The following is a 72,089-nucleotide window of genomic DNA, read 5'->3' as shown; positions in this document are numbered from 1 at the left end:
CAGTGGACTAGGTATTGCACCATTCTGGCAGTTGCATCCATGGAACAGCTGTTAGGAAATTCTTTTTCCAGGTCCAACAGGTTGTTCTGATTCTGTTTGTGGTCTGTAATAAGAACTCTGTGCGTGTGTATGAAAATGGATGAAGGCGGGAAGGATGAAGGAAAAACAGAGGTTAGAATAGTTGGGTAATAATTTAGAAGCTGAGAAGCAGAATGGAGAATTTGTTACTGAAATCTCCTTTTGCATTTGAAATCTTTTTTGAAAGCTAGTGAGGCTATAACTGAGCAACTTCAAACAGCACTGTAAATGTGGGATTTTCCAAAAAACATGTTTTCTTATTTGCAAATGTTTACTGCTTATTTGCAGTGCCCACCTTGAATATACTAAAGAGACTGTGATTATCTAATATCATTCTTGCTGTAATATGCTACAGTATATCTTTATGCAGTAATATCCAAAAAAAGTTCATTGTTAATGGCAAGTAGCTAGCAGTTAACTTTTAGTTCTGAAGTGAATAATAGTCCTACATATTGGAATATCTTATGACAAAGGTAACTTCTGACTTTTTTTTTAAATGGCTGTTGTTTTCAGTGTCTCTTGAAGTCAGGGAGACTTATACTTTGTAGTTGTTTGGCTTTAAGACGTTTTGATTTCTCTTGTTCTTGTTTTACTTAATAAAACTAAAAAAAAAAAAATCTTGTAATTCCTTCTGAAATTCCATTTTGACCCAGGCTGAGCACTTTTCTGCCAGAAGTTCCATAGTTAGCATGTATGTGTAGTTTTTTCATTTTTAATACGTATGCTTCATTCTGATAGAAATAATTTCAGAGAAAAGTAATCCAATGATTACTTTCTCTTTAGCTTCTTTTTATAATATTTTATTCTATATGTTCTCTTGTAGTAATTCAAGAAACACCGGGAGAAGGTGTCCGATGGTCCATATTAAGCTTGACAGGGATTTCATACAAGGATGCGGGGGAATACAGATGTAAAGCAAAGAATTTAGCAGGAATGTCAGAAGCTGCTGTTACTGTCACAGTGGTTGGTGTTGTTACTACAACCGTGTTGCCACAGAAGTATGGAAGGAAGCAGGAGGCTGAGAGGCAGAATACCACGCTGGAGGAATCCAAGAAGGAACCTGAGAGAACAACCACACCTCTTCTGACCACATCAACAACCACAACAGCACAGGTTACCACTGAGAGAACAACAAATGCCAGGGTTACTGACAAGAAGCAATCCAGGTCCATGAATGATGGAAAGAGAAGTTCAAAGACAGTGACAAATGGAAGCAAAAAGCAGACTGGGGACATGAGGAAGAAAGGTGAGGAGGCAAAGCAGACTGAGGAGACAAGCAAGAAAGGTGAGGAGACTTCACTTACGGCAGCGGCTACAGCTGAGCAAAATATTACTGTGATGGACCTAAGGGTGATCACTGAAACAGATGAAAGAGTGACCTTGACTTGGAAAACTGTCAATGCCTCAAGCAACACTGCAGTGACCGTGTTATATTCAAAGTACGGAGATGAGGAGATGTTGCCTCTGAGCACGGATTCTAGCAAAAACAAAGTCACAATTGATGGTTTGCAACGTAGCACTCAGTATATGGCATGCGTTTCACCCAAAGGAGTGCCACCTACAAAAGAGCAGTGCATTATTTTCACTACTGACATGTTAAATGATGAAAGCAGCTCTCAGTTTTCTATTCTGATAATGGGCAGCAGTGCAGCATGTGTAGTTGTTTTACCTTTGATAATTTTCTTACTCTACAAAGTTTTAAAACTGCATATGAAACCCAAAGCTCCTAAGGAAGCTGACCTTGCAAAAGAGACTTACGTGAAATTTGAAACACTTTCTCTCAAGCCTCGAGCAGCGAATGCAGGAGGAGAACTCTGGGCAAGAAGATACACAGACGAGTCAGAGAGACTTCTCCTTTGTTCTAGGTCAAGTATGGATTCTCAAATGACCTTCAAAAGTGAAGGCTCTAGGTCTGAGTATCTCTGTTGAGCATGGGTGAGGATGGAGGTGATGGAATACACAATGGATAAAATTATCCAAAGTGATGATACTGCATGGGGAAGCAAGTTGGTGTCAGGTGGTGGTCAGAATATATCATCTGATGTCATGGATCCTACCAGATGGGTAGCGTGGTGGATAAGAGAGGGAACTGAAGATTATTTTTTTTTTTTGGTACACTTGTGACTTTGAATATGAAAGAATGGCATTCTTTGAAAGATAAATATAGCATAAAACAGTTACTTGCTTAAAGTTCTTCTATTTCTGCTTTAATTAAAACATCATTGTTTTCTCTCATTTAACTGTATGATGTGCTCACTGTGTGAATTGAACATTATCACAACTTCCATTAAAAATATTATGTATTTAAAGATGAAAGAAAAAAAGCTTAAATCACTTTTATTGAAGTTGAAGCTTTGAAAATGTCATACAGCTCTGTTTGTAAAGTTTGTAGAACTGGAGGCGATTCTAAGTAGCCACAATTTATGGATTCTTGAGAGCTACAGTATACATCATATTGTCATTTTGGAGATGTTATGGTGAAGGAGCTTCTTTAGTGTCCTGAAACTTGGGTAAGATGTCATTATGAGTAACTCCGAGTGATACCGTATATTGATACTGAAAATTTACAGCAAATGATCTTATTACAGAATCCCAGCCTTAGAATTTACTTGCATTCATGTGGCTATATACCTCAATTTCAGAAATCTCTGTACAGAGAATTTTGTGGCATTTTGTAACACAAAACACAATGTCACATAGCAGTGTATTACATAGATATTACACAGTATTATATAGTACACTGGAGTGCTATAGTATACTTTGCGATACAATAGGAGGAGGTCTTGTCCTCAGGCCACATTGGATGCCTAATGAAGTTTAATGAGCATAATCAAAGCTAATTGTGAGTATGCTTCCCAATCTTTACAAAATCCAGCGTCATTAATAATAATGAATGTAGAATTACTTGTTAAATAATAATGAGCTGTCTATTCTGAAGCTGTTTTTTCAGTACTTGAAATAAATAACAGGACTGAATTGTTTAAGGTTCAGGTATTATGGTTAGAATAACGTGTAAATTAGGAATCACATTTTTTCCTAAAAATGAAAACTGCACTTTTTTCTTGGACCTTTTTATACCTGGAAGAACTGTTTACTTTGCTTGGAAACTGGGAATCTTCTCTTTCCAAAGCAAGAAACATTGCCTAGAAGCTACAAACCAAAGGTTACTTAATTAAATTCAAAACAGTGGCTTCTCTTAGTGTCATTAGTGTAGCATTAAATTTTACCCACTGGAATGTTGGAGAGCTTGCCTTGTTCAATGCACAGGCTAATGAGGATAACTATTTGTCATAAAAGCAACATGAATAAGATCATGGCAGAAAATAAACACGCTCAAAAATTCCCACAGCATCTACATGTCAGGGTTCCATAGTCAGGGATAACAGGACCCATGTCTGAAACTAAAGGAGTTATGCTAAGGAAGCAAGTGAGATATTCAGAAGTGCAAAATTACTTTACTTGCATGTGCTTTTAGAATTGACCTTGTTGTTTCTTCTGTTACTAGTGTGTGTGGTTAAAAAGTGTTCTGTCTTCTTCCATGGATAATTTTGATTTCAACAAAAATATTTTTAGTTTTCTTAGTGGAAGATTTTGACTTTGGAATTGTGTTTTTTATGTGACATTTTTTAAGGGAAGTAGTTTATTGTGTCAAAAACATAGTTTGACTGAAAACATATTTGAGGTAAAATTTAATGAGATCTGATGTGTTAACTTGAAGCGTTACGTTATTTGCCTTCTATTCTTCACATAGATAGTAGAGCCAGCAGCTGTCACTGAAGGTTTTCCCAATTAAAAACACTGTTTTTTCATTAATAAGAGTAATTATTTTAACCTTTATTTTAATTCTCGGAGAATATTTGATTTTAGGTTTCAAAGCTCTGTGAGAAACTTGAATCTAATTCTAGGGTGATTTTTAGACGCTGTGTCAATATACCAGATTGTGGTAGTGCAATGCTCATTTGAGAGAGCTCATTTGCAAATGTGAAACCTGTTGGTTTTGATCTTTGAGGAATTAATATGTTTTATAGTTAAGAATGAGTTAGGTCCATGAGTGCTATCAGTATATTGAAGATGAAGTGTACTGTGAAGGGCATGGAAAACACCATACATGTTATTTTTTTCCACATTTCCTGAAACAATGGACCAAAATGTGTATCTATACCTCATGTCAAAACTTCTGATGGAGAATTTAGATAGGAATTGAGCGCACAATAAAGATGTGCACACTGCATCGCCCAGAATTGGTGTAACTGAAGAGCTGAAGAAGTATTTCTTGGAACAGATGAATGTTTTTATATTGTAAATTCTTAAGATTCATAGTAGAATCATGATAAGATAGATTTTTGTTGAGATTTTGTTTGTATTTGTCTAGTGTCTTTTGAAATGCAATGCTGAGTGAATCATCATGATGAACAGTGAATGACTGCAACTTTGGTTGGCCAGAAGGAGTCTTTGGAGAAGATTTGAGCAAAGTTTATGTGTGGCCTTTCATATGTTTTTGCACTTTGTTGGCTCAATTTAACCCCATGTTTCACCAGAAAGGTTAGAAACCTTTTTATGTTACCTGCAATGAAATAACTGAACTGCACTCCAAGTAGATCCAATTTTTACTTGAAAATTAAAAGAGTCTTAGCACTCATTACAGTAAACACAATCCTATCTCCAATGTGCACTTACTAAGCCAAACTTTAGAGTCATGTTTTAGTCCTTGCTGTTACCCACACTAGATTTTATATTCCTTGCACTACTGATAGAAGTCTCATACTTGTCCCAGGTGGGGGATTAGGAAAGAAAACTCTTTCACATGTACTTTGAAAATGTCTATAATAGCAGAACTCTATACACTTGGGCTTAGTTGATAGACTAAGGAAAGGATGTTTTAAACTCATTACTTTTTCTCTTTATTCTTAAAGAAGTAATTACAGTAACAATTGTTTTGATGTGAAAATAAAACACTGCTTTTATATGTGACCATGTACTTGCCTGACCCTTCCTTCTTCAGTTATAGCTTTGGACTTTGTGTGATGAGTGTAACTGTGAGAATAAGAGGAAATCTGAGAAGAAATGAGAGAAAATACAAAAGAAGGCTGAGAACTTGGAGGGACAATATTCTCAAGAATGATTGGACTATGTGCTGCAAAGTCATTTGTTTGCAGTTCTTATGCACACAGCAAGGATACTCAGTGGTATCTGCAGACAGGCAGACATCAATGGATGATGAAGATTCTGCTTGCACAGTACAAGGAGAGCTCTCTACGTACATCTGACAAACTGGGGACAGTCATAAAATAGAAGTATGGAACAGTAAGGGCAGTAGGGGAATTTAAAAATGTGCTTGAAACTGGAATTAAAGTCCACTTGGGTACATCAGAAGCAGAAGAAACATCCAAAGGAATAATTACTGGTAGAGTCAGTGCAGCTGTTACGTAAACTAAATGGCTTGCCTATTCAGTAAACAGAATAAGTGCTTTGTTGGTATATTTTTAGACTTTCTATTCACTTAGACATACAGTTGTATGAGTCCTTTAGAAGCCTCAAACAGCTGTTTCTCTAATCCTTCGAAGAGTAAATTCCTAAACAGTTCTCAAAACCATGTTATTGCTTAACTCTCTAGCATTTATTCTCCCAGATTAATGTTGTTTGATAAATAGGAACAGAATAACGTGAATAGTCTGCTTTGTAAAATTTTCCAGTCTCTAAAACAATTGTACTTTTGTTGAAGAAAAGTGATATTAAGTCCAATACTTGTAAGTACATTTTTTTTCTGTGAGAATCTGATTTAATTAATGGTGCTGAAGTCTAAAGCCTTGAGCTGATCAGATCGGATTCTAAGTCATGTGTCCTGAATTTTATGCTGCTAAGATTTGGCCAAACATTAGAACCTCCAGAAATAACCTTTACCACCTATATTTTGCTTCATAGCCTAGTCGCCTGTGTTTAAATTACTAGGGGAAAAAGAGGGCAGGTAAACAGCCAGCTATGGGATATGGAAAATTAAATTCATTAAATTTGTTAAATTTAAATTTTATCCTGCTTTTTTGATAGAACGTTTTTCTATGTTAGGCTAATCCCACAGCATGCAGTTAGCTTCAAATTACATGTGAATGACAGTATCTGCGGGTGTTTTCATGGAGCAAACTCTTAAGTCTTGGGAGACCTCTTTTAGTTTCACAGTGATTACTTTAAAAATAAAAATTACTTTTCCACTCCTTGTCCTTTAGTGCAAATGTGATGTGGTGACATGGTTTCCTTACTTCTTAAGCAGGAGAGTGAAATCAAAAACTTTAATGCCTCTGCCTGTTCTGGAACTCAAACTTATAGATAAGGATCATCTTCACCTTGCAGTTGCAGTGCTTGCTGCCACATTTGCATTACACCAATGTACACAAAGCACTCAGTTCCTAGAGCTCTCTTCCAATCAGTCTGTTTTCATCCTAAAATTTGAGCATAATTTATTTTAATAGATTGTCTCTAATATTTCTCTACATTAGAAAGGAATCTTCCTAGAGGGATACAGGCTCATTTCTGTGACAAAAAAATGTTATTTGTTATTTTGCTTGACCATTCTTTATTCTTTGATAGAGGAGCAGACATTCCCTTTGGATATGGTAATCAGCAGCAGAAACAATGTAAGCCAACGTTTTTCACAAGCCAGACAAATAACGTTCATTGTTTTGTCAGGCACAATGATTGAATAGACATCGTCAAGCATTCATACATGGAGTATTTCTTTGTGACAGGAGAATTCATGAGGCAAGGTTTGGAGAGAGAACTAATGCAGTTCCTTGTTTATTGATAAAGAAAAGTGACATTTTCTTGAGTTTTCAGTGATGATTTAGCTAGCTTTACAGATTGTCCGAAATACTTCACATTCAGGCAGAAGTTCAGCTTGTCACAAGTTGATTAAATTTTTCAGTTTCGTATTACTGAAAATTTGTGTAGAAGTGAAGCGTAAATCAAATAATCTGAGAGAAGAAAGAGATTGTCAAAGCTTATTGACTTTCATAAAGAAATGAGAACTCTTTCAAGGGTTGATCAGCCCTGTGATGCCAAACAAAACCCCACCTAGAGTAGTGCATGATGCATATATATATATATATTTAATATATATATATCTATACATATGTATATATGAATATGAAGGACTGGGATAAGAAACAAGAATTTTTAGTATAGCTGTTCATGTTCAAGTCAGCCCTGGAAAAGAGCAACAACTTGGCATCCTGATCAAACACAGATTCTGAAAATTGAACAAGCTGAATGAGAATGCATGAGTAGAGAAGGGAAAAGTCCTACTGGAGACACAGAAGTAAGATTAAGCAGAAAATAAATGTGCTTTACTGAAGAGCACTCGGTTCTCTAAGTGGAGATATCTAATTCAACAGTTTTGGGGCTTGGAAAATCACCAGTGAGAACTGCAAGGAAGATGAGTAGTGAGAATGTGTCACTTCCAGTAGAAGATCGAGGATCCAATCTTCAGAGGGATCAAGGGAAATCTGACCTGAAGCATAAAAGACAGTGTTCTTTTACATGAATTGTGCATTTCATTTAATATTAATTCAAATGTCAACTACTTTGTAACCAGGTTGTGGACAAAGGAACCCTAGACTTGGGCTGAAGGAAACAAGAAAGAAATTGGAGTCTTGAATTTGATGAAGCTATGAAGGTGAGGAGCTGTGTGATTGACATCTTTGCTGTTAAAGGAGCCTCACAGGACTGACAAATGAGATGGACCACACACTGAATTGTTACAGTTCAGATAACTTGTGATTCATCAAAAGGGCAGGGGGACAGGCCTGAAGGAAGCTGAAGTCAAATATCCCATCTAAAAATACATCTGAATGATAAGGTTTCTTCCTCTGATTAATATTTCGAGTAAATTTGCAAGAGGCCGTACTCTTCTTGAACTGTGTGATGTTAAACTTGTGTGGATTGGGGATAAAAGTTAGGAAAAGTTTTGAAAAGATACTCTAAATAACTTACTGACCACATCCTGGGCACTGGCATTCAATGGTGTTTCTAATCCCTCAGCCATTTCAGCAGATGCCAGTAGTTTGAGAATGTGAAGCAGGGCTCCATTACAGTGAGATGAATCCTGTTGCACATTGTTTCAAGTAACTTTCAGACACCAAGAATAAGTACACACAAATAAGGAGAATGTCTGCCGAGAGGCTGGGCCAAGGGAGAGATTGAGAGGATGCTTCCACATCTCAATAATTTTGGCCTCATGACAAGCAGATGACAGGCCACTTGCTGTATTGATAGTAACTGTTAGAAAGAGCACTCCTTACTGTTGAGTTTCAAAACTATCTCACAAAATAATGATACAGGGAATGTCTCCAAGGGTAACTGACAGCCTATTAGGGAGACCTTAGGTGATCAAGATCTTTCACATGGCAAGGAAGTCTGTGCAAATGCTGCTGTGTGTTCTCTTTACACCATTATACAAAGCTGATGTGTGTAAGTAATCACTGATAATCACAGACAAATGAATATTATTCACGATTTTTCTAGCTTGTCTACATACCCATGCAGAAGCTACATCATACTTGGTACTTGTGCAAGAGCAGGGAACTGTTTGACAGTTTCACTGCAGTTCCAGCATCCTCAGAGGTCAGCAGTTTGTGAGAAACAGCCGTGCTGGTTGCCATAAAGGTGCCATTCACAGAGTTTAATGTACCTGTTGCCTCAGTAACAGTGCTAGAGAAAGGTAAAGTGATGGCCACTTACAAGGTAGCATACCATTTCCTTCTGTGGCGTTCGCTGACACCTTTTCTGGTTTTGTGGAAATTCTGCTCCTCAGTAACTCTTCAGGGAGCCATAGAAAAGCAGTTCGTTTGGGTTCACCAGTCAAATCTGAAGAGCATTTCTTCAAATCCTAAACGCTATATGAGTGCTAATTGCCAAGGTGTATGCTGTGTCAAAAAGCATTGTTTCCTTTTTTAAATCTAGTTAATAGTGAGCATGTTAATTCTAGGAGTAGGCCAGCTTGTTAGTCAGGAGAAATAATGACAACTTTAGAGTTTTCATCATAAATTGAGTTACATTTACACGTGAATTTAGGGTATGACAGTCTCCCCCTATTTGTACAGCTGTCTGAATTTGGCCATGTGCCTCATCTGATGGGCCTTGGGAGAACCAGTGTGATGCGAAATACAGACATTACCATTTATCCCTCTAGGCTGCAGCTATAGGAAGAGTTCTCAGCAGCCATGCAGCAGTCCAGGCAAACCTGTCTGTGTTAAGTACTTGTAATTCTTTTCTCTCTTGAATCTTTCTGCACTTATTATTCTTCACTTCCTGCCAAAAGCATTAGTAATAGTGGAATACTTGATCCATGCAGTGCTGTGACTTGGAAAGTTTTTAGTAACTCACTTCTGACAGGTAATTGCTTTGCTGGGTAGCAGTGAGCAGTGGCTGTTGCTAGTAGAGAACAAGAAACTTTGTTATGGATTGCTAATTAATGTATGTTGCTGGGAGATCTATTAAGGAATGAGACAGAAACAAAATGCCTGCATTGTATGCTCATGCAATAGCAATGTGTTTGGGACAGGTGTAAATTTACATAGCCTGAAAAACATATCTTGAAACCTTACTCAAATGTACTTTTGTTTTATCTTTAATTTTGCTACTCTTTAGGAAAATATTCATATATTAATATTAGTATTTTTATTGTTTCTGACTACTGGATTTGAAGTACATTATACAGGTTTAAAAGAAAACAAAACTTATGTCGCACTTGGAGATCATACCATTAAGATATTCTCTTACCAAGATGTTGATCTGTTTTGGTTTCTGGGGGAGAAAAAGAAAATATGCTCATTTCCCCATAACGGAGATGGGAAAGAATCTATCTTTTTCACAGGATATGCCAAATCAAGTGCAATTTTATTGCAGCCATTGGAAATTTGCTATTTATTTCAGTTTTGCATTGGAAATTTGCTATTTATTTGCTATTTATTTCAGTTAGCTCAGGATAAGTTTCTCCTTAGTGTCTGAATGCAAAGAGTTGTCACTCAATATTTAATCCTGAATGTGAAGATGAGCGTGTGATCCAAAAACACTTGAGGAGAGTCCCTGCCCTTGGCCCACATGTTTTGCAGTGATGAACATAGGGGACATGGAGAATTTATGCAGGAATTGCTGTCTTTGATCTCTATACCAACATCTGTAGGGTAGGTCCTTCTCTAAGTCTGCCTAGACTTACGTAGATGATATTACAGTTTTACTAGTTGGCCAGGTGTTTTAGTATTTAGATTTCTTCTGATGATGCATGCTGTCTTGCCAATCAGCCCAGTTCTAAATAAAACAGCCAAATGAAAAGGCGCAAAGGGAGAGGTTTCTTTAGCACTGCGTAATGCATGCATACTCTCAGAATAGAATTCCTCTCCCCTTACCAGAGTCTTGTTTCATTTTGGAAAACTGGGCACCTATGGCTGATTTTCAAAACACTGCCCAGGGAATATATCCAACCCTCTCCTGTTAGTGTTACTGGAAAGGATTTCGCTGGGTACTTCCTTTTATGATTTTGTCCTAAAGCCCAACTGACCTTAAATATGGAAGAATTTTATTATTAGGCAGAGTGGCCCTAAAATACTCTAAATGTTAATACAGATGCTGTAACAAGGTGGGGTAGATATTATAGATTGTGACGTTATATTACTATAACAAGTGAAAGGACTTGCGAGAGTGAAGCATTTTTTTATGTAGCATATAAGGCAGTGAGTCTCAGAAATGCTCTCCTTACTTTATGCAAAGCTGTATGCTCCTACTGAAGAAATGTGCTAGCTCTGGTAAAACCACAGAGGGATTCTGTGTATCCATCTCCCTACGAATAAAAGCTGGCAAATATGAAAGAGGTAGCCAGATCTTTCAGGAGTCTGCTTCCTCACTCTCTAGCAAGGCAGATGTTGCTGGTTGCCGTGCAGTTGACTAGAAATTTTGTAAGAACACGTGTCATTGTTAGTGAGCATTTTGCTTGCAGTCTGGTTTGCTGCTTCTGCAGCCACTGCGTGCTGGTTTCCCCTGCTCCTTAATGCTTAACTTAGTGCTCAGAGGTCTTGGGTCAAGGCTGTGTCATTATCTTCAAAAACACAGGAATACTGTCTCTGAGTCCTATAGACAAACTCAGTAGATATCCATAGAGCAGTAGTGTTTTGCAGGACACCAAAAGCAAAGAAACTGATGCTAAGAGTTGTATCCCCTTCTCTGAAACAGCCTCCTAGTCAAGTAAAAGCTGGAGTATCCATGTTCATACTCCTGCTGGCAGTGCAGGATCTGTCTGAGTTTTTAGGGTATGCAGAACCACGCACTGAAAGTTAAATATAATGTGGGCTATTGCTTGTACCAAATGCCCCTGCCTTTTTTTCCCCACTGCTCTTCTCTCCATGTCTCTGTCTAGGTGGAGAATTGACAGCTGTGGCCTCAAGCAGGGCGTGTTTGATAGCTGCAGGATTCGGATGCCAAGTTCTGGGGTATCATTCTCTTGGTGGCATTTGGGTCAGTGAGAGGCTCTGGCACTGCACTCCCTGCAGCTGTGGGGCATGAGGTGGTGTCAAGTCAGGCAGCCTCCTTTGCCGACAGCCCCGTGCAGAGCACTTGCCACTTTCTCTGCCAGCTTCTTCCTGATATGGGATAGGAAATCCACATGTGCGGCACTTATGGCTGCTGTGGGTAGGATCTGCGATATATGTATTCTTTTTCCTTAAATTTGCAGTGTGCCTTTAAAATTATTTCATTCACTAAATTCCATCACGTCGTCAAGTTGTTCTTTCGGTGCAAACTAACTTTCAGCAGGCTCTGGGCAAATTCATTGTAAGACTCTGCAGCTCAGCTATTTATTAATTAGGACACATTTGGTTCTGAGATCTCCTGAGTATGTTCTATGAGCAGCAGGGCACTAAACATTCCCAACAGTTAGCAATGTTAGTTACACCTGCTCTTGATTGCCTATCCATTCACCATCTGGCTCGTCTGGCAGCAGCTGTGCAGCCATTCACAGGAAAGTGTTGCATTTTTGCAAAGAGAGTGAGGCTTTTATGTACTCAGCCTAGATCCACTGCAGGTGAAGAGCTTTCTCAGATATCGTTTCTAATTAAGCTTTCAAATCTGGCAGCTACAGGGAGCATCCTGTAATCCGCCCATGGGAGCTCAGTGCCAGGCACAGGCTGCATCTCTGGTAATTTTGCTCTTGAGTTCATCTCAGGTGCTTTGCTATGGAAAGCTGGCTGTAGCAATGGCTGTTCCTTCAATTTATTAGCCATCTTGTTGGGTCCAGTGTCTCTAACAACCACGTATGTCAGCGATGCACAGACACAAGCTCATGCAGAAAGTGTACAGAAAATGTATAAGAAGAATGAACCAGCTGGAAAGGTCTGTAATGGGGATACCAAAGTTTACTGAAACAATCATTTCAAATATTTATCTTTCTAGCATGGAACTGGGGATAAAACAAAGAGGTAAAAGTAACGATATTTTTAATAGATGGGCTTCAGAGTAAGCAGCTGCAGCCTATCTTGCTCTCTTACTGGTATAAGTGGAAACCCTTGAGTGCTCAGTAGCTTCAAAAATCAGTGCCAGATTTCAGTGAGTGTCTTTCTTTGGAGAGATCTGCTGTAAGGTCTAATGCATACGTAAGAAATCATTTTGCTATGAATGTGCTATCTCTTGGATGGAAAGTAGCTGTGGAGCCGAGAACATGGGGAGGATACATTTTTTGACCCTGATAGTGAAGTAATACCATACATACCTGTTACTAAGATTTTTTTTTTCTCAAATGTTCTCACATAACAAGCTGCACAAACCTTATCCGTGGTAACTAACGACTTGCTTTATCTTCAGTTTTATCTCCGCTTCAGAGAGCCAAATGACTCTTTCAACATGCTATTTTAGCCACTCCTTTATGTCTGCTAACATAGAGGCATAATGTAGGCATCTAACGTTGATAAATGTCATAAGTCAGCAATGTGCTATGTGGCTTCCCCAGAATGTTTCGCTGCTGTTCTGTCTGTCTTGGTGCAAGGGAGAGCATGTTGAACTTTCCTTCTGGATATTTCTGTGGATGCCAGTGGTGGAAGGTGCCTATCAAAATGTTTAACATAAATGGGCTTTAAAAATGCAGTATCGGTTATAGTTAGTAAAGTTTCAGAGGATTGAGTGGGTTGTGTTTTTTTCCCTTTTTCTTTTCCTTAAGATCAGATTGAAATTGGAAAAACTGCAAATAGCCAAAAAACTCCTGTGGATATTTGTTGTAATTGCTGCCATAAAAGAAACTGAGACAACTGGAAAGAGATTACCTACAACAGCACTTGGTTTCCATAATGCTTTCATGGTTAAAGCCCTGTTCTTCAATTAATTTTACCAATAAATTAAATTAAAACATCCTGCTGGCCAAGTATCGTTTTCAAATAGGTTGAGTAGAACAATGAGTGGCATGCCTGAGGACAAAAACAGAATGGTTATCATACCTTGGGAGGAGACTTCAGACATTCCTGACTGTTGGAGATCACTACAATATGTTGCTCTCTCACTTGTTGATTGTTTTTTACTTCTTTTTTGCTTCCCTGGAGGCTATCAGAAATCTTTAGTGTCATTAAAATTACTTGTGTTCATCAGCTCCTGCCTCATTGGCAATACACCTTCTGTCCCATGGGCACTCTGACCCTGGGCTGGCAGGTTTCCTGGGACCATTGGGATGGATCTGAGGGGCTGTTTTGTGGGGTTATGAGTACTCCTTTCTGCTGTGAGCTCTCACTAGAAATAGCCACTACACATTTTCTATTCTGTTTCAGTGAGCTCCTGCATACAATCATTAACCTCTACTGGCAGTAATTAGTATGATGCTGACTCTAAAGTATAATTTTAACCAGATTAGAATATGGCTGAGGCCAGGATCAAACTTCCAGAGGCTGACAGGAAGAGAATTTGAAGTGCTGACAAGCTAGTATAACGTGTAGTAAGCAAGAATAAAAGCCAATATATGATTTGAACAATGTGCAAATTAATACAATATTGATACTGAAAGCCCTGGGAAATGGAGGGAGAGCTCTCTTTCCTTCACAGCTCAGAAAGAGCCAGAACATACTGTCCTTGAATCAGACAGCAGCAGCTCTTTGCCAAGGTAGGGGACAAGGCGCTCTCCAGTTGGGTGACTAGCTGAGCTTTACCAGCTTTGGCAAAGCGAGACCTCCAAAGCTCAGTGAGACAGTGGGAAGCCCAAAAGAAAGGGAGAAAAGAATGTTCATTTGTTATTAATTTAATCAATCATTGAGTCGGGAAATCAGATTAAACTAAATCAACTCTCTGTACTTGATGTACAGGGACAGATGAATTTGAGATCATTTGGGCTGATTATGTAATGAGTGCCACAGATGAGGCTACTGTATTAATTTATCTGATTTATTGTGTAAATGCTAGGCTGAAATATATTGCTGTACTTCATACCTCTAAATGGGCACAATAATTTGCTTTGTGATAGCATATTTGAAATGACTTAAATGTTGAATGATTTCAGGTGGGAAGGAATCATTGTGCATGGCATGCTAAACTACATGGCGAAAAACGGTATGTATGAGAAGTTTAGTTGTTTGGTACAGCTGGATGGATTTAATCTTTTGTTGAGAATTTCTTTGTCTGGTCTAGGGGAAGGTGATCAATTCTATTCACTTGCAATCATGTACATTCTCAGGCCTTTATCATTTCACACAGTTGGACTGAGGCTTATTTTTGGAGTGATGTACCTTTGGCCTGTAAGAACCAAAAACCTATTTCTAGTACTGTTTATTCGTCCTGTTTTTAAGCCATCCCTGTATTTCTAGGGTGGTGATATCAATGATTCTATAAACCACTCTTTGAGTGCAGAGAAGAGATCTCTTCTTCCAGGAAACATCGTTGTAGTATTGACACATTGGACAGTTCTCTTTTCACTGTTAATTTAGAAAACAAAGGGAAAGTCTGGACATGGTTTTGACAGTGTTTTGAGTAAAGGCAGAAAGAGTAAATGAAAAGTGGTAGAGGGGGGAAAGAATGAAGGAATTGTTCCATAAAGACAACAGTGTAAATGAGAGATTAAAATAATGTGAGAGCCTCAGAAGCAACACAGAAATTACTTCTGTGTTTTAATATGAAAAGGAGAGTTTATTGGTTTTGTCTCCCAGTGATTTGCCTGAGTCTCTTCTGGAAGAGTTCGGAGCCATGCCAGGACTGCCACTGTCGTGATCCAGCAAACTCACAAAGAAGTGCCACATTCCTTCCCAGCTGCTCTGGTTGTGTGTTCACAGCATGAACAGCAAAGAAAATAATGTGAGAGGAACCCATGGTAGCAGAATTAGTAGAACAGACCCTTGTGGCATGTACCACAGATCCTACGAAGGATCCTGTAATCCTCAGTGGAATGGCACTGCTCCACTTTCACACTGGTTGCCCTTTTGTATTCTAGGGGACTATTTGAAGAAGCAGATACTGTTTGGCATGAGTCTGCCCCTGCATAATTTGCATTACTATTATTGGATTTTATAACACACAGAATAGAGACTCAGTTCCGAGCAGGGTGTATGAAAACATGGTTCACATTTGTCAGCCCAGATTTAGTTAGTTTCATTAGCCTGTAGCAGTGGAGACTGAGCAAGCAGAACATGGACACAGACCCAAAACATCGAGAAACAGTTGCTTTTAGTGGACAGTGGCCCAGTTGATAATCAGGTTTTATACTTCTTACTTTCTGTCAGTGCAAGTCAGGACTCCTATCAATTCAGAACAATACTGGGGCTGGAATTTCCCAGGGAGGAGCACGCACATTGCAGGTTGCTGTCTGCTGCTACTGCTGTTCCCAGCTGTTGTTGTGTTAGCACTTATTCCAGTGCAAAATTGAGGACATGGAAGAAGAAGAAAAAAAAAAAAAGAGAGAAAGATAAGCAACAGAACCAGGATGCCTCAGAGCAGTTAGCACAGCACAGCCAGTCTCAGTCAGCCACTGAAACACATGCTTAGCTGCCAGCACGTGAAAAATTCAGCACTTTACCCACATATGTGCTCTCATGCTTTGCTGATCTGGGAGATTGCACCAGGAATTTCTCTAGTGCATCTACCTCAGTCAAGCAGGTGTAAAAGTGCACTGCAGCTCCTTACAGCGCTGATGTGCGCTCAGAAATGTGTTGGTCTCTGATGGCAGAAGGGCCACATTCCAGCTTGAGAGAGACAGATGAACTTTTTTGAAACAAGAATGATACGCATACCCTAAATCTGAATCTGACCTTAAGCCAGTTTGTATTTCCAGTTATTGGAGTAATCTTAGCACAGAGCATTTTGGAGACAGGATTTGTTTGTGATAGTAAAATGCAAGAAGGTATGAAAATGAATGCAGCTGATCACGACTGAACAGGCAAGATTTAAATCAGGCTGCAGTCTGTGAGAAAAATCTGGCTGTCACACCATAGGTACTTCTCAGGCCCAAGGGACTGCCTTTCTAAATAGGCTGCTCATTATGGGCAGCCGTGTATCTGGCATTCTGGCTCTGGAACTGACCACGTTACTATTTGCAAACACAGGGTTCACTTGAGTGGTACTAAAAAGAGAAGAGGTGGGGCAACTGGTGCCTTAAAAAGGAAAGAGGAGTCCGTCCAAGTCTGTGTGTGAAAAGCAACTGCGTTTCACAGGACAGTACCTGGAGATTGCGCTCCCTGTACTCCACTGAGGGCAGCAGTGAAGTTTTCTGAAATCTTTGCTTTTAAGACCCAAACGGCAGCTTTGCGTGTTGTGAGGAAGTTTGCAGTGATGCTTGTGAGCCTTGCTTTTAAGCTGTGTTAAATTTGTGGCGAGAGTGTCAGGCATTTCATACTTGGCTTCCAAAAAAGAAAAAAAAGAAAGAAACGAGAGACAGAGAGAGAGAGAGAGAAAACGACGTGTGTGGGGAAGAAATCTCCCAGGAATTTCTTCAAGGTTGTATTCAGACACGCTGGAGTGACAAGAAAAGCAAGGCAAAGATAAAGCTTTGTGCTTTGATAAGATGTCTGAGTGTAAAGCAGGAAATCACAAAGACTGTTTGGGATTACCTATGTTCATCTCACCCTGGATATGACTGCAGACAAGCTAGCTCTTCTCGAGTGACAGTTTAAAAAACTCAGGACTATGTTTCTCTTCCCTGTTGCTTTCTTGCCAGTTTTTTTTACCATTGGCTTTGCCAGCCCTTCAGCTCTGCAGCACTGGAACTGTCCTAATGGATACAGATTAAAGAGTGAAAGTTCTGCCTGCGTAGGTAAGTGGTGGACCATTCACAAATTAAGAAAAAAGCATCTGTATTCGTTTAACTGGGCTTTATAATTGTCATGAGTTTTCTATATAGATTGCCTATGCGTAGCAGCACAATTGATACAGCAGCTTCTCACTATCTCTTCCTTCTCATAATGGACGTTTTGTCTAGTTGCTTTTTCAGAAATTGGTCCCTTGTCTGCCAGTTCAGCTATAACAAAGCAGGTTGAAGTTTTATGTGGTCAATAAGAGATCAGAACTGCTCACTAATAACAAAAATTCCTTTGCATAGCTGTAGTGTCTCTGTATTTTTACACACTCGTGCAGATTCCTGCTTCTATATGTATATAATTTGTGCATGTTTTTTTGTACTTCTATATGCATATAGAAAGAGAAATGTAATGATTGTGCATGTGTACAAGTAAATACTTTGATAAGGGCTGGGTAACTTTAAAAACTGCTCTTTCTAAGATAGTACTGTTATCTACAGATTTGTGTGCAAATATACAATGAATGACTCACATGTACATAAAAAAAGCTATATTTGGAATTGTACTGCTATAGTTTGAGGGAGATGTGTTACATTAATGTTAGTATGATAACCGTGAGTGATTTAGAATATGTAAAATGCAGGTTCTTATTATTCACAAAGTGTAGGATAAATCACGACCGAAACCTTCTTCCCCAATGCTACCTTGAAGGACTATGTTTTTTTTTCTGGTAAGGAGATAAGGAAATGCCCTGGAAGCCTTGCACCCAGACCTAATACTTTGAGTTCATGCTGTGCTTTAGTTACTTGGGCTTCAGAGGCTCTGACTCAGTTCTTGACATGATTCCAGTGAGTTAATAACAGGTGCCTTCTCTGCACATCCTGCCAAGAAATACCAACTTGTAAGCAGAAAATAGAAGTACACATGTTAAATGTCCTTGTATTGATAGAAAAGGAGCTAGGCATTTCTTATATATAAATGATAAACCTGACCAAAGGCTTGTCAGAGCACCAAACACACCTAGGGTCCCTCTACACTGATTATTGAATTCAAGGGAGAAACATGTTTCTGAAACTAACCTCCATACTTTTGCCTCTTACCATGCTTGTGTTCACATTGTGGGACAGTCCCAGAGTGCATGGACTGGACTCCTTTTATGTCAAACTAAACCAGAAGGTGTACCTTAAGAGAATATCTATCCTCTCTGCTGCTGTTGGCCATTTGGTCCACAAGACCATGTTAGACCTGGTTCTCCATAACCCTACATGGAAATATGTGCAATCTGGATGTCAGATCCTCACCAAACGTTGCACACTGCAGAGCCTCTCCTATAGGTCCACACTATTTACTAATATAAACCTAGCTTCCAGGAACTAATTAGGATGTACATTAGCTATGAACTTCCGCATTTTAGGGAAGCCCAGTTAATACCTTGTGTATAATAAGGCAATCCTGAAATGAAATGAATTGATGGCACTTTCCTTTGGGTCAAAATGTACTCCACATCCAAAAGGTGACTATATATATATTTTATATATATGAAATATTATATACATATATATAATTTCAGATGACCCATTTTGCACATTAATGTACACTGTTCTTCCATTAATAGAGATATAATACTGCGTCTTCTGTTGAAAATTAGATATCCAATTGCTCTATTGGCCTTGAGGAGAGTCTGGGTAAAGCACCAAAACAGAATGGCTGCTAGTTCAGCAGCCAGTGCAAGAACTGATAGAAGTGGTCTTATGCATGAGAGATGATGTTACTGTGAGCAATTCTGTGTAATGCATAATAAACAAAGAAATGAGCTATGCTAAGGTATCTTTTTAATTAGAGACCACTGATTCATGGGAGATTAAGAAAAGATAAAATTTTGGTGTGAAATATTAGACTGAAGGATGCTTTGATGGAATGGATTTCCTGTGTTCTTCCATGAACTGGATATGCAAATTCTGTTCTGACCAGAAGAGCGGATGTGTGATATTCTAGTTCATTAACTATGTGAGAGAGACTGCAGTGGCAGCAAATGGTAGGAAGCTGGGGTCAGACTTTGAAGGTAATAGTGGGCGTGCAAGTGGTGAGTGGGAGACATGACTCATGCCACTGAGCTGTGAACAATGACAGCAGGCTCTGATCTGTGGCTTGGCAACCATTCTTGGTGCTTTAATAAATACATCAATTGTAAAATGTTCTGTATCTTCTGTGACCATGGTGGCATCCTGCCAGCCATAAGGACTACAGTGAATTAAGAAGCTGTCCCTTACAAACAGCATTGACTGAAAAATGTTTTTCCAACTTTTCTAGAATAGTTTTCCATACAACCACTGTTGATGAAGGCCTAGGCTTTGCTCTTCACACACTGTTAAATAATTCACTTCTTAATTAGTTCCTTTTATTTCTAGGGATATTCAAAGATCAAAGGCATCTCATCCTGTTGAAGGATACTGAATTCTAGCTCTAAACATTTCACATAATTTTATACAGTTATTTTAAGAGACATTATTTGAATCCTGACTTGGTATGCCAAGAAAGGAAAGGCCTTTAAGCAGGGAGCATGTATCTCAGAACAGAGATGCAGCACAGTTTATAAGAGACAAAGTATGGGAGAACAAAGCATGAGATCAAAGTAAGACTGGCCTGTTGCAAGGTTATATCCATTTATAAGAAATTTGTGATGCAACTGGAAGCATTTTTTTCTATTTTTGACATTATCATCTTAACTTATGATGATGTAAAGAGTGGGGACTCGGTTACCATTAAACAACTTACCTTCCTTAGAAACAAAACCTACTTACTCTAAAATAAAAATAGTCTTGGCCACACTTGGTTCTTCCTGCAAGGTAAAAATGCGTACGTAGAGAGGACTTTGATTTCTCATGTTGTTAACCATCTAAGCATTCATGATACACCAGGAGATGGGTCTTATGCCTGTTGAAATCAAATGATTATCCCTTCCCGAAGTATTGACTTAACAACACTTTTTTATAGTCCTGAGGGATATAGATACTCTCCCCACTTGAAACCAAGAAAATTTCCCACATGGCAGTGTTTATTTGAAGACACCCATAGAGCAGCCTCTTGCATTACCAATTTTCAGAAGGACACCAGTGCCTGTTCCTCTTGGGCTACCAAAAGTATTATGTTATGAATACTGCAAGATTTGGTATGCACCTTGGCTTCAGGACTGACTTTGAGAACTCATTCTGTCAGTTTTAAAGGAAAAGAAATATGGTTATTAAAAATACATTTATTTTTTATAATATTGTAAAATTGTAACATATAATAAAAAGGGAAAACACAACCCTTGTTATTAAAGTTGTACCTACCCATAGAACCTTACTCTACTGTCTCTACTAACTTCTGATGTTAACTCATCAGCTCTTTTCACTTCAGCATGCTGCACATTCCTACAGAGCTAAAGTCTGCAATCGAAGGTGACGACTGCAGCTATCTAGGTCAACACTTTCGGTCAGATGCTTCTTTCTGTGTTTCAAAATTTCCTCCTTTCTTTTTTGCTGTTGACTCTTCTCCAATCATAGAATGCTGGTGACATGAAATATAAAAGTATTCCTCTTTGTATTACATCTTTAAATTCATCTTGGCTAGCTAAATGCTGGCTTCAATTTGCTCCATGCAGCCTCACACCTTTTTAAGAATTCAGAAGAGCTGAAGTAGAGGCATGTGTTTGCCTCTTTTCAGCAGCTGTCTTCCAGATATCTTACTTTGTATTACACTGCCATGGGGAAGTTGATTGAAAATACAGTTAACAAATTCTTCAACGTGGCCAAATCATGAGAAGATTCCCTCTGAATTCTCTGGAAATTGATACAGCTGAATGTGGGTAAATACTGTCCTTATCTAGAAAATCTTGGATCAGAATAGAAAGGAGGGAAATGTGTCACAGGAGATGACAGAATTGGCATCATATTACATAAACATGAAGTTTAATGCTGAAAAGCAGATTTCAGGGCCAGTGACTGTTATTACAAGACTCATCAATGTTTTTCTCAGTGGAAAATAACAGATATTAATCTGACACTCTGTTTTAAGCAAAAATTATGACTTTATAGAATATCATTTGAAATTTGTTTTTAAAGGGAGCTGGAAGACAGTATTTCCTGATGCATTTCAAGGAGGAGTAGATAGGTAATAGCACCATAAAAAAGCAATCCAATGACATTATGTTGAAAATTGAACTCTGTGATCTGGGAAGTAGAGGTCTGCTGGAACTATGAAAATACCTTGCACATGATTTTGTAGTTACTAATTTATGCATGATGTTTATTTATTTTTTCATTCTTGTGGCTTAACTCTGGAGATCTGAGTCCAGAAAGGTAGGATACTAAAGGTATCATAGTCCCTTACCACAATACAGGAGCACTCCAGAACCTCTACCCTCTCAAAAACTGTCAGCGCTTGGGCTGTACACAAAATTTCATTTAAAAATTTGGTTGTAGAGATACTTAGTGTGCCACTTTAATCTTACTGTGACCCACTGGTAGCTGAAGAATCTTTTCTGGCTGTCTTCTGTTCTTTGAGTTGTATGTTTTTAACTAAATAGTTAAAAAAGATGGGTTGTTTCCTTAAGTGTGAATTTCAACCTTGTTGAAAAGGTTATGCTGGTGGCTAGATAAAGTGAATTGAATTCATCCCCAAAGTCCACATTAACCAAATTTTGTGTGAGTATGCCTATCTGCAAGTGTGTATTTTACATCTATAGTCCGTTTGCTTGGGGCCATAATGAAAGGCGACTTCTGGCTCACTGTGGTTTCTCTGTGTCCCTGCCAGGCATACTAATGCTTCACCTTCTGCAATTAGAGCCTTTCTCAGGACTCTCAACAAAGTGGCATATTTGTATGCAAAGTCATTGAGAGCTGCCAATGTCGTGATGAAATGATTCATCACTTTTGTTGATTCTCAAGGCATTTTCTGCATAAAGAAGCCTTTGAGAACAGAGCAGAATCTCATTCGTCCTTTCAGGACTGGCTGTCAGGGCACTGCAGACAGCTTTTGTGCTCCCTAAGCTTATTTCTTTCACAGGATAAAGTTCCCACTGGGGTAAGTGGTTGCCAGGAGGTGTGAAACAGCTACGGCAGGATGCTGTACAGTTATGTGCATGGCTTTGGCACAAGGAGCTCAGGTGAAGGCATGGCAGGTTTCAACTTGTGGATGTTTTTGTGGTCAAGTTCTCCCAAGCATTAAGAGACATTTATTTGTTTACTTCCCGCCCCTCCCCCCATCCCCCCGACTTTACAAAAAGAAGGGAGTATGTTAATAACAGGACCTTCTTCCACTGTTATCAAAATAAGAGTCAAATGTTAACAGTGTGTTTAATAACAGCTCAGTATTTCTCATTGCTTCCTTTCTACGTCTGGAAGGTCCACTCCTTGATGCCTGTGTGTTCTGTCTCAATATCCCTCTGCTTTCATTGGCAATTGATCTTCAGCTGGAGTGATTATTCACTTTTCAGTATGTGTGAAATTTCTTTACTGTGTGAACTTTGCTAGTGGTGAAAATGGGCATACTGATAACCTTAAAATCCTCTCAAGTACAACTACCCAGACAAGCAGCATAAATTCTTCTAGCCTGAATGATCAGTGTGATCTGATCTGTAGATTCATATTGTTTAATAATGGAGGAGACCACCCTGTAAACCACAGGCCATTTTCCAGTTACCTTAGTATACAGCTCGGCATCCTGTGCTTTATTAAAGCATTTCTCCCCATTCTGGTCTTGTCTTGAGAACATCCACTAGTGGTTTTCACAGTGTCACAGTTTTTTTTTGTGGTAGCTTAGCAGTTCCCTTACTGAATCATATTTTCTGTTAACTGTATTGATTTTCTCTCATTTCAGTTCTCAGCCATGAACCTTTTTAATTATTTCCTGTGGGAGGTTAAAACGTCTCTGAGAAAAGCTGGTACTTTGTGAAAGTATTTATATATTGTAGTCATCTTCTCCCAGGTTTCTTTCTGATAAGTTAAACAGACAGAGCTCTCAAGTGTCTCACTGACAAGCTGTTTTCTTACACTCAAATCATGCTTTTATCCTTATTGTGTACACTTTTTAATTTTTTGATCTTGGCTGAGGGAAAAGCTGCTCCTCGGAGCATCCTTCACTGCGCTTATCGAAGAAATACAAAAGGGTATGATGCCAGCGACCTCAGGAAGTTGTTACCAGATGCATTTTATTTCAGTAGAAACTGAAGATTCTCTAAACTTTTAGGGACCGTCATCCACGGTGCTGAGTGCTGCCAAATAGGGTAATGTCTTCCCCTTTTATTATTGAATGGGATCCTCAATGGTGACTGTTTTGAAAAATAAGATCCTTAATTTTCTGTATTTACTACTGTTTATACCCTACCAGTTAAAATTCTAATTTGTTTGTTTGCTGCCTTGGTTTGGGCTTGCTGATCTCAGAATACACACACACACACACACATATATATGTATGTATATGTGTGTATATATATATATATAAGATTTTTAAGTGTTTTGTATATATTTTTGAAACTCAAACAAAAAGGGCTTAAACAAAAATGAGCTCACTGCCATGGCAGACTGCTGCTTTGCTTTTTTTTGTGAAATTTGGTGTTTTATTTTCAAAATGTGGATAGAGGGATAATGATAGAGGGAAGCAGCTGCAGAGGGCATTTGCATAGCAGGTGATTATGTAAATAGCAGAAATGGAGTATGAGATAAGTCTGTTCCCTCATTTTGAGCAATTGGAAACCATTTGTATAGAGTGCCCAGACACTGGGTAGAATGGTTATTTCCCTGGATAGTCTCTTAAAAAAATAAAAATTGCTGTGTGTGTGATGGCATGCAAAGGAAATAATCCTGACAGCAATGCATAATGCAATACATTCACCCTCCTTTCCTCTCTTAATGTGATATTTTATACCTAGCTTTCTCTGTGAAGGGTTTTCTTTCTGTTTGCCTTCTGCTGCTGTTTCTAGTTGAATTGCCCTGATCTGTTCAAAAACCTGTTTCAGATATTGATGAATGCCTTGAAGGTGGTCTGGGAACCTGTGGCCAAACCTGTACAAACATACCGGGGTCCTACTTCTGCTCCTGCTTGCCTGGTTACACCTTGGATATCGACAAACGGTCTTGCTATGTGAATGGTAAATTCATTTTCCTTTTTATGACTAAAAAAGTACTTTAGACTTCAGTTAGCAGTCAGCATTGTATTTAGAAGTGAGCAATATCTCACTGGACCCTACTCATGGTGCTGACTTAGATACTGCATAGCAGCTCCGGTTTGGTGACTGAAAAACTGCGTCTTCTGTGTGGTGATGGGAAAATGAACGAAGGATGGAAGGTACAGTAGTGGGAAACAGGAAAACACACAAAAGCAAATGAAAACAAACCATGATTTTCTATTTAGCAAAGCTACTCTTCCTCTGTGATCAGAACTGTGATCACTCTACTACCGTGTCCCTACTTTTACCAGAAGAAGACAGCAGCATGTGAGATTTTGATACCTTCATCACTTTTAATCTGGTGGCACTGACGTCCAGCGTATTTAGGGTAGAGGCAGAACTGTGAAATGCAGGTAGCACTTACTTTTTGGTTTGATCCATAGGAATTTTCATAATAAACATGAATCACAGAATTGTAGGGGTTGGAAGGGACCTCCAGAGATCATCGAGTCCAACCCCCTTGCCAAAGCAGGTTCCCTACAGCAGGTCACACAGGTTGGCATCCAGGCAGGTCTTGAACATCTCCAGAGAAGGAGACTCCACCACCTCCCTGGGCAGCCTGTTCCAGTGCTCCGTCACCCTCACTGTAAAGAAGTTCTTGCGCACATTTGTGCGGAACTTCCTGTGCTGCAGCTTATGGCTGTTTCCCCTTGTCCTGTCTCCAGAGTGCTAATGTGAGGTCTTTCTCTCCTGCTCTCTTGAGGGTTTCAATTGTTTTTTGATCATGTAAGAAGTACTGACATTTAAAGAGAATTTAACCCTTCTGAGAGGAAAATATCTATAATTACACCTTCTAAATAACCTTAGTTTTGTAGTCAATTGGTGCTATTCATGGGAAAAAATCTGGTTAGATTTTATTAATTGTTTAACCTTGCATCTAGAATACGGTGTGTGAGTGCTCTAAATTTCGCCTCTCACCTTTCCGTGTTGGTTTCCTGAATGTCTGGTTTTGGTTCCTGTCTGGGACTTGCTACAACTCCCTCCTGGTCTAGGAGCTCAGGTTTTCTTTCTAATATTCACTTGGGACTCTCCCTGGCATGGAGATGGTATGTGGTAGAGCTGGTTTCCAAATTAAACCATTTGGAAACCATATTTGGAGATGTCCTTGATTCTCTCTGGATGTTTTTAATCTTCACAATAATCAATACAATACAATAATCAAAAGTATTCCATACAGCTCCCAAATTGTCACCAATGCAAAGAGCCAGGCTAGACTTCTTTCAGTACTTCTTAAGAATGTCTTCATATAGATTTATTTATTTTTTAACTTGGCTGCTTTGTAAGCCATTCACCTTTGAGCTGAAGAGACCTGAAAACAAACCTGTTAACCTGAAATGATATTTGTGCTCAGGTATCTTTCAAATAACAGTCTTGCTTTATTATGTTGTATGAGGGCTTCAACTTCTTTAGAGGTTATTACTGATATTTATAGTAGTAATAACAATAGTTGAGAGGTGATAAAATTTAATCCCAAATCTGTCTGGCTCCTCTGTGATCAGAATCAGATTAGTTCAGTCCCAATTCCGTTTACAGCCCTCATTTACAGGCTCCATTTGGGAAATTCAGAGAGTGGAAAGGACAAAAAAACAAAGTATAAAAATGCTCTTGGTCATCTAGTTGGCAGAAAAGGTGGCAGTACAGCTGTCACATTCCTGAGATAAATCAACCTTGCTACACTTCTCTGTTCATTTACCATTTACGTAAAGCAAGCCTCCATAATTTAAACACTCTCACATGGGGCTGCTTAGTGCAAATAGCAGCAGAAAAAGGGAGACACTAGCATCCTAGGAGCAATTTTTATAACTGGGTAATACCTTGAAAACTCCAAATACGCACTGCTGTAATAGTCTTGAAATCAGAGTGTTGATCATCTTCCTTGTGAGCAGCAGTTAATTTACATCCTGGTTGCTGTCAGAACTTGTTCAATGGAGAAATCAAACTTGGGCTCTTTCTTCTGCTGTGAAGGGGATTGAATTCTTGGAAACATTAATTCAACAAGTGGCAAGGTTTTAAACCTGTTATTCTCTTGGATCTGTATAAGTGCTTGTATTTCAAAGTCACTTGACAAGAGAATTTCTTGTATGCCATGACCTGTTGTTTCAAGCAACCATTTTATAAATCCCCACGGTAACAACCATCATGGGACTTTCTCCTTTGAATGTGCTTTAATGGTACACTAAAGATTGGTCTCTGTTCTAGTTACAACTTTTTCTGCAATCTCAGTTTCACTACTCAGATTTTTGACTTAATGGATTTTCAGCAGTAAATGTGAATGGACTATTATATTTATATCACATTGGTAATTGATTCTCTGTGATGTTACCATTAAAAACGAAGGAGAAGGTTAAATTTCCTACTCTGTCTAGGATAATACTGATGAGAATTTACAATCATAGAATCATTGAGGCTGGAAAAGATGTCTAAGATCATCTAGTCCAACTGTTTACCTACCCAGAAATATTACTCACTAACCCGGCCCCTCATTACTGCATCTATGCTGTTCTTGAACATCTCCAGGGATGGTGTCTCCACCATCTCCCCAGGCAGTCTGTTCAATGCCCATCCACTATTTTGGAGAATAATTTTTTCCTAATATTCAACCAGAAACTTAATGCAATGCAGCAAAAATTCAATGCTTGTCTATTAGTTGGTGTTCCCCTCCTCCCCTTTTTTTTCAACACTAGACCCTGCACCATTTCTACTTTTTCACCATGGAAGTGCCATCTACAGAATTGACACTGAAGGGACCAATCATGAAAGATTGGTGGATGATGCTGGTCCATCGGGACTTATGGATTTTCATTATACAGAAGAGAAAGTGTACTGGGTAGATTCAGAAAAGCGACTTCTGCAAAGAATTCACCTGAATGGCACAAAAAGAGAGGTAAAGTCATCCTTTCTCTCAAATTGTTTGAGTTATTGGGCATTAAACTCCATGCAGAAACACCTACTCAGAGGTGCAATTCTGCTTGTTTATTTATTGGCATTTCAGGCTTATTAAACAGTTTGCAACCATAATGATTCTGGTTCTGAGCCTAGGCTGTTTTACCAACATTCACAGTACATGTAGTATTTTCTACAGATCAACTAAAAGGGAAGAAATGTAGACAAGCCAAATCTTTGAAGACAATAACGTCTCTATCAGTTTTAAATTAATCTTTGGCATTATGAAAGTTTGTCTTTCAGATTAACATAACTCAAACCACCACAAATGGTATGAGAAGAATGTGCTTGAATTCCTGCTGTTTTTTTTTTTTTTTTTTCCCTCAATCTTTTTATCGGTTTCTATGGTTGCATAAATGCTTCTTTTAGAACTGCATCCTTTGTTCAGAAAAAACTGTGCAGTTCATTGCCTCTGGCTCATTAAAGGGAAGACAGGCTGGTACGGCTGCACTTCAGTGCTGTGAGAACCTTCTTTTGTTGGAGAGAGATTACTGGTTTTGCTGTACCCTTGTGGAATCTTAACTTACATATTTTAAGCTGTTTTTTAAAGATCAAACTCCAGCAACAGTGTGTTAGGTTGTCTTTCAACTGGGTGCTTCATAATGTTTGAAATGTAGGCAGAAATTGTAGCTAGATCAGTCCAGTGTGTCGCTTACAAATAATATTTTCTATTACCTGTGGTTCACTCATTCAGAAGGAGTGTATGTAAGAGCCAAGGGAAAATGAAAGCAATTAAAAAACAAGAAAGACCAATAATACAGGTCTGAGAGAAAATGAAGCAGGCCAGTGGAATGAGATGGAATCCTCATTCTGGCACAATAGTCAATGTACTGAAAGTCAAGCGTATGATGCTTCTTGTTAACAATTTTTTGTTGTTTACAGAGATTATGTTATATAGACAAAGGCATTTCAGGATTTGCTATTGACTGGATAAATCAGGACATTCTCTGGGCCAATAGACAGAAAGCAACCATAGAAGCAACTGACATGAATGGGAAGAAACGTCGAGTTCTTTTAAGAGATATTGGTCGTCCCACAAAGATTGCCATTGATGCTGAGCAAAGGTAATTTTAACTAGGTTAGTAATTTCATTAAAATGAACTCTTAATATACTAAGTACTGTGACTGGTTTACCAGTTATGGAAATACTGTGTGCATGGTGTTTTGTCTAGTACAATCCCTACCTGAATGTTGATAAAATCGTAGAACCATAGAATTACTTTGGTTGGAAGGGACCTTGCAGCTTATCCAGTTCTGATCCCCTGCTATGGGCTGGTTGCCCCCCACCAGGTCTGGCTGCTCAGGGCCCCATCCAGCCTCGTCCTGACCACCTTTAGAGATGGGGCATCCACACCTCTGGGCAGCTGGTGCCAGTGCCTCAAAGTGAAAAATTTCTGCCAAACATCTAATCTAAATCTCCTTTCTTTGGGGGTAATAGAATAAACGATTAATAAATATATAAGAGAGAACCAGAGAAGTGTGTGAGAAATGCCTACTAAGGTCTAATGCAGAATCTATACCAATTGGTCATCAGAGAAAATTTCTTTAGTTAGGAGATCTGAGGATCTGCTGGTCCTTTCTCAAAGAGAGCATAGTTTCAGGGCAGCAGGAAGAATTCGAGCAGCAAAAGCTACAATGCCTGCAAATCACAGAATCACAAGGTTGGAAAGGACCTACAAGATCGTCTAGTCCAGCCATCCAAATGTTGCTCACAAATGTTCATCCCAAATGTTGGGAGTCCCTTTTACTCCCAAGCTGGCATACTGAAACTATAAATATGTGTATTTTCATTTAAAATATTTTCTTCTGATTGAGTTAAATATAGTGTTTACCAGCTTTGGAAATATTTACAGGTCCTTACATCCATGGTCAAATGCCACGGATGGATATGTTACAAAATGACATTATAGAAGTATATTTCCTGAACTCAATGAAACATATGTAGAGGTTCAAGTTTGTATATTCACCTAGGTGTGATTCACCATGCACTGAAACTGTACATAATATGCTTACAGAAAGCCAGTAATAAACTGTAAAGAAAATAGACTTCAAGAAGTTTGATGTTACAATTCTGTCCTGGTGTGTTTTGCTTGTATGAAAACCCTCTATTTTTAATGTGAATTAAAAAAAAAGAAAGAAAGAAAAATACCCAACAATATGTTTATGCACACAGGTATGCACATTCTCTAAGTCTGATGTTAACGGCGTCTTTCCTAAAATCCATGCAACTCTTAAGAAATGAAAGTCAATGTGGTACCCTAGTAATGGAGTTTTTCTCAAGGAATGTGCCTAAATATTAGTGGTAATAAGATTATTTTACTGCTAATGATGTAACCCTAGCTGTAAGATTGATTTTTTTAAAAATGCTATTAAAAATGCTGAAAAATCAGAAGTAAAAATAAAAGAAGGAGATGACAAATAAGGTAAATGCTGGCAATTACTCAAGCTGCTTGTAAACTTTGTTCTTCAGTCTACCTGTATGTTAAGATTATAAACAAATTTGCAAAATATCTTCACAGAAACTATAATTACTGTTGTTTCTTAGTTTCCTAATTGACAAAAAGTGAATGCTAGCATTTATTCAAACTTTCAGAACATTGAGGTTTCTTAAATAGCAAAGGGTGACACAGAAATGCAAGCAGGTGTTAATGAAGTGTTAATGACAGTAGAAAGCTGGACTGTCCTTCTGGAAACATATTTTTGCGTCTACTTTAATAGTCTATGATGACTGGAGGACATGCAACAGGGAGAAAAAGCCATGAGGCAAGGGTTGTTTCTTCCTGCTTGTTTAGTACAATAGATTAACGCAATAAAGCTGGTTTTATGCTGTTTCATACTGTAAATCTTGCAGTTTTGTGAAGATAAGGCAAAATCATAAAGTGTCTCGGATTTTTTTTGTGCTTAAATGTAAGAATCTAAAGCGAAGAATCTAAACCCAAGCCTTAAGAAATAAAATAGACTAGTGAATGTTAACTTGCCCTGTTAGAGCTGTTGCTAACCTTAGTCACATCACTAAATCTGAGTTCTGATCCATTAATAACTTCAGATGTATGTAAGTTCAGTTCCTAACTGATCTGGGTATTGAAACTTTATTTTGACTGGGCCTTAATTTAATGACATCATAGGCTGGCTGCTGTAACCAGGAGGAAGGTGGTAGAAGGAAATGATTTGGTATTGTTAAGTAAAGTACTAGTGTGTGTGGTGTTGGTCTGAAATTTTTGGAGATGACTTCCTCCACAGAGGCAGAGGGCCAAACATCTGCCTCAAAGATACATTTTTTCCTAAGTTTGCAGCAGTCCCCTGTAGATTTCAGAGGTTGTTCTAGTTTCCCTCTCTGACTTTGGTGGAACAAAGCAGGGAGAGAGATAACTGTGCCTTGCGGTTAAGCTGGGCTGATTTCTGCTTGACCTACATGAGATTTCTAGTATATCATTGCTTCCTGAACAGTCATAAGTCTGCTGGTAGAAGTATATTTATTAAAACAGGAAAACAACTGTAACAAAAAATTAGTGGTAATATTGATTCCATTAAACAGGGAACACCCTTTTGGCGAAAATTATTTCCATTCTAAGTAGAGCTATGTTTTGAAGGACATCTATGTTTTTTTCCTGGAAAAGGTCAATGTATATTGAGGAATCCTCTTGCTTTATTATTAGCTTTGGTTCTGAATGCACTTTGGTAAGATTGAAAAAAGTTTGCACATGGGAGCAAGGAATACATACCAGTGATGTTACCTTGTAAGCATATAAATACTTAATTTTTTTCCCAAAACATGCCTCTTTCCTGCAGGATACTGTTTTGGTCATCAGATGGTACAGTTTCAAGCATATACCGTGTGTCCCTCAATGGAAGTGATGTGAGAAATATGTTAAGAACCACAGAAAAAATAAAGGCCATCTCACTAGATTTTGTTGACATAAGGCTCTACTGGATCCAGCATGACCATGGGAATGAGATTTCCCATATTGGATCATGTGACTATGAAGGGGGTGCTGTTCATTTGCTCCGAAGTTCTGGTCGGTGAGTTTTTCTGGGCTGTCAGAAAGAAAGCTTATTTCCTGGGCGTGCAGTTAAAGAAAGCATAGGAGACTTTTATTTTGTTGCTTCACAACACTGTAATGCATATAAATGTTTTGTAATTGTAGTTCTACAAAGGTGAAAACGGAAAAAACTAACTGTTGAATTCACTGCAGATAATACTGCCACTTAGTACTCTCCATCTTCTAAGCTTTTAGCAAATGATAACCACATAATCCTCAGAAATCCTCTCGGAGTGTTTATTAGTAGCCTTTTTCTGCAGATAGAGAAGACGAAAGCAGAGAGCTTAAATGATTTGTCCAGGGTCACTGTAGGTTAGCTCAGGTGTCTGAGCTATGCTCAAAAGCCTGAGCTCTATCACGTCTTCCCTGTCCTCTTCTAAGCCTGTTGTCCTCTTCAGCTGCTGCTCAGGGAGGTATAGATGGTGCCCTGTGCTCAGGCTCTTCAGAGAAAGTCAGCAGATTTTTAGTTATCCTTGTCTCCCCAGTGCCTGACTGAGTGCAGCAGCAAGACAGATTTAAGGAAAACCCTGTTCCTGTCCCTCCATCTCCATCCTAACTTCCTGAGACAGTCAGAAGGTTCAGAGAAGGCACTTTCCAGTGCCACACTGGGAAATGGGGGTAATTTTCTGGCCTAAATCCTTCAATAAAGCAAGTGCCCATTTTAATTGCTGGTTCAATAGAATCTGTCTCTGTCAGTTGAGTCAGTCTTAAACAGCATCTCACATACTTTGTGAGAAATGATCACAATTTTTGTAGCTGTTTCTTGTAAATTTGAAGGATTCTGAGTGCTGGGAGTGTCTCTGGCATCTCATCTGACTCTCACATACACCTAAAAGAAAACAAAGGCTATTTACAGTAAACTTGACTGAACTCACTGCTCAGAAAATGTGTGAGTCAGTATATACAGGAATTGGGTGATGTGCCATTTCACACTAATTTTTCAATGTTGTAGATATCAGTTGCTTGGTATGTCTCTCTTTGCTGACCACCTGTACTATTCGGAGCTGAAGTCTGGTACAGTACGAACAGCCAACAAGTATACTGGAAAGGTTGTTGTCACTATTAGCCTGAAACCATCACTTTTTCCACCCGTGGAGATAAAAGTAGTGCATCCATTTAAACAGCCTGGTGCAAGAACAGATCTTCAAGAGTTTGGTAAGTAAACTGTAATGTATTTGTGAAAATAATAATGATGTACATACTGACCTTTCACAGTAATAATTTTCTTCTGCAAAATTCCAGGCCTCAGTAAAGTCAATGACCAGGTTTTCTTCAACTTCAGCAACCCATATGTTCGCTAGCGTATCAGACAGGAAGCTGCTCTTTTCATTAATTTGAATGCATATAGAGACAGTTGACGATCTTCAGAGGTTTCTCTCCAGCCCTGTGATTCTATGTGTGATTTTCTCTGTGTCATCAATTTTCCAATTTTCCACTTTTCCAGTTTTCTTCCGTTCCACTTTCCTTTTCCTTCCTTTTCTTTGTTTCACAAATTTATTTTTATACTTTATTTCTAAATGTAAAGACAGCCTTTTTGTGTGTGTGTGTGTGTTGATTGTATTCATCAAATACCAGTTCTCTGCTGGAAGTTTTAATGTAATGCACATCTAAATACCTCTGGTTGATTATTATGGCACTGAAGGATTTTAAGAAGAATATAGTGTGACCTACAAGTGATAGTGTGGATGTCTCAGCTTCATTGGATTAAGATTCATCTTGTTTAAGACAGGTCTGGGGCTGCCATAGTAACTATTAAATGAGAGCCCTGGGTGTCTTTAATTGGTATCAGTTGCAACCTGCGGTATGAAATAGCCATGCCACTGCATTTCGTTTTGGGATCAGAAGATGAAAGTTGGCTGCTTTCCTTGATGATTCCTGCTGAGACAGTAGGAAGTGCAGGGTGCCCAAGAGGTACAGATGGTGTAAAAACATTAGGAAAAAGTGGTGTGTGCTTTTATGAGCAAAAATGAAACTGTGTCCATCTCTTTTGAGCCAGTTTGAAATATCTACTGCATAATAGGCTTTGTCTTTCTTCATGCCAGCCAACAGCTTTATTTGGTATAATGCTGTATCTCTTTCCTGAACTCTGATCTGAATGGGAAAATCAAAATTTTCAGGGAACTTTCCTCACAAATGCCTTGTTTGCAGTGCAAGAATCTGTTGAGGTGAAGAATAGAAAGTAATCTTGGAAATCAAACTTATGCTTGTAACCACAGGGAATCTTCATTCAGAGACAATACTGGTTCTGTGCTTCCTTTGAGAAAAATAGTTTTCTCGGCAAATTAAAGCACTTTCTTCAACTCATACATTTAGTTCTTACACACAGAATAACTATGAAAAGGTGCATTTGTAGAGCAGATAGTATAGTGACAAGACCACACATGTCTCAGTGCTGTTGCAAAGATTCCAAAATTTGGAATGCCCCATGTAGTGTCTCTTCTTTGGTACTGCCTGCTGCCATATCTGCATTTTCATGAAGATAGGGGGATACAGTGGCTGAGGAAGGTAGTTCATGGCAGTGTTCTGAACCTTAGGGGCTATTAGTTGTTACATATGTTCTCTCCACAAAAGGATGTAGCATAGTGCTCATTGACTATAGTCACTTAATTCTTCCCTCTAGAACATGTTATTTTCCTAAGTTTCTTTTTGCACTAGAATGAGGTTGTCCCCACCTCTCTTCAATAAGTCACATACTAGTGCTATTAAATGCCTTGCATCATTCACTTCCAACAAGTGTTATGAAACTATGACTGTTTTCAGCAGTAGTTCTATTTTATTCTAAATACCTTACAAAAATGTCTGAGAAGTGAAGGAGTAGAAAGAAGTGTAAAGGGTTGAAGCCAGATGAACTTTCTGGACTTTGCATATACATTGCTTGGCTTATCCACTGCAAGAACTGAGATGAAAGAAGGGCTAATGAGTCTGGAGTACAAATGAGATTTATAGCTGATCTTACAACAGAGTAACCTGGAGATGAAAGCATAACTAGACTAATTGGATGCTCTGTACAAGCTAAGAAAGTATATGTTATACTGTAGTGTCAGCTGTGAATTATCAGGCCTTATTTAAAGCAGATAGCAAATAAGTCCTTCAGATGAAAAGGAAACTGACAAGAAGCGCTCAACTGATATGATCAGATTTTTGACAGGAATTTGGATTATTTATTTTACATTTCTCATGTCCTCTTTCCTTCTTCTCTTTCAAAAGGCTTTCCTGAACTGATCAGAGCCAATAAGTAGGGAGAGGGGCATTAATTCAGCTGTGGGGTGTGCTATAACCCCACACAACTTTGGCATGGTAGTATCTGGAAGATGGTCTTTAGTTTAACTGAAGTCTCTTTGATAACTAACCCTAGATTTGATGTCAGTATGTGCATTCACAAATGCCAGTTGGAGTGCTCTTTCCACTTTTATTAATGGTTCATAGAATGCTTTAATTACCTTGAAGTCTCAAAGGCTCTGTCTGGAATTTTTAAAAAATATATTCTCTGATGGGTTAATAAATCAAGAGGAAGTGCTATTCAGAAATCCCAGGATTTTATTTATTTATTTATTTATTTTGAGTAATTACCTTCTGTTTCTTTCTAATGTGAGATACTGATGTCAAGTAATCATCTGAGAACAAAAATTTCCATTTAAAATGTGATAGGGTAGGGGGCAATGAGAAAATACGGTTCATAGCGACTATTTCTACAGAAAATACTATCTTAAAATTTTTGTGATTCATGACTTAGAGACTGTTCACCTTTAATTTTAAGATGCAATCTTGAGTGTCATCTGGTTGCTCGTTTGTACTGTTTTGAGATAGCATATATTTGCTCTGCTGTCATTGTGATTTGTTCTGTATTTGGAAGTTAGACACCATAACATGTGTCTGATTCAGCTTCAATAGTGACAAAGATTAAGGCCCTAGTTCATAAATTCAAAAATAGTTCTACAAAAAGGTAGGCTCAGATAAAGCTACTTAAGATTCAAGTTTCTGATAAGTTCACATGCATGGTGACACACATAATATCCATCTAGTCATCCATCATTGTTTCTCATTCAGCAATATGATTTTTGTTAGAGAAAAATTAATCATAATGCAAATATGTCCACTGCTGATACTTTCAGCCAAGATGAAATGTCTGTCTAGGAAATTAGTTCACTCTTTTATAGATGTGATCTGTCATTGCAACTGACGGCCAGCTTTTCTTCCTCTGTGGCTAGCAGAAGATGCTGAAATTTAATATCATGCTGGTGTCCATCTCTTGGAATTTGAATGTTGGATTGGAGATGCTAAGCAATTCCTTCGCATCCAGTGTCTTCCCTGCCTATATGAGACCATGATTCCCTTTATTTCACATACAGCACAGGGCAAGCACAGAGTTGTGTGTGGGTGTCTACATGCCCATATCCAGTGGCAGCAGTTCAGCTATTCTTAGCTTGGAAAAGGGGCAAGCAACCCTAGAAGAAGATTAGGAAGATTAAAACAAAAATAATAGTTTGCAAGACAGAAATAAGAGCATGAGTGTTGCATATCTGCAGAAGCACCAGCTGTGGAAGGTGGCTGAGCTGACACGAGGCTCTGCCAATCCTTTCTGTGGAAAGAGATGCTTCAGTGCCTGTTTGCCTTGTTCTCTGAAGTGAGAGTAGCAGTAAGGCTTCTGCTGTGGGCTCATTTCTTCTTCCTCTGAAGAAACTTACCTTTTGTCTTTGAAAAATGTACTCTTTGTCCTACAAACGCTTTAATTTGATAGTGAATTTTTGGCTTCATTTTACCAAAAAAATCAGAAAGTTATAGAAGTTATTAAAAAATAAGTTACTCAGGTTGAGTAAGTTGCTGTTGAGAAGGAGAGGTGTGTCACTGAACAAAACAGTTCCTCCTTGAACAGAAGATTATATTTACATTATGTGTGCTTTTCCAGAAAAAGGAATCTGTGACTTGAACAAAGAAAAGTGCAGAAGAAGAATCTGCAGGCTGGACTCAAGGACTCATCGGTGTAAATGTTCTAGTGGCTTTATTTTAAGTCGAAATAAACAGTTTTGTGAAGGTAATACTTAGATCTACTCTCAGCTTTATTCCACCAGATAAAAAGATTCCTCTGCTCTTTTACTTTATTCCAATCTTGAGGATGAAGAAACACTTCAAGGTGACATATCAGTTTAGTGGCTTTCCCTGTGCTAGTACAGTCTAAAAGGAGACATGCAAAAATGCCACAAATGTTGTCCTTGTGAGAAATGTTGGTCTTAGCTTAAGAAATTGTCATTCTTATGGATCTTGATATAACTTAGAATGGATTGCATCGCTGTAGGTGAAATGTTGAAAGATATCGTAACACGATGGCTGTTTTAAGCCTCATCTTTGAAAATTGCATTAATTCCTAACAGGTATAAATGTTTGAGTGTGCATTGCTTTAATAAAAATCTGGTATTATTAATTATTGTCAACATATGACTTTTAGAAGCACCATTTTCACCGCATGACCAAAGTTGGATAGATGTAAAGGCATCAGAATTATGAGCTTAAAACGTTTACAGCAGCCATGCAGTCCTCAGGAAATTAGCCAGAATTGTTTTCCAAAATGAATCTTCTAAAACACTTCCCCATTTTGAGAATTTTTCTCAAGTCATGTTGGAACCATTTAAAAAAAAAGAATTTTTTTGTCGGAAGGAAGTATCTAATGAGAATTTTTAGGGTGCATACAGGATTATGGCACTGGAATCTGTATGGGAAGGCATACTTTGCCTCTGGACACATATGTTGAGCACATACAGCCTGAATATGGTGCTTGAAGGTTTTTGAAGCTTATCTGAATTAGGTCTAAAGACTTGCTTTTTAAAAAAATATTTAGTAGGACCAACATATCTTGTAAAATGGATGGGAAATAAAGAGATTTTTTGAAGACTGTGAGGCTTTGTTAATTCAATTCCATGACATTGGCTGATGATCATATTCTGACACAGTGAGTGCTTCTTTTGGCAGATATCAATGAATGTGGCTTCTGGAATCATGGCTGTACTCTGGGGTGTGTGAACATCCCTGGTTCCTATTATTGCACCTGCCCAAGAGGTTTTGTTCTGCTGCCTGATAGGAAAACATGTCATGGTAAGTAGCACTAATTCAAAGATGTCTACAGTATGATTAGATATAAGGAAGAAATATTTTATGATGAGGGTGATAAAGCAGTGGTGCAGGTTGCCTGGAGAGGTGGAGGATGCCCCATCCCTGGAGACACCCAAGGTCAGGCTGGAGGGGCTCTGAAGCACCTGATGGGATTGTAGGTGTCCCTGTTTCGTCTCCTGTTGCAGGGGAGTTGGGCCAGATGACTTTTAAGGATCCCTTCCAATTCAAACTATTCTGTGACTTTATAATATGGGAGACAGTCCTTGTATAACTCAAACATCTGAAAGTTTTGCTTGTTGCATTGCTTCTCTCCTTTAGTATACAAGTAGGACTAGCTTAAACTGCGTGTACCAAAGACAGATGACATTTTTAAGGAAGTAAGTCACACACGAGTAATCACATGTGAGCCTCTTGTGGACCAAAGAGGATTGAGGTTTCATGCATCTGTGTATCTGATTCTAGATGCCTGCATGCAGCACTCATGTTGAGTTGTGGCCTAAGCTTTACAGTGTTTGCTGAGTTGCTTTCTAACTGGCAACATCTTTTCTTCCATAGTTCAGTGTTGTGTATGCTTGGCCTACAAATGAATCCAGTTTTTCTAGGACATAAAATGTGAAACTGAACAAAGTTCTTCAGGTCTTGGGATATCTCCCATCACTTTTCTACTTTGGAAGAGACATGTAAAGATCCTTCTTGTTTCCACAAAAATTAAACATTGCTATATGAATAGAAGTGCCACTTCAGAAGTGCCAGTGCACAGCAGTGAGTTCAGTATGGATTGTGGCAGGCTGTAGGGTGTATTAAATATCAATACTAATGTCTAAATATAGCCGTACAGCCTATTGATTTTTAAAACTCCAAGAGGCACTTCTCCCTTAGTTAAATGAAAGCTAGGTACAGGACTCAGGGATCTAAGCATAGGTGTCCAGGCTGTGGGAGACTGCATGAGGCAGTCAGATGTGACTGAAGACCCGCAGCCAGCAGCTGCTGCGTGGTGTGATGTCCCCGTGTGTCCAAGATGACTAACTTAAACTCTATGCCTACAGTTTGAGTGCCTCAAATTAGATAGATAATGCAATTTTTCTAACATAGGTTAGGGATGTGGCATGGGTAGTATAACTCCATAAGCACTGCAACATAAGGCAGACATGTCACTATCTATGCACCTTGAGATTGTCTTGTATGCAGCTGTTCATCCAGAACCACATGCTGTGGTGGGAAATAAACATGAGGTTGGTTTCTTCACCCTCTTCACAGTGCCTAAAGGGTTAGAGCAGTCCAGTTCAGAGCACAGCTGCCTGGGAGGAGTATTTGCAACAGCTATGCCCCATTTAAGCTAGTGTATGCAGCTGGTTCAAAGAAGTAGCTGTGTGAAACCTGTGTTAGTTCCAGGGGGTGCTGCCTTGTGGTGCAGAAATGGGGCTGCAAAGAGATGCAGCGCTGCAGAGCAGAGGTGGAAGGAGAGGATCCTTCTTAAAAGTAAACTGCATAAAAGAGGGAGTCATTGTTTTTTCCTAATTGTCTTCACGTTTTTCACATTAAGTCTGACTTCCTTTTATATTGGAAACTTGATCCACATTAGATAAAGTGTAAAAGTGATCATTTTCTTATCTATTTTAATCTCATTCCTTCATAAAAATTTGTAAATTTTAGACTGATGAGTCTAAGGGCTTCATGACTCAGTGATAAGTTTGGGTTTTCCTTTGCTGTAATTAAGAGAGTGTAAAAAAATTTGAATGGAGGAAAAAAACCAAACAACTGAATAACAGCTATGAAAATGTTAACACGCCTCTTGAAGAAGGTTTAATAAAAATTTGTTCTATCATTTATGATTATCTTTTTTCCTCTTTAAATTACTGTAGAGCTAATTTCCTGTTTAAATAACGACACTGAATGCAGCCATGGTTGCCTTCAGACATCTAAAGGGCCTGTTTGCTTTTGTCCTGAAGGATCTGTACTCAAAGAGGATGGCAAAGCATGCACGGGTAAGTGTTTAACGTTTTCATAGTGGTAATGACTGCCAAACTCTGTTCTTGGCACAGAGAACCAGAAGTAAATGATGGCACCTTACAGTCATTTTGCACAGCTGTATATGATTGTACAAGATAGGAGGCAGTGGAAAGTCTGGCTCTTTGAGCGCTGAGATGCGCAATATTCATCTTCATTTTTAATAGATGCTTACTAGTAACAACATTCAATATTTACAGGCCAAATTCTTCTGCTGTCACACGAAACAAGGCATCTCCCAGATATTGGTTGCAGGTGGCATCTACAGTTTATATTTGAGAGGAATCATACAAAATCAGGGATTGGTTGAAATCTGAAGATGACTTTATCAACATTGCACAACCTAGGTTCTGAGGCACTTTAACTTGCAGCAATTTCATCTAGTTAGCCACAAATGATATTTTTGCAGTTAGAGTATTTGGAGAAGTTCCACCTACTCATCTGTCATTCCTTATTCTAGTGGCTCTCCAAATTCAGGCTGTACTTTTCAGCTGTATTTTTGTAAGCCTGGGGATCAAGACAGCACAGTTAATGCCAATCTCATGCCTTGACAAATCCCCTTCCTCTTTTACAACTGTGACTTACTTTGCACTGTACCATATACATGTAGCAATGTTGCCTTTTTGCTGGGGATGCTCCACTGAGTTGTACAGCCCAAGAAGAATGAATGGTTTCCTTTTGTTTTGCCTAAAATTTTGGCTTGTTCTATTAGGAAGTCACTGCATTTCACCAGTTCATCATCCTAGATTAATTAACTTGCAGAATAGCGTTGATTAGCTGCTGCTCTGCATGGAGTGCCATCTCTGATAGAATTTGTTACTGTTTTATTTTGGATGAGATTTCCATGGTTGAAAAAGTTCTCAAAACCAATCAACACATGGAAGCCTGGTCATATATCCCAATCCCATGCACTCCCACCTTGTGTCCTGAATTTTCAGGAAAGGCTCAAGGAGAAGCTGAACCTAATTGTATTTCATTTCACTCGACTTCTGCTTCCAATATGATGCTTTTCAGAATTCTGTCCATCACAGAGAGAGTTTATACTGTAGAAATCCTAATCAGAGTGACTTGCTCTCTTACTTATACTTACAATTTTGTTGTATTTTTTCCTTAGGATGGCAAAGTTAAAATTTTCCAATGCTCTGTTTAAGGTTGCACATCTCCAGATAATGGTGGCTGTAGCCAGATATGTTCTTCTTTAAGCCCATTCTCCTGGGAGTGTGCTTGCTTTCCTGGATATAAGCTTCAACGAGACAGAAAGCACTGCACTGCTATAGGTCAGTATAAGCCTGCTTATTTCTGCCAATGAAAGCAAAAATGTTTCAGAGGCTTTTAAAGTGGGTAGCATAACTGCAGTACAATTTTGCACTAGTTCCATATTACTTTGAGCAACACTTAAAAAAATAATTTGGCTACTGTCTATCTATGTACTGGTTCTAGCACAATTAATCCTAGCCTTGCTTTTAGCTCAGTAATGAGAGTGGTCACAATGTTCGGAAATAGTTTTAGACTGCCGAATTAACTTAATAGATGCATGAGGTTACCTCAGATGTGTGTGAGATTTAAATCCAGGCTCCAGAGGTGAGAGGCTAATAAAATGAAATACTACAAAATTCCTTCTGTCCTTTTCTGCTATGTGCTTAAGAGATTTACCTATCAGTGGAGGTGGAACTATGTCTTAATTTCTAAATGTTATATTCAGGTTTTTGCCTCTTCTTTTCTTGCTTCTTTTTTTACTTTTGCTTTCACATTTTCAGACCTTCCAGGGACAAAACTTTCATTGCTTGCTTAGGGTTGGCCTCAGGTAATTAATATAGTTAAGTGAGAATGAAATAATTTGACCTGAAAAGATGTACATAGTTATACAGAATTGAAAAAAAAAAAAAAAAAATACAAAGTGTGAAAAGAAACAAATGAAGCAGTGCCCAGAAAGTACTTCAGTAGTTAAGGTATTGGTGATTATATTATTAAAGTGCCAGAAAGAACACAGAGAAACAGAGCATATGCAGGAGCTGTTGTTCCCACCCACAACATCCTATGTAGTGATGTATTCTAGGGACCATTTTGTAGCTGTTAGAATTAACATACGTGCAATTCTTCTTCACCAGGCCCTCGGCCATTTCTGTTGTTTGCAAACAGCCAAGATATCCGCCGGATCAGTTTTGATGGAACAGATTATGCAAGTTTACTTGAAAGGCAGATGGGAGTAGTCTTAGCACTGGATTCTGACCCAGTGGAAAATAAGGTAAGGTATTAAAAATGAGAGGATTTTGAAGTGTTGCAAGGACAAATGGATTGGGCTCTCGTGTGCCTTAACCTTTCTGCTGTCAGTGATCCAGATTACACATTGCTCTGCGTGATGCTCTGTTGCCTGCCCAGGATTGCCACTGGCACAAGATGCCACACACAAGTTGAAGTTTCACCCTTTCCTTACTGCCTTAATATGTTTGTTGACACAGCTAATTCACAGCGAATTTGGTTTAGTGTATTTTTTTCAGAAGAGCTACATGCCACAGTCCCTTCTAATCCGAGGAGTAATGGTAATTACTGAACAAAACTCATGAATGCTTGCTGGATTTTTTTCTTATTACAAGATATTCCTGCTGGAAAGATGAGTGTCCTCCTCATAGAGAGCAGTTTGTATGGGTGGGCACATCCCAGTGTCCTGCACTTTGCCTGCGGAGTTTAGAAGAGAAGTTCAGCTATACTTCGCTGAGTCTCCCATGGCAGATGGTCATTTTTTGGGGGATGGTGAGATTTATTTACACTCTTAGAGAGACACAGAAGGGTACTGGATGGTACAGTGAAAGCCAGTAAGGAGTTCAGTTATGTTGCTGGAAGCGTTTCAGGGACCAGATGGACAGAACTAAACAAATGGGAATGTAACCGGAGCCACATTACAGGGTGATCATTTCAGGTGCCACTGGAACATGGCTTCCTGCCATGAAACAGGGCCCTGTGTGGGAGCTCACAGTTCATCTGCATTGTACCCAATGTAAATCACCTGCTCTGGTAGCATTAAGACCCCTTTTCCAAGTGAGCAGGTAGTGACAGGATAACATGCTTCCTTTTGCTTGCTCCTGCTTTTACCTTCTTAGCTGTGCTGCATGTGCAGCAGTTGCTTACTGCAACAACCCATAGGGTACTGAGGTGACTGTATGTAGGGCAGTTAGGATTTACTGCTAAGCACAAGCAGCCTGCAGCAGTCATCCCGGTTGAAGGACATGTGCCTTTCATTTGGTCAGGAATCACAGGTGGCCTGTGCAGATTTTTGAGAATAAGCATTCAGGGGATTTCTGAGATGAAAAAGTTCATTCAAAAGAGGAACTGGGGGAAATAAAGCGGAAAGTGCAGTGGTAACTAAATACGCCTCATGTGTTATTTCTTCACAGATTTACTTTGCCCACACCGCCTTGAAGTGGATAGAACGAGCTAATCTGGATGGCTCAAATCGTGAAAAAGTTATTCATGGAGCTATAGATATACCCGAAGGCCTTGCTGTGGACTGGATTAACCGTAAATTGTATTGGACAGACCGAGGGTACATGCTCCACAGTGCATTTATGTTGAAGCATGCCATAAGATATTTGGAATAAATGACTGGTGATACAGAAATAGCTGAGATATCACTCTAAATTCAGTAACGTTTCACATTCTGACTGGATAGCTGTAATCTTTGGTATATACAGTAGAAGGATCTTTAAAACTATAGTGCGGGAGGTTCATGTTCATTCTACTATTGTATTTTTATCTTTGTCTGTCAAAGGAGCAAGGTTTTGGACTCAGTTGCAAAAAATCTAAAGCATGTACCACATATATACATTTATATGTGTGCGCACAAGTGAATATATGTATGCGTATACAGTCGAACATATATATATTCGCAATGCATGTTTATAAATATATTTTCATATTTTTTTTCAAGCTACAGCAGGGGAGATTCAGGCTGGACATTAGGAGGTATTACTTTTCAGAAAGGGTGATCAGGCACTGGAATGGACTGCCCAGGGAGGTGGTAGAGTCACCGAGCCTGAGGGTGTTCAAGGAAAGGCTGGATGTTGTGTTGAGGGACATGGTTTAGTGGGAGCTATTGGGAATAGGTGAACGGTTGGACTGGATGATCTTTTAGGTCTTTTCCAACCTTGGTGATTCGATGATTCTATGATTCTATATATGAGAGTATTACTGCACTGAGTACATCTCAGGATGGACTCAGTACTGCTGACAGCTAAACTTATGCCCCTTAAAGCTAATGGGCAATTACTTTAAAATAATCTTCTTTGTCAATTCTCTGTTATTAAAGGGAACTGACCACTGGCAATCAGTATGACTTCATGTCTCAGCTAGTAATCAAAGTTACATGCAGAGTAAGAGAATTCATCTGTGGTAAAAAGACGGTGTCAGAATAGAGCATGCAGCGATGGCTTCTTAAAGAGCAGTTATGATACTCCAGCATAACCCATATTTTATTAGTCAAGAAAAGATCATTTTAAAAGTCCCAATCATGGTCACTGTCCCTGTTAGATACATTACTAGTCCACTTCCTTGATATTAGGTACAAACTTGTCTATGCAATCATACTTCCATATAAATATGACATAATTTCTTGTGAAATGGGAAACCGTGGTTCTCCATATGACAAAATCCAAGGATGTAGCCATGAGTTTGTATTTGCTACTTCTTCCTCACTTACTGGGTTTACCCGTTTCTATTCCACATATATAGATACGTAGGTTGCTCTGAAAGTAATGGCTTGCATTTATTTCCATGGAAACCACAACAGGTACAAAGAGCACAATAACCTACATTATAGAGCATATTCTCAGTTATCAGACCACTATTTTTCAACATAGTCACCACCATTAGCTACGCATTGTGGACAAGAGCCTGTATGGTATGACCATAAATATCTGCACCAGCAGATGTTTCACAAGTGCTACAAGAATGATTGCATCACTATTGAGAAAATGTTGCCTCTGCAGTCCATCTTTCATTGATCCACACAGAATGAAGTCAGAAGGTGTCAAATGTGGACTGTGTGGTGGGTGTGGCAAAGCATTTCTGCCAAAATGGACTGTGTGCTCCATGGTCTTCAAACTGCAATGAGTCCTGACATTATTGTATTGCAAGAGAAAGGTTGTCCTCTTCTTCTGTGACACAGTTTTGCTTCATACACATTTCCATGTTAGATGCCATTTCGTCAGACTGCTCCTCTGCTGCCATCTGTCACATGGCAACAACATGGAATGGGATGGTGGTGGGAACGTTCAGTCTTTACTGCCATATTGCCAACATCCTCCTCTGATATCATGTGCCAACATAATAAAATAGGAGACATTACTTTCAGAGCAGCCCTAGTGTATATGTTTCTCCTATCCTTGTGTGATATTTCTTTATGGATTGAGGAAGGCATGGAAAGCGATAGGCTTGCTTTCATGTAGAGGCTGACGTTTGTTCAGCAAGATGCAGTTTCTAGCAATGAACATCTACAGTTCTATACTTCACTGCTCTAGATCATAGGAGTGATCAGAAGGACTTTTTCTTCTGTCCCTATAAAATAGATAAAATGTGTAAGTTGACTGCAGTTTATGGATGGAAAATGCTACAGAATGTGCTATTTAAAAAAATTCTTTACACACTTGATAGTGTCATTCAATTAGGAGCTGTTTTTTCTCCTGACTCCTTTTAAAGTTAAGATTAATCTGTTAGCAATCATAATTCCAACTCATCATTTTCCTGAAAAAGGAGAACTTCAAGTCATCTACACAGCAGCAGCTATTTTATCATGTCCTGGACCAGATAATGGAACTGTAACGTGAATTACTTATAGATAAAAGAACTGGACACCCCATAGCAGCAGGATTACTTATGTCTTTGCAAAGTGATTTCTTACAGTTCGTACTAAATTAAAGCAATGAAAAAACTTAGTACATTCTGCCTGAAAAGGCAATTAGAAAGATAGAAGGGAGGACCTAACAGTGTCTTATGTGTTGCAGGAAGGCATGCATTGAAAGAAGCAATTTGAATGGAATGCAAAGAAAAATGATCATTTGGGAGGATATCTCTCAGCCCCGAGGGATTGCCATTCACCCTTTTGTGAGGTAAGGAGTGATAAACATGTTAATTGTGTAGCAGTTAGCAAGGCTTTTGAAAAATGAGCATGCCAGCCTTGCCCTTTTGGCAGACAACATCTACATTAAGCCTTACATTAGGACAGTAATTGCCTAGCAGAGTGATGTGAGCTGCAGTGATTTATGGCTGGATTTTTGTTGTGAGTTGCAGCATGTTAATTCCTCATTTAGATTAAAGAAATTATAACCAATAAAGATATTGTATGTGGTTGAAACTACAGAGAAGTACAAGCTACTAAAATCATCCTAACTGATAATTGTTTTGTTTTTCCATATGTATTGCTGCGAAGAAGGTGTAGGCACTTTTGACATATGTGGCTTACAAAGGATTTTTTTATGGCCATGTTTCAGTTTCCCCTGAAATCTACTGTTGTGGAGGTGTGTTGGTTTAAGTATACTTTGTACCTTCTTAGATAGTGCTGAGGTGATCACAGAAACAATGAAATTTTAGAACTATTGATGAAATTCTGACAATTTTAATCAGCAATGAAGTCCCATGGATTTCAACATATATACCTATAGTAAGGTGGTTTTAAGGGGATTCAGAATCCTGTTGAGTTTCTTTGTGCTAATATCCTGCTGTTTTTAAATACTGATGCATGAAACCAAATCAGGGAGGGTGTTTTGTTAGCTTTACTGAGGAAATCTTTCCATAGAGATGGAAGATGGTAGTAGCATTGTGCACAAAGAAGGTCAGTTCAGGGATATTGCTTATCTGAAGTATCAGTAGAGGCATAAAACTTGCACAGCTTGGAGCAATAGCTACCAGGGGAAAAGGAGAAGGAAACATCACTAAACCTTGCTTTGTTAGTGGAGAGAGGAGTGACAGCGTCCGTAACTGTAAAGCCAATGCTGAAGAGGAATCTGAGATAGAAGAAAGACAATCAAGAACACTGATCCCTGCATTGGCTACAGCAAAACTACTTGTGTAAAAGTAGTAAAGTGAATCCAGGGGTATCTCTGTAAACCTGAAAAAGGTAGCTAATGCCTTAGGCTGAGTCCAAACTTCGAAAGTAATTTCTGGGTTTAGCAGTCTCTGTTTTGAGCTGTCTTGCACTGTTCCTTGAAAAAAAATCAGCATTCACTGTGTAACACTCAGGACTCCTGAGGGAGACCCTGAGAATTACGAAGTTATTAAAAGATGAGGCAAGATCTGTCACTGGTTTGTTTTTTTAAGACAATTTGAGGACTCTAGCTTGCTCTCCATAGGTGGTGGGTAACTTTGCATGAGTGTGTTGTTACATCATTGTTTAGCCAACCAGCTGGGTAATGCATCAAGTCTTCTATTGCCTGACTTTGCTATGCCGCTATCAGCACTTGTGGAAAGTGCAAAAAGCAGATTGGAGGACTAGGCTGGATAGGAACTGTTTTGGAAGGTTTTGTGCTGACAAACGTGGCAGGGATTCAGCATTAGTTCCAGTGTCATCAGCTGGAATCTTTTGTCAAGGTATAAAAGATCAGCGGCCAATATATTTGTTTGAAGCAAGCACCTTTCCTTCTACTTCTTGAAAGAACTCCACAGAGTGAATAGCAATCACTTCCTTATTGACTCCCTGTTTGTGTTTTGTTTTCTAAAGGAGATTATTCTGGACCGAAATGGGCATCCATCCCCAAATTGCCAGCTCTTCGTTAGAAGGCATAGATCGTCGGGTTATAGCCAGCATAGGTCTCGTGCATCCCAGTGGAATAACTCTTGACTACTTATCCAACAAGTTGTACTGGTGTGATGCTAAGCAGTCAGTGGTTGAGAGTGCAAATCTGGATGGTTCGGGTCGTCGAATTCTTGCACAGAATGATGTAGGTGAGGCTTTGGGGTTGATAATTACCTACTGCTTCTTGTCAGCATGCATGTATATGTACCTATGTGACTATGTATTGGAGATCTTGGTTGCTGGCTGTACTGTGTATCCCTTGCAACTCTGCATTGAACTTAATGGCATTACTTAATTCTCTGATCTGTCGACCGAATGACATTTATTCATCTGTTTTAACAAAAGAACACCTTTCTGACAATCTCTGCTTTTCCACATCGGTCATTTTGCATTACATAGAGACCTTTTCTGCCTTCCCCACAAAAATGAAAAGACGGGAAAAATTAACTGTGTTTGGCTTGTTCCATGCATGGCTGCTTAGTTTAAATCAAGTCTTGCTGTATTTATTGTGCCAGCGAGTTAATATTATCATAAGCCAGAAGACAATCTTGGCCATTAAGGTCCTTGAGCAAAGAACTTGCATCTGCAGTGTTGAACACTGGAAGAATTCTAAACACACAGAAGGCGTTGAATGGAAGAATGATTTGTGCTGTATGCTGGTAGATGTTTTTGCTGAGTTGCTATTGTTTGACATGCAATTGACTTTTTTCTGGAGCAAGAAAAAAAAAAAAAGCATTAGCAATGAGGAACTGATGTTGTACCACATTTAAAGTAAACCATGTGCTTGAAAATCTCATACACGGCAAATTAATTTCTGGAGAGGACAATTTCCTTTTGTGCTTGAAAACTCTCTGGGAACCAGATTTTTTTTTTTGTAGGTTTACATACAAAACATGGACAGAATGAGGACTCTTTGTTCAGCAATATGATTGGTGTGTTGAATTACTGCTGTTCTGGGCTCTGCTTTGTGAAGGCTTGTGTTCATTCTCAACCAAGCTACCCTCCAACTTGTTTGGAGGTGACAGGGTGAGATCTAGGAGGAAGCACTGTTCTGCTTGTCTGTAGGATATTAGAAACCCTGGGCAGAGTGACCTTGCCAACATCTCTTGCCCTGCTGTATATTCTGCTGTACACTCCTTGCAGCTGACTTGAGAAGAAAGGCCTTAGAATCTATTGATTGTCTCACTTTCTTTTTCTGCAAGGAACAGGGCAATATGTCTTTTGGCTGTATATCAGAAATAAGTTTTTTACAGTATGTGTAGTGAGGCACAGGTTGCCCAAAGAGGTGGTTGTGCCCCATCCCTGGAGACCATCCCTGGTCAGGCTAAAGGGGCTCTGAGCACCTGATGGAGCTGCAGGTGTCCCTGTTCAGGGGAGTTGGACTAGGTGACTGTTTAGGGGTCCCTTCCAACTCAAATGAACCTATGATTCTGTAATACTAGTGTAATACAGTGCTGCAGTAGAAATTTTTATTACAGCAGCTCCCTCTAGTGCCTCTGCACTGAGAATTCATTTAGTCTAGTAGCATGTGAAATAGGTAAGATTAGTTCTGCTCTTCTCCTAGCCCTATTTTCAGCTTTAAGTAAAACAGCTTGTAAGCACTTGCCCAAGGTAGTAAATGTCATGACCATTCATTTTCCTTATACTGTGGTTTGAGTTTTTGGAAAGGCTTCTGCTTACATGTAACTATTAAGTTTCTTTCTTCTTCCTGGTATCTCCATTAATGATGTTGTGTCTCTATGTTTAATCCATAGTATCTTTACCAATGAAGAGATTAAGAAATTTCTGGTCAAAAGGAGTGTTGTTGATGGTGTAAGCTATATATCTTTAAAATGTGAATAAATGTTGAAATAGAAACAACGTGTAAATTTTGTGCTAGTTGCTCAAATTTCATGGAAAGAAGAGCTAAGAACAACATCCAGTGATTTTTACAACTCAGTGGGGGTGGTGAAGTGCTAGGAGAATAAAAATATACTCTATAATTTAACATTTAAAAACAATTATGAAATATCTTAGAAATTTTCTTACATAGTATTTTTTCCAGTTTATTTGGGGTGTGCATTTAAGATGTATCAACATATACTACTTCTCCAAGGATCTAATTTATCTAATTTACTTGTTTTGTTTGGCTCTGATTTTTGCTAAAACCATTACTTGTAGGGTTCTGACATTTGTTGTTGAAGCTAAACATCATCTAATTGAGGCTTAAATCCAAAAATAATAACACCGAGCATAACATCTTGTGTCTAAAAGATACACCTCTCAGTGAGGCTCAGACAGTATTCAGAATGTGGGTGAGGACCAGGAGGAAACAAATCTGATTCAGAAAGGAAAAGCACCCCTCTGAGACCAGTTAGACATCCATGAAAGGTCACGATATGTTCTTACCTTCCACTGCAAAAAATTTGTTCATGGATTGTACTGAAATCAGGAGATTTCTAAATGAGTAGAAAGACTAATGGCAGTTTTCTACCACAACAGAGATACTGAAAACAGAATAGTTTTGTAAGGTTTTTATGCCTACCCTTATATGTGAAAGTGTCCTTAGGACTCTGAATTGCTGAATTCCTCTTGGGAAGTCAAACTAGGGATCTGAAGTCTTCTGGTGCAGATAGTGTTGTGCTACCAAGGGAAAATTTATGTACTGAGCTGAGTTGGGATTTCTCTTACCTGCTGTTATTCTGCTGAGAATATGAGTAACAAGTGCCTGTGGTCCATCATTCATGGATACTTGGCTCTCCTCATGAGAACATCGAATAGAGAAGTCATTATGAAGAAGTAGACTATTATGCAGATACAGATCTTGTATACTTGGTTTCTTGTGTATATTCTACAGATGTGGAGATGAGGACTCTTGTTTCTTTCTAGGCCACCCCTTTGCTGTAGCGGTGTTTGAGGATCACCTTTGGTTTTCAGACTGGGCTAGGCCATCACTAATGAGGGTCGACAAGAAGACCGGGCAAAACAGGGTACGTCTTCGAGGCAGCATGCTGAGACCCTCATCAATGGTTGTAGTTCATCCCTTGGCGAAACCAGGTATACTGCAAAAATTGAGCAGTCATTCCCTTCCAGCCTCCTCTTGATGTTCACTGATGTCGATATAATAGCTGTTCTCATGTCCTTGAGGAGAGGATTATCTTCTCAGAGACAGGTCCTTTAAAGGCCTTTCGCAGTTCAACTGGCATTCATTGAAAGCATCATCTGGGCATGTGTCCAGGAATACTAACGAATTTTTTATATTTATGATCATGCCCAAGAATATATGCTCATCAACTACCACAAAGTTGCCACAGACTTGTAATTCGTATTTATTTTAGTTTACTAGCACCCCACTCACAAAAAGTAATGAATTGTAACGTGGAAAAAGGTTTTGTAATTTATATTAGTTTTTTGATCAAATAATTTGATTTTCTGTTCAGAACAATCTCCCTGTAAGCAGACAAAAATGTCATGTAACTCAGTAGACCGTGACTGAGAAAAGATAATCACAGGTTCCTCATGCCCTTGTAATGTTTTTTCGGGTGATGTTAGGACTCTAAAAGTTAAAGAAGAGATAATAAGAAAATAATACAATAATAAAAGGTCACACATTGGTTAAAAAGAGAATATGTAAATCTGCTTTCCTGCCAGTGGCTCGGTGATAATGTTTATGCTTTAATATATACATCCATTTTTACCTAAAAAAAAAAAAAAAATCAAAGAAAAGCCAAACAACACCCATTAGAAACCTACTAGCTTTTCTGTCCTTACTGTGTTTCCTACTGCTCTAATTCTGCACGGCTAAGAGGAGATGTTCACTGAAGAAACAGCTTGTTAAGTTGCCTGGTTTTCTTCATTAGGGGCAAATCCTTGCCTTCATATGAATGGAGGCTGTGATCAGATCTGTGAAAACAATTTTGGAGTTACCCATTGCATGTGCCACCCAGGATTTGGGAAAACTCGAGATGGAAAAACCTGTCAGCCTCTGAATGCTTCTAATGTGACAGCAGGTACAATCCTCTAATTCAAGAAAAAGACCCGCTTAAAGAATCTGGCAAATAACATTGAAAAACGTTCACCTTCCATTACATAATGAATGACAGCTTCTCTGAAGAATGAAAATGCACATTTTCCACTGTATGTAATATAGTTTCACGCTGCTTCTCACCTTTTCTCTCTCTTTTTTTTTTTTTTTTTTTTTTTGTCCCAAGGAGGCTGAATTATTCAGATTTTGTAATTTTTCATGCATGGATTTATGTTACTTCCATATCTTTTATTAGAATGTTGTGATTAGAACTGTCAAGAAACTTCACAAGGTCCACTAGTAAAACTGGCAGCCAATTGAAATGATGTGGCTCAGGTGAACAGCTTGAATGTAGATACTGCGGAAAGATTAGAACTTTTACACAGTACCAAAGCTTACATGAGAATGGAAACTTCTTTACTGTATCTGTTGAGAGAACTCTGCTTTCCAGCCCTATCCTTGTACTTTGTTTTGAACTGAGACACTCTGGGTTCACAGTTGGCAGCTTTGCCCCTGCCCTCTACAGATTTGTTGTCTTCTATCTGAACATGCAACTCCTTCTGAGTGACTAATGCATCTAAGATACTTTTTCATGAATGCTTTATTCTATTTGCAAGAAACAAATAGAACAAATTTCATTTAAGAAGCACTGGAATGTTGTCCTAGGACAATAAGGTGTAGTGTGACCACTGCAATTTTTATATTATCTGTGAAAGTGATGTCTGTAGTGCTGACATAGTTGGATTCCTTGTTCTTTGTATTTGAAAAGAACACTAATAAGTGGTTTCAGTAATAATTTGAAGCCAGAAACAGGATAGTCTGTATAGGAAATGATTTTTATTAAAAAGCAAAAATGTGATGACTGGAAAATAGAACAGTGATAGAAAATCAGACAGTTCAGTAAATGTAAATAGTCTGTGTCACCTTTTTCTTTTCTTTTCAGAAACTATCTCTGTGCAGAAGGAGGCAGGTCCAATGCCAACACTGAAGTCCCCCCTCCAGAGCACAAAGAGTAATGCAATATTTAAGGGTACAGAAAATGGAGAAAAGAAGAAAATTGAAGTTGTTTTGATGGCTGAAATCATGATATCAGGTAGAGTCTGAAAACTGTTATCCTTCAACAACAAATAATGTCCTAAAGGAAAAAAGACTCAAGCCAAGACTGATGGTGTTCTTAACGCTCTTATGACAAGACTGGTCTATGCAATTATGCCATGTAAAACTGCTTTTTTATTTGTCTTTGTGGTGCTTTGATATGTCAACAAAACTTGATAATATTATCCAGGCCTAAATAAAGCTCAGTGGCAATCACTGTGCTTCAAACTAGGACCCTATGTTTTGTTTTTCTAATTGATTTTATTCTGCTGTAATTCCTTCTTTGATCCATACAAATATATGTATATTTTGTGCTATAGATGAAGATGACTGCGCTGCACTAGAATGTGATGCCAATGCACAGTGTGTTTTGCTGGAAGATGGTGCTGTGTGCCAGTGTTTGAAAGGATTTACCAAGAAGGGCAAATCATGCTATGGTAATGAAAAACTCCACCTTCAGGAAAAACGTAGATGTGTGTAAAGGAAGAAAAACAATTTTTTCTCCCATTGGCAGCTCTGCTGTGTGAATCATTACAGAAAGGTCAATGAGATCACTTGTTTTGAAATGGTTGATGAGCAGAGAGCATGTGAGATGAAATGGCTGATTATCACAGCTTATTTTCCCCTGAATATGAGTGTTAATCCTATTAATATTAACGAGCAATAATGGAGATAATAGGAATAAAAGACTGGAGTATTTATTTGTAAAAATTGTCCAATTATAAAAACTCAGTCCATAGACATGAGAGTTGATGTATAATTTAGAAGTACATGCTAAGAGATCTCTTAAAAGTTAGTATTCCTGATACAGTATTTATATGAAAGGACTGTTTCTGTTTTTGTCTAGCTCTAGAGAGGGGCTAATAATCAGACAATTTCCTGATTAAAGATCACTCTCTTCAAAATAAATTTTTGGACTTGCATTCCAAAAGGCATCAGAAACAGAACAAGTTACCTCTTTTTGTTCAAGCATTGAGACTCCCAGGAGTTTATGTTTATACAGAAAGGGGGAAAAATAAAAGGGAAAAAGGGAGGTGGTTTGGGTGCAAATTCTATTTTCAATGACCCATGGTACACATTTTTTACACTCTTTCTCCTTCAGCACCAAATTTGTCTCTGAGTAGAGGTTGAGACGGTAAGGATATAAGAATGATTTTGAATGGGATAATTCCATCCAAATAGGATTATTTTTGAAGCAAATGTTTTTTTGTGGAACATCTGGGTCTGCAGCTGAAAGCAGCTGTTTGATTTTTCAGGCTCTTTAGAGCATCCTTGGAAAATTTCATACCAAAGAAAGAACACGAAGTCCCTCTCTTTACTTTGTGTGTACAAATGACAGGTAACAGCATCATCTGAGAGATGGTTTCATGACCCACATATCCCTTCTCCCTGTTTCATCTCACAGATGTCGATGAGTGTGCTGCAAATATGGATCACTGCAATCGAAACCTGTCAGGCTGTATCAACACTGAAGGGGGCTATGTCTGCAAATGCCTGGAGGGCTACATGGGAGATGGGCTCCATTGTGAAGGTATGGGAGTGCACGAGGACTGTGCTGCTTCTGGAGATTGGAGAGGGAGGAATGAGCAAGAGACACTTGTAGCAATTTGGGCTAGCTCTGCATCAAGCTGTGGAGCTGTCTTGTGACCATGTTGATTGGTTCTGGTTCTTTTTGAAGAATCTGATAAGGGTGTGGATCCTAGCAGTGGCTCCCCCAGACAGTCGATGTTAATCATTTCTTGCTTTGTGATTCTTTCCTTCCTGTCTGAATTGTGGCAGCCTCAACAGCTGATCATTATGCAAAGCCTGTAGTTTTCAGTATATAGTTCAGTTCCTCTCTGTTTGCACTCTTTTTAGTAGCTACAGCAGGAGAGAAAGGATGAGTGAATTGGAGGAGAAAAATGGAGGAGAACAAGTAGAGCTTTATTGGAAATCATTGTCATGAATACAAACGAAAGCAGGTATTGAGTGTGTCATAATACTCATCAAATAATGTAATAGTTGGCTTGATAGGTATGAAGTTCAAGGTATTGACACTTAGAATCTGAATACGTTTAGAGTCTTGTTAATAATCAGACTCACTGATTCTCTCATTCATCTCTAATGCCAGGTCTTCAGTTCATTACCTACATTTCTTAATTTTTTTTAATTTTACATCAAATATGAAGAAACAGGAAACTGTTTCTCCCTTCCAGTATTTGTATAGTACAGTTTAGTACTATCTGTACTAGTACAATAGTACTCTCACAGCTTTGTGAGAGTCTTAATTTCTCTTCTGTCCTTTTCTTCTTCCTTTCTCCTTTATAGCCTAATTCAAAGCCCATTAATTTTGACTCAAATCTTACATAGTTCTCCAACACAGGCAAGGGCCACTGAAAAGTTAGGATATTATTATCAGCAGGATGTAGAGATGTCAAAGATAGGATGTTGGAAAAATCTTTCTGTCCCAAAAGTCAGAAACATGTTTTTGAGAATGTTTTGAAGTGCAGTCAGATGTGACAACCTCCTCTGGCTGTCCCTCACCACCTACCAGGCACATCTGCATGCAACTGTGGGTATTCTGTGACTTAGGTGCTCAGCTAGAATCACTGTGTTATATATCATTGTTATTAAAAATAGTCAGTTATCTTCAAGTTAACTTCACATTGTGGCCAGATACGTTTCCGTAACATTTTATAAATGTTGAGATTTTGTCTTGATGTGAATAAGACTGAAACAACTTACATTTATTGAGTTGAAATGTACTCTAAAAAGCAGAAACTGATGGCTAAGTAATTTTGTACTTCGGTTTTAGATGCCTAGTTGTATGCACAGTGCCTAGAAGCCTATAAATACATCCAGAGATGGTACAAGGTGAACTCATCTTGTGTTTCATCATGTTTCTTGGAATATGAATATACTGCAACTGAGCTGGTTGCTCTTCTACCCCAATTTCTACCAAGGAAAGTGCATGGAGGGAAGGCCCCTGGCATTTTTTCTCCACCGCCAGGAGACTGTGGTGCTGCTGCTGCCCCTTTAACTGATGCTCTGGGGGCATTTCATTCTTCTAACTGCAGACTGTTTGGCTGATAGATATTGATGAGTGCAAGATGGGGACCCACACCTGTGGAGAGAACAGAACCTGCACAAATACAGAAGGAAACTTTACTTGCTCCTGTCCTGATGATGCTTCTGGAACTGCCATGGGTTGTGGTGAGTATTTGGAGTGAGAATTAAAATGAAATGGTCCTAACTAGGATTTGTGGTCTCAGCCAAATTGTTTACTGGGAAATTAAGGAACGACCATGTAGTGGCATACTGGGCAGCTTGTGAAACCATTAGCATTGCTTTAGAAGAGCGGGTCTGAGTTTAGCTTGGAAATATCTACATTAATATTTGGTGCTAAATTATACTGCCTAAATGAAATGACACATCTGTCTAAAGGCCTTTGAAATCAAGAGCAGAAGTAAATGCTCCTCAGAGATTATGTTTTTGGAGTTGATTTTGGGCTGTGCTGTTCTTCAAACTGCGTGTTCTTTATCTCTGCAGGACTCCAGCACAAGAACTGCTCATAATTGAAGTCCCATTTCATTCTTCAGAATGTTAGTTTTTCAGATCCTAATTTTTCAAAGGGCTTTGAAACATTTTAGAAAATCTGGTTACCAGATTAATGAAAAGAGCAGTTCATCGTATCTGATGCTCATTTCAGTTCCTCAGTGTGACAGCTGCATTTTCTGAAAATGTGGAGCAAAGCGACACATTGGCATCCTCCGTGTCAGCCATCTTCATCAGAGTGAATTTTGACACAGATCAAGTGACAATTTGGTAACAGAAGGGCACTGTGAGATTGTTGTAGATATTTTTCTGCAGAAAAACAGAAGGAAGTTACGGTTTTTTAAAGTAGAACATCAATCAGGATCCTCACCCCCTTTTCAGCCATTTAAGCTTTCAGTAGTTTCAAGTGTCACTCAGGAAATGATGATTTTAAATGATGTATGACTTGGAAGTAATGCCTTATAGATCCCTCAGCTGTAAATATGATCTCCTGTCTTCATGTGTGTTAACACGCTGTTTTAAGTCTTTGCCTCGTAAGCTCTTTTAGCAGGCTGAAATTTTCTTTGCAGAATGCAGAACATATGGGATTCACTGCTATCACTTATTCCTTTCCAGTCTGGGCTCTTTGCCCTGACAGTTCTCCTGCAAATGAAATTTTAAGAAAACAAATGTCATTAAAGGTCATATTGCAATAAAACTGGTGTGAGTCATAAAATTGATCCCACAAATGTGTGGGATTAGGTATATTGCTGCTAAGCCACACTGCTGTATAGATGTTCGGTTCTGACTTACAGATTCAGTGTAGCACTGAAGTAGGCAAAAATTTGTTCCTGTTCTATAAAAGCACCTCTGCAATATGTATTACATGCAGAGATATCAGAGCTCTCTGATAGCCAGTTGGGGTACTTGTGGAGGTGATAATCTGTGCAGTTGTGAGCAAGCTACAGAAATCTTTGAAGAATTGGGTCAGAGAAGTTCTGTGCTTCCAGTGAAGCTGTTAACTATATTTGAGATAGCTTGCACAGATGCTATCAACTGGTAGCTGCAAAGTAGAAATAGTTTGTGCAAAAATGTCCCTTTGCCTGTGAAAACTTTTCAAGTTGAGATCCGTATGCACAAAGTGCCCCCTTCACCTGTATGTCTGACTCTGCATAGTGGAGATTGTGGAGATTGTCTGTACCCTCAAGCTGGTTAAGAAATCATTTGATTGTGAATAATTAGGCAGCCAATAGTTTTTTGTTTTTTGTTTTTACCAGAATTATATTCACACATCTCAAAACACAGCTATCCTCTGTATGCCTGAATTTGATATGCAAAACAAGCAAACAGATTAAAAACAATTATTTGGTTGCAATTGGAGAGTCTTACCTAATATCCTATCTTGAAGTTCTGGAACTCTTTCAGGCCACCGTAGTCAACAGCTTGATATGTCTTTGTGAAATTCTGCCTTTCAGAATCTACTTTGTCTCCTACTGTTGTCAGCAATGAGTACTCTACACGCCCTGTGCCAGGTGACTCTGTAGGATGCCCCCCCTCCTATGATTCATACTGCCTCCATGGGGGAGTGTGCAATTATGTTTCTGACCTACAAGACTATGCCTGCAAGTAAGTACAGAGCTGTATATCATCTGTGCTGATTAATGGTATCCTTGGGGCACAGTTGAGTGCAGATTATGAAGTGCTTGCCCATAGATTGTCCATCACCTGTGCTGGCAATTATCTTTAGATTCTGGTCTTTTCTATAAATACTCACTTTGTTCATACCCATTGTAATTAATAATAGGATTGGATTTGTTCCCTGAAGACTAAATTCTTTGTTCTTGAAGTGTGAAGTAAATTGTTAAATGACTTGGTGCTCACAGCCTTATGTGAAGGCAGTGCTTGCTCTCTCTCTGGTGTAGGTTTGCACCTGCCTGTTGGCCTTGCTGTTCGTTTTCCACTGCCATTTGACCTCTGTACCCTCAGGAATAACTGGGGAATATATCTTTCTAGGTGTATATGTGAGAATTAAGTAGATGCTTTGTGCTGTGGGTCTGTTAAGGTCATCACGGCTGTTATAGGAGTTGGTATGACTTATGCTCATCTCTGGTGTTTGCTACAATTTTTTTATAATAAACCACAAACATTCAAAACTCTATTTTTTTCTCCTCATTCAGTTCTGCATACTGAAACTGAAGAGTCTACAACTGCAGAACATTTAAATGGGAACTTATTTTAATTTTTTTTTTTTAACTGTTAGGGTGTAAGAACCCGCAATTCCTTATTATTTGGTACTGGAATTGGAAGACGTTAAACAAATTTTGGACTAGCTGTACTTAGCTCTGTTCTGCGGAGTTGCACTGAGCTGATTCTACACAGTGGTCACTAGATGGCAGCATTCATTCATGTAGGCTGTCAAATAGCTGAAGGAAGTAATGGAAAAACGTTATCTAGCAGAATTTTCACAAATAACCGAGTGTATTCATTAATTACTTATGTTAATATTTTGACGTGTTTCTTCACTTTCTAGTCGTTTTGATATATACATTCCATTCCTCGATTAGCTATTTCATTGTGGGGCTTTTACAGTGGTAAAAATCCTCAATGTAGTAAACTAAAAGAGCCTGCAGAAGAAGCTTGTAATAAAACTAAATTATCAAGACATTTTTAACCCATATATCTTTTTCAAACATATCTCTTTTTCTTTGTTTCTGTTAGCAACTTTTCAGATTAAAAATCGATTTCTTCAACAAAATGACTTTCCAAGAGATAAAAACTTCTATGATGCCGAGTTCAAAAAAAGGGGAACCTTGCTTCTGAAAAGGGTTAAACAGAAAATCCAAGGGAAACATAGATCATAAAAAAGCAGTCTGTGGAATTTTTGAAAATATGTTACCCTCTGGAATCTGAGACATACAGTCTCACTGAATAATTCGATAGAGTGCCTCTCTCTATCGAGAGAAGTGCTAGATTTACATTAACATTACATTAACATTAATAGATTTACATTTAATATTGAGTTCTATGTGTTTTGGCAGACCTTCCTTTAATGTCCTCTTGTCTTTACCCCTACTAAATTCAACAAGATATTTCCATGAGGGTTGGCAATGATAAATCAATACGCAAGGTGACTGAGGCGATAATTTGGGTTGCTTTCTTTGCTGACACTCACAGAATGCTCTTGCTTCCTTTCGGCAGCTGTGTGACAGGCTACGTTGGGGAACGGTGCCAGTTCAGCGACCTGGAGTGGTGGGAGCAGCAGCATGCCGAGAGGGTGAAGGTGCGGAACATCACCATCGCCGTGTGCATAGCAGTGCTGCTACTGCTGCTGGGGTCACTGGCCACCTACTGCTCCAGGTACTGCTTCCAAACTCGTGTTATGAGCACACCACAGAGGGGCTGAGGTGCTTGTGGCCTTCACAGGTGGCTTGTGGAGAAGAATTTGTGCTGTTCCTCAGCTGTTGGAAATCCCATAATGTCCTTGCTCCTCTCTTGCATTTCAGGAATTGGTTGTATGAATAATGCATAATATTCTGGCATGCCCCTTCACTGCAGTACTCATGTTGATGTTAAAGACTGATGTGTGTCTGGGGAGAGAAAAAATAAACCTGTTTAGGTTTGAGGAGGAGCCATAATGTGTATTGATGAGAGATTTTCATCTTCTAAGGAAGATGACTGTATTTACATCTTCCTTAGTTTCCCTTATGAGCTGTAGATGTCTGCAGATGCCATGGTAGGAATTTGCTCTTCTCTGCTAAGTGTATTAGTTTTACTTCCCTTTCAGTGTAAGACTGTACCTTAATATTTCCTTGCCAGTGAGAAAAGTGCTGTGTTACCCTTCCAGTAGCCCATTTCTACAGTGATACCTGCAGCACTGAATGTGAAAGCAATTTTCCTGGTAGTAGATGTGGGTCTAAGGCACATGTGCTCTAAAAGTACTCCCTGGCATTTTCCATGGCTGTAATGAATTGTGAAGGTTTGGGATTCTTCTGATGGCAAAGAGAATCCCTATAGTCACTATTTAAAAACCTATTCTGTTGTGAAATAAATGTCATTGGTGTCCCTTAGACTGGAAAGAATTCAGCATTTAATAAGTTTGTCTTTTGGCCATGACCTTGTCAGAAAACTGTTCTCAGAGTCTCTTGTTTGAATGTACGCTTTTTATTTAACAAGTAACAAAGTAAACAAATAAAAAGCCAGACAGCAGCCAAATCAACAGTCCCCCACTGCATGCCTACCCGCCTTTCTAATGCAGGGTTTTGTTGATTTTTTTTTTTTTTTTTTTTTTTTTTTGTGTGTGTGTGTGTGGTTTAGACTAATTTTAAAATTAGAACCTCCAAGGCATAAAAAGTTAAGCTGCAAGAGAAGCTAGCTATGAAAGCTAATATTTTCTGCTCCTATTTAATGGTTCTCAGCATATTTAGTCCATAAAAGTAGATAAGCTGTCACATTTCTGTGTGATGGTAGCTGATGATAGAGCTCCAGATTTAAAGCTAAGTGCAGGCTGATTTGTTCTCATGACCTGGGATTCAGAAGCTAATCAGTGGAATGATACATGCAGAACAGACAAATCATCAGATTCCTGTATTTCCCATACACATCTTTTAAACTGTCATGGAAAATAGCTACAATATGGCCAATTTTAAGGTATAAAGATAATGAATATCTCTTCCCTTCCTCTCTCTCTCTTGTCATTTCTCCCTGATTTACTTTCCTTTCTTGCCAAATGCTTTTGATCAATATAACTATTTATCTCAACAACAAGTTTTCAATTACATGCTTGACTGCATTTGTACTGCAGCTACTGCTAGCCTAACTAGATCAAAATGAAACTGCTGATCTGAAATCCCTGTTTAACTGGAGTCTGAAACCAATATTTGTCTTGAAATCACTATACTGCTTTTCCTACAATCTACAGTATTTTGAAATGTACTGATTAAGTCTACAGCAATCCTATTCCTTCTTCAGTACAACACAGAGTTCTCTTTCTAATTGGAGAAAACAATTTCCAATTTGATAACTATACAAACTGGAGGCAGAGAGTGCTGAAGTATTGTGTTGGTTTGTTCGGTGGCTATAGCATGCTGTAGGTGTTGCTCTTCATTTATGATTTAGGTAGTCTGGATGTGTAGAATTTCAGGTTTCCTGTTGTTTTTGGGAAGCAGGGAAACAATCTCTCTTCCAATCAAGAATCAACAGATTTAACACCCACAGCTTGGCAGAGGTCACTCAAAGATTGGCAGAAGGCCTGGGATTAGGATTGAGAAATCCTTGGCCTGTTGCACATGCTCAGTCAACTTGATTCCACCTCCTGCTTGTGCTCACTGAGGCTGCTGTGCCTACCGAGTCCTTCTGGCATCTGTCATTCTGCAAGCTGCAAAGTGAGCCACAGCATTAGAGTGATCCTCTTGAGCAGGGCATCCTCCTCAGAACTATGCCTGTAATGCAGTGTGCTCTGCTCTGTTTTACCCAAAGAGCAATGGGCTCAACTTCTGTTAGCATGATGATGTGCAATGCTGAGCAGATGCATCCAGGTGAGGTTTAAAACACACTCAGCAAATTAGCTGCGGTGCCAGGAAGGTAAAATACCTTGAAACTTCTGGAATTCAAAAACATGACTTTAATCTGATGTTGAGAAGAAAAATTGAGTAGATTAGGTCACTAAGGATGTGCTGATTTGAATCTCAAGTAGTGTAAATGAGCTCTTTTTCTTCTGACCATGTCTTCTGCTTTGGAGTCTAGACTGGCTTTTAATCCTGCCTTATAAGTGGTCAGTGTTGAACTGCAAAAATAGGAGTTTTTGAATGCATAGAGCCAGCCATTTGGAGATATTTGTAATCTTTTCTCAACTCAAGGGTTTACTTATAGAAAAATGTAAGAAAATGAAAGGGCTGTTTAAAATTTTAAAGTCTCCTTTTTTTTTCTAATGAATGAGCCTTCACAGATGGCACGTTAGAATAAGTGTTCATTCAGTTCTTTCTTTTATTTCTGTTAAGCTGTTTGTTCTAGCCTCTGTGCTGTAGTTATCACTAATACTCCTTTTCAGAGGAATGAAAGAGAACAAAATTTATGTCTCTTCTGTAAATACCTACAAAGTAAAGTGTGAAAGGAAGCAGCATCTGTTCCTCCCAAAGTGAAATAATTTGTTTCAGCTTTTGTTCTGTTGCAGAAGTCAAAACTTTTATAAGAAGAACCATTATGCAGAAGCGATAAGAGATGCCAGTAGCCGCGCTGACAATGAGAACGTGACACCTACTTGCAACAAGTCTCAGGTAACTGTATTAATATGGAGTGAAGACAAAAGTAGGAAGGATCAAAGAGTGTTAGGGATCCACTTGAGCTTATCCATCAAATAATTCACATCTTAAATACATTAAATAACTGCTAGAGTCATCAAGTGCTTTGCTGTGAACCCTAGTTCATCTTACCTCATTGTTATCCCTCAGAGTTCACAGCTGCCTGGTTGTATTGCAACCATTAGCGGGTGTTATTGTTAGCTTTGAACACAACAGTGGGGGAACTGTGTTCTAAATTAAGGAAATGGCAATGTGATGACATGGCATATCAGAGTTATTTTCACAGGAAAGTATGCCCTCCATATAAAAGGCTTCTTGGAAGACAAGTATTGTGTGTGCTACCCGAGATGGTGAACTATATTTTGGGGGCTGATGCAATTAAATGTTGTGGTATTAGAAGGTGCTGCCTTGTAAAGAGAGCCTCCCAGGATGTTAATGGGCAATTTGGGAGGGAATATAAAATACTCATTCAGCATGTAGGTAGAAATGCCATGCTTGCACTGATGCATTTCTCTTCTCACTGGTGACAGGTGACAGGATGAGGGGAAGTGGCCTCAAGCTGCACCAGGGGAGGTTTAGGTTGGCAATCAGGAAACACTTCTTTACAGAAAGTGTGGTTAAGCACTGGAATAGGCTCCCCAGGGAGGTGGTTGGGTCACCATCCCTGGATGTGTTTAAAAAACATTTGGATGTGGTGCTCAGGGACATGATTTAGCAGTGGGTTGTGAGGGTAGTATGATTAGGTTGCAGTTGGACTTGATGGTCTTTTCCAACCTGAGCAATTCTATGATTCTGTTGTCAGTTTTGAAGTTGCATTGGTGAAATTGGACCCAGGAGATCTGATCTAGGGACCTGGTTTTCACTGGAGTTAAAAGGATGTTATGCTGTTGGGTGGTGGCAGTTGGAACTTGGAGTGGGCCAGGAGGACATAATTGGCATCTGTGGCTACTTCTGTGCCCAGACAGAAACTCCTCTGTCAGAACAGCATGACTTTCCGTGAGATCTTGTCCACACACATCCATCCTCTAACACTGTATAAGCTGCTGTAATGCAGATAGCAGTCATATTTAGGCAGCATCACGTTATCTAAGCAGCATATATTCTTCAAATAAGTACAGTGGAAAGGACTACTGAAAGAGTTTGCTTGTGCTGGCTTGGAGATAAATTCTAGCGATGCACTTACTTTTTATTGGGATAACTGCACACATTTATTTATGGTATAGATATTACTTGAAAGGATTGAAAGCCACAGTTGGAAAGTAGAAAAACTGTGAAGAGTGAACAAGATCACAGGTGAATTTGGCTTTATATATTTACTTAAATAATAATGGATACTTTAGCTTTAAATTTAGACTTTATTTGCCTGAACCTGAAGTTTTGATTCTGCTCCCAGTCTTTCAATCCAGAAAGAGATGAGCTTGTTTTGCTTGAGGGTGTGTTTGAAGGACTGAGTATCTCAAACTATCTGTAGTGCAGAGCTGAGCGTTTTTAATCCACATGAAGAATGCCTCACATATTGTTTATTTTAAGAGTCAGGCAGGATTTGTGAGTAACCACTGAAATACTCTGTTGAACATGTCTGAAGGGTACCGACCCTAGTTATGACGTGAAGGAGCCCCTTACCTGGTCAGCCTGCGGGTTTCAAGGGCCCTTTGTTACTAGCTGCTGACTCTGTTCCTCCAGATAGCAGACAACAAATGTTCTGAACCTTGTGCTGCCATCATTTGTTCATGGCAGAGACAAAAAACATTGTTTGCAAAATATCTGGAGCTGGCAAAATCAGAAACATTTGTTGGGACTGAGAACAGCTTGTTGCCTGGGATCCCTGCTCTAAGAGGCCTAAGACTCATCAGTTCTGTCCCTGCCTGCTGTTATTCTTGCAGTTATTGCTAGTGGTTGGTGACATTTTTGCTGGATATAGGACTAATTAGACAGCTAAGCAATAAACTGAATCAAATTAAACAAATCCTACCTATTAATCTATTACACACTCATGTTGAATTTCACTATGCATTCTTCTGGGAGAAAACAAAATTCATTAATAATAAAGTAATTCATTGTAAATGGCTTCTTGGAGACTGGAAGGGGAAATCACTGACCCCTTGATAATTATTGCATCTTTCACAGTAATGGATTCCTGTGGTTTTGTTGCATGTGATTTTCTCTGTGGTGATGTAACATAAGTGTTAAGCTCATTGGGGCTCCATGCATGCATTCACACAGGCTAGAAAATGAAGAACTGCCAAAAAGCAGCAGGAAGTTGTCCACTTCTGCTGTTCACTTGAAGTGGTTTGTTTGGCAGATTTGTTTCAAAAAAAGACCCAAAACAATAACAAAAAGAGTAGTTCTAATGAAGGACTGATGAAGTTCTCTCCTTTCGTAGCCTGCAGTGCTCCTGATAATTTGTGACTCTGGAGAAGGGATGGAGTGCAAAGACATTCCTGGTGTTGCCCACTCAAGCTACAGTATTGGATGAGTTTTTAACCTGTCACACTTGTCAAATGCTAGATATTGTGATATTGAAACTGTACCTACAATTCTCCCAAGCATCATTCACTTCTCTGTTTATTTTGATAGAGAAGGCTGCATTTTAGTGAGTGTATGCCTTAGGTATTTTTCTTTTAACATTTTTACTAGACATCCATAAGCCTAGATAACTCTGTCCCTGGAATATGGAAGCCTTGGTAAACTTCAGCACATGCCCAGCACATGCTATTCTGAAACTTGTAAACCTGCAAGTGTTCTATTTTGCACAGCCAAAGGAATTTTGCAAAACTGTGTGTAGCTCCTCTGGGGGTCTGTCACATGTGACTTAGCAGCTGTAAGACCATGGATTTTATGCACACAAAAAGACGCCTAAATGGTCACACCAGCTGCAGATATGACCTAGCCACACAACTCCACCAATTTTCCACCTAGACAACTGAATCTGTCAACAGTCTTCTTGGAACATCTTATTTACAGACATTTTCTATACTTCACTAGTTCTGCTCTTTAAATACTATCCTCCCCCCCTCATTCCCTCTTTCCTATTCTTCAGTTGATCTTCTCTCTTTCCCTCTATACTGTTTAAGCACATCACTTCCCCCTGTGTCTGTTCTTTTTCTTTTCCCTCTGGTCTTTACAGCACGCTTCATCAGAGGGTTCCATCTTCATGGTACGGTCTCACTTGTCTGCCACAGTCACTGTGCGATAATGGAATTGCACCCCCAGGTGTTGCCAAGAGCTGGGAAAGGGAGGCTTGCTTCCTTCCCTGTGTCTGACAGGGTTTCCTGCTGTCTGGTTGCAGGCCTCCCTAATACTTTAAATGTGGCCCTAAATACTGTGGAGAGAGTCAGTTTTCACGTACTTTTGTTCTTGCATCTGGAAAGGCTGATTTGCAGAGCAAGAGAGCGGGCACTTTTTTACTTGACTGGGACTCACACTTTTCAAAGACCAGGGCTGTCATCAACTCCAATGTTTAATTATCTGCAGGGGAAGGGTCATCCCAGAAGCCAGTATGACCTTTTTTCCCCCTGCTGTGGTTGGAGTGTGTGGCCTTTCTAGTCTGCCTCTTGGGTTTCAGAGAACTGGTTCATTTCATATTAATTTGGGCTATGTTTTGTGCATATTGTATGTATTTGCAGTTTGCGGTTGTCAAGGAGTGTAGCAGTTCTCTGGAGACTAAAGTGGTTGATCTAATTGAGTGTGAGACAGCAGACCCTCATCCTGCCTGTCCTTCGCAATATGGTGAGTAGGCTTTTCTTCTTTATTACATCTCTCCTTACCTTTGTGCCAGCAGGAGCAGTAGCTGGTGAAGGAGACAGAGAAATCAAATGATACCACTGCCTTGTTCAAAGCATGCTGGGCAGAAATTATGTTTGCATTGTTGTGAAATCACTTGGTCCTCTGCTTTGCAAGTTATACATCAGGAATTATACTGTAACTGTTCTTTCACACATAAGAAACCAGATGCTTCTCATGATAGTAATAACATCACATCATATTTTTATGTTTACATAAAATTTCATGGGTTTGCTTCAGAGCAGTGAGTTATCCAAATCACATTGATGGCGAATGCATAGCATTAGAAAGATATGCTTTGACAGTCCTGATTCATTCCAGCAAGATAACTGACAGGGTGTGAAGAGTCCAGAAACCTCTCGTGCTGGAGCAGCAACTGCAGTTTTGCTTTTCTGTATTAAACAAGATGTTTGACTGCCTGAGGAAAGCTTGGTGCTTAAAAAAAGATGAGATGAATGAAGGAGATATTCCTCCCATCACTGATGCAAAAGGTGGCACAGGAGCACACAGCAGGCATTCTTGGCCCACAGGTTACCAGCTGGATTGCTCTGAGTTTAAAAAACCTTGCACTGCAGAATCAACTGGATCTCCTAATTGCTCATGTGGTGAAAACTGATGGGGAAAGGTGGATGTCCTTAAGTATTTGTCTTATATATCATACTTACTTCCTGTCCACCAGCCATTTTGAAATATGCAAACACAAACATTTGAGGATACTTAAATGGGCAAGCATCTTGTAAGATCTTCATAACTGTGCATCCTGTCCTCAGATATATTTTAGGAAGTCAATTTATTTATCAGGAAAAAATATGCCTCACATTTACTTGGTTGGACTAGTATTGTGAATATGTGTAGAACCATGTTGTCCAGAGAAGGAAGCCTGAAGTTTCCCATTAGGAGACTCTGTTCTCACTTACAGTTTCATCAGATGTAGCTTTTGGAACAGAAATTTCACATGACAAGTGTCTGAAAATATTAAGAAAAGTGGTTCAACCACTTCAGAGATTGATAAATAATCTGATGCCTTTTTTTTAAGACATTAAAGAAAGTTATTCCCTGTGTCACTGAATGATTCTAAGACCTTTAGACTTTGGAGTGGGGTGGTCTTCCTGTCACAGGCATGTCTTTCCTGATCTTACATGTTAGAATAGAAAAATATGAGATTTGCCTAGGGCACATCACTTATTAAAATCTCAGTCATCTTTTTTGTTCTTTTTTCTATCAGTTGTTTTTCTAATTTATTTATTTATTTATTTATTTATTTATTTATTTATTTGTAAATTTCTGCTGAGCTACTGTTAACTGTATTTTAGCCTAGGTGCTGTGAAGCGTCCTAAAGAGCTTTCAGTAACATATATCCATTTTGTTCAGTGGAACAGCCTATTTCATATGACAAAGTGGCAGAGACTTTGGTGGAAGAGAAGAAAGAGCAAGGCTGCCTGGAAGATGTTCCCAGCACAGACAAATTTCTTGAACCCACAGTAGAAGAGAAGAGCCTTTCCCAGAATGTCTGGAGAGCCCATCCCAAGCCCTGCCAGCCTGCCCCAGCCAGCCTGCTGATGCAGCCGGACTAGAAGAAATCTGAGTTGAGTAGAAAAAAGAAGAAGCCATTGGAAAATGGAAACTTAGGAAACACTGAAACAGCCTTCATTGTTGTTGTTTTTTTTCTGTGCACTAGAAAACTGACCAACCAACAATGGCACAAACAAAAATGGAACAGAGAAGTTGTTACCAGTCCTTCCCTGTTATCTCCACTTGGAAGAATTACTGTGAGCAATACATTAGCAACAAATACTCTACAAGTATCATTTTTAGGGTCAACACTGCAAATTTCATTAAATTGGCAGCTAAAAGGACACTGAGAGAAAACAGACTAGTGGGTGGTTTCCTAGAGATGAAAATTTTGTAATGGAGATTCATGCAAGAGACAGTCTTTATGTGCACAGAGAATCCAGAAAATTGCCTGTATAGTGGGCCACAAGTGGTGGAGAAACTGGGATTGAAGATGATGCAGGAAAATGAGATAAAATGAATCTTTTTTGTTAAAATTTTGTTCATGGACACTGTAACTCTCTCTCCAAAACTGCTTTCAAACCACTGTAATTTCTGGGACTTCACTGGAGCTGCTGTTGTAATAACTGATATCAAACATGGTTCTGTGTTTCTCAGATTTGGTGGGTTGGAAGAGTGTGTGTGTATGGTGTTAGTGATGGTCACGTTTCTAAAGTGTGATGAAACATATGAGGAAAAAGTGATTCTTCCATTAAATTTCTGTGACTGGCAGCAAAATCTACACTGTTATACAGGACTTCGTGTCCATGTATGTTTCATGTTGGGAGAAAAGTCCAGCCAGTTTCTGCACCAAAAGAATACAAGAAGTGAGACAAACAAACAAAATTCCCCCTCAGTTTGGATTGATATCCACATAGGCGATTTGTGCTGCTTCATAAATTCCATGTGATCAATTGGAAAACAACACCTGTTTTTCTCGTAACTGGCTTTGTAACGGCTACAGCTCTCTTCCAATTATTTGCTAAGAACTAACTTGCTTATAGTGCTCTGTCATATACAGAGTTGTAGCTTAGTTGTTTGTCATCTCATCTGAATTTCACCATTAATCTTGAATTCCTAAGGCTTTTCTCAGAATGTTTGGGAAGATAACTGGAAATTAGCTATGTTACTAATGTCTTTCTCATTACAGGGGATCTCTCAGATCTCTATGTTTGAAATCTGCTGCTATAATTATTGAACACCTCCTCTAAGCTCCACTACAGTGGTCACCAAGTGTGTTCCTCATAATTCATTAGTTATATACCGGTGGTTAATATTATTCATTTCCATATTTAACATCCTGTTTTTATTTTTTGGAGCTCCACTATGAAGTTATGATGTCTTGTCATTTGGTTACCAAGTCTGTAGACCAGTGATGGGAAAGAGTATTGAATGGCTCTTCTCTGATGCCCAAAATTGTTGCACTCTTGAGTAACTCTGTGAAGTTGTTTCTGATTTATGCAAACAGTAATAACATTGAGCCCAAGATGTCTGAACTACAGAAATTGTAAGGTTCTGTTTTGTAGACAGTTGTCACTTAGTGATTTATCTTTCCAGTGTGATTTTTTGGTGGATAGTTTTGAATTAATGTGTCAGTTCTGAGTTCAGAATAAACTTGTAAAACAGATCTTTCCAGAGCATGGTTGGAATTGGCAGCAATCAAGGCACATTCTCTTGTATGAATGGAGACAGAAGTGCTTACGTGGAAAATGTGTCTAAGGAGGGTTGGCCTACAAAATTGCATTAAGGCAAGGGGAACTGCATGGCTGAACCATTAGTATACAGTGGATTGGATTTTAATTTAAGTATAGTTTAATTTCATTAACATCTTAAAAAGCATCTAGGTTGGGTTCTCCAGTATTTCATAATTCGTTAGCAATCTTATGTATGTTGTTGGGAAGAGAATCCAGCTATAAAGGCAAAGTGGTTTATTTTAATGAGATCTACGCAGTAAAATCATCTTTATCCTTGCACTTTGTTTACCTCTGGTGAAATATGTTTCTGTGCTTAAAATCCAAGTGCTATGTTGAATGACAGTCAACATCTAGTTGGATGTTTCCCTGATCAAAGGAAATAAAGACTTGTAACTTTGAATCTTGTCTAAACAAAGATATTTTAGACTCCTTACAAATTAGTTTCGTATTCTATTCCATGTTTTGTTTACTTTGCCTTCCTTCAGTCTGAGGATCTAATTTTAAATTTGATAGTACTCTTTAGAGAATGAGATAGGAAACTCAGAACAGTATGTTTTTATGTTTAGAGTGTTACAAGTTCTAAATGTTTCCTACACTCAGCAGAAAACTCAAAATAATCCTTAATGATAAAACCTTGAGATGGTATTTCAACATAAATATAATATATTTGAATTATTTGTATGTTTATAAATTTTTGATTTTTTTTTTTAAACTTTTGATTTATAAAAAGAATACTAAAGAGGATGTTTGGTGTCCCTCGTTTTGAAAGAAGTGTGAGCAAAACTTACAATTTAAACCATATCATCTTTGTTCATAGTTTCACTGATTTCATGCAACTACAGTGTAAATGCCAGGATAGTACATGCAGGGATCATGAGTTTTTCTTTCACCACTTAGAGGATCTGAAAAAATGAAGATTATCATCTGAAGCTCACAATAAAATCCCAGCTAGATTGTGGTAAGCTTTCATTTGTGATTTTAATTACATAATTTACCTAAACCAGTGGAAGGTAAACATTTGTTTTTGTGCACATTTAAATGGTTCTTTCATGAATGTTGCTACTTCTTTGTTTAGAAAAATTACTGATGATTTCAAAATATGTTTTCAAACTTGTCTCCACTATGTTATTCACAGGCTTTTCATGCAAATCAGCTGAAGTCAAATGGTAGAAGTTCTTTACTAGGAGAGTGGTTAGGCCCTGGAACGGGCTGCCCAGGGAGGTTGTGGATGCCCCGTCCTTGGACGTGTTTAAGGCCAGGTTGGACGGGGTCCTGGGCAACCTGATCTAAATGTGTATGTTTGGTGGCCCTGCCAGGCAGGGGGGTTGGAACTACATGATCCTTGAGGTCCCTTCCAGCCTGGGTGATTCTGTGATTCTGTGATTCTGTAGAATGCTGGAGTTATTATTATTATTATTATTATTATTATTATTATTATATTTTTTGCAAATTTATTTATTTATATCTTACCTCAGAAGCTTTTAAAATTATTAAACATTCTGAGTGTGTAGCTAGCTTAATATATTAATCTCAATACATACTGGCATAGCCTAACTTTTAAAAATGAAATTAATGTGTATTGTATTAAGCTGCAAAAGAAGGATTTTAAAATACTGAGAAAAATCTTGACAAGCTCAAAGTGAGAAAACTATTAGGCAGTTCTGGGGAGAAGAATTGAAAATGAGTTTGTTTAGTTTAGTAAATCCTGATTTTATTGGGCTTGACATTTCAATTCTCCATAGCCAGATTTTCATCATAAATGAATGAGGAATGTTTCATGCTCATTCACTGCAGACATAGGCAATGCAATGGTTTCCAGTCATTGGAACGCATGACACGTCTCAAATTTAAGTCCTCGTTTTCAGTTACTTGCAACTTTGCAGACTTTTACCTGTTTGGGTGATTTTTTTTCTGTCCTGAAAGTCTGTTTCAGGATGGAAATATTTCAGAAAAAAAAATCTATGAAAAGGTAAAAACAGTTCAGGATGGGATAAGGAGAAGCATTTGCCTTGCTAATGTATTTTGTGGTTTAGTCTTCCTGGGAGTAATTTTATCTCATGTTATTTCAAGGTGATGCCTACACTGTTCAGTTAGTCTTCAGGACACACTTGGTGTTATTGCTTCACACCCTGATAACTTGCTATCTTTATCTCTCTGCTTGTGAAAAGGAAAAATGTTAGTGGCATTAGAAGCCTCCCTCAGAGTCCCAGGAATGTATCCAAAACACTTCTGCAAAGATGATAGTCTAAGTTAGCTCGTGTTCCTCTGATCTTTTATTGATACTACTGCTTAATGCCAGTTTTGAGGTGGACAAGGAACAGCCAACTTTGTGAAGACCATTCATCACAGGATTAATTTTCAGGCCACTCCTCAATGCTAGGATGGACTAGATTCAGACCAGTAAAAAGCCCTAGTCTCTTCTACCAGCTTTAAGGGGCCCTCAACATCCTGTAATTTCAAAGCTTTGGATCTTGAATTTTGATGCAACTGATGCAATGATCATATTAAAAGATTCAAAACCTTTTTTGTATTGGAACTCTGGCCACTACCACTTCTTCCTCTTCAAGTCTACAACCAATATGTCCTCTTCTGCCTACCCTATTCTTGGAAGAGATAGTTAAGATTCTTCCATTTAGCAGGAGCCAAACCAAAGCCTAGGAAAAACTTTTGCGCTCTGCAGATCAGGACCCTGAAGGCTGGTATCCTCTTTTCTTCCAGGTAAGAAGTTGGACAATGCCTTTGAGGTGAATACGCTAT

General features: G+C 38.8%; 2 protein-coding genes across 6 annotated transcripts in view; both read left to right on the top strand.

The window, feature by feature from the left end:
- Positions 1-2,015, top strand: part of LRIT3 (leucine rich repeat, Ig-like and transmembrane domains 3) — an 11,442-nt gene extending 9,427 nt beyond the window's left edge. The window contains exon 4 of the mRNA XM_042870656.1: positions 902-2,015. Coding sequence (XP_042726590.1) covers positions 902-2,007 — 1,106 coding nt within the window. The 3' untranslated portion in view covers positions 2,008-2,015. The remainder of the gene's footprint in view (positions 1-901) is intronic.
- A 14,701-nt stretch (positions 2,016-16,716) lies between these two features.
- Positions 16,717-69,265, top strand: EGF (epidermal growth factor). 5 transcript variants are annotated; one of them, XM_042872053.1, is made up of 25 exons: positions 16,717-17,329; positions 24,310-24,441; positions 27,204-27,403; positions 28,345-28,526; positions 31,252-31,482; positions 32,455-32,657; positions 36,409-36,534; positions 37,467-37,589; positions 39,557-39,592; positions 40,766-40,891; positions 41,723-41,859; positions 43,007-43,155; positions 45,611-45,715; positions 47,323-47,546; positions 50,266-50,433; positions 51,237-51,386; positions 52,344-52,493; positions 52,816-52,932; positions 53,901-54,026; positions 55,568-55,687; positions 57,484-57,634; positions 59,207-59,365; positions 62,178-62,280; positions 65,931-66,033; positions 67,459-69,265. In XM_042872053.1, exons 1-25 carry the CDS (start codon positions 17,203-17,205, stop codon positions 67,659-67,661), a joined length of 3,651 nt encoding a protein of 1,216 aa, XP_042727987.1. In that variant the 5' UTR covers positions 16,717-17,202; the 3' UTR covers positions 67,662-69,265. The 5 variants fall into 5 exon arrangements, with proteins under 5 accessions (XP_042727987.1, XP_042727986.1, XP_042727989.1 ...); XM_042872052.1 differs by having other exon boundaries at positions 39,470-39,592; XM_042872055.1 differs by having other exon boundaries at positions 39,470-39,592; positions 67,401-67,488.
- Positions 69,266-72,089: the final 2,824 nt, after the last annotated feature.

Source organism: Lagopus leucura, unplaced genomic scaffold (genome assembly GCF_019238085.1).
Source record: "Lagopus leucura isolate 7727_CA_CO unplaced genomic scaffold, USGS_WTPT01 Super-Scaffold_100004, whole genome shotgun sequence".
Taxonomy (NCBI): Eukaryota; Metazoa; Chordata; class Aves; order Galliformes; family Phasianidae; genus Lagopus; species Lagopus leucura.
Note: the sequence above shows the minus strand (reverse complement) of the source record. Positions and strands in the feature narration are given on the sequence as shown.

Excerpts from the sequence above, each read along its gene's own strand:
- EGF (XM_042872052.1), top strand. The coding sequence starts at position 17,203 with ATGTTTCTCTTCCCTGTTGCTTTCTTGCCAGTTTTTTTTACCATTGGC. Across the intron at positions 27,404-28,344 it reads TGAATGGCACAAAAAGAGAG|AGATTATGTTATATAGACAA; the intron begins GTAAAGTCATCC and ends TGTTGTTTACAG. Across the intron at positions 57,635-59,206 it reads CTACAAGACTATGCCTGCAA|CTGTGTGACAGGCTACGTTG; the intron begins GTAAGTACAGAG and ends TCCTTTCGGCAG.